The 72,089-nt window shown below is 45.0% G+C and overlaps 3 long non-coding RNA genes and 3 pseudogenes across 4 annotated transcripts; 2 read left to right on the top strand and 4 right to left on the bottom strand.

Annotated features, from left to right (window-relative positions):
• LOC146172270 (cullin-3 pseudogene) overlaps nucleotides 1-732 on the bottom strand; it is a 753-nt pseudogene extending 21 nt beyond the window's left edge.
• Nucleotides 733-777: 45 nt separating this feature from the next.
• On the bottom strand, nucleotides 778-1,359 carry LOC146172269 (cullin-3-B pseudogene; annotated as a pseudogene).
• Nucleotides 1,360-21,769: 20,410 nt separating this feature from the next.
• LOC146172268 (cullin-3 pseudogene) lies at nucleotides 21,770-23,149 on the bottom strand (annotated as a pseudogene).
• Nucleotides 23,150-35,138: 11,989 nt separating this feature from the next.
• Nucleotides 35,139-40,436, bottom strand: LOC146172267 (uncharacterized). The gene is made up of 3 exons (XR_014702563.1): nucleotides 40,330-40,436; nucleotides 38,007-38,135; nucleotides 35,139-37,899 (listed from the first exon to the last, which is right to left on the bottom strand). It is a non-coding gene; the product is annotated as an uncharacterized LOC146172267 (long non-coding RNA).
• A 970-nt stretch (nucleotides 40,437-41,406) lies between these two features.
• Nucleotides 41,407-44,453, top strand: LOC146172266 (uncharacterized). The gene is made up of 2 exons (XR_014702442.1): nucleotides 41,407-42,741; nucleotides 43,157-44,453. It is a non-coding gene; the product is annotated as an uncharacterized LOC146172266 (long non-coding RNA).
• A 7,147-nt stretch (nucleotides 44,454-51,600) lies between these two features.
• On the top strand, nucleotides 51,601-62,767 carry LOC146172265 (uncharacterized). 2 transcript variants are annotated; one of them, XR_014702568.1, is made up of 4 exons: nucleotides 51,601-51,883; nucleotides 53,537-53,771; nucleotides 56,609-56,787; nucleotides 62,595-62,767. It is a non-coding gene; the product is annotated as an uncharacterized LOC146172265 (long non-coding RNA). The 2 variants fall into 2 exon arrangements; XR_014702567.1 differs by having other exon boundaries at nucleotides 51,612-51,883; nucleotides 53,537-53,652.
• The last annotated feature ends 9,322 nt before the right edge of the window (nucleotides 62,768-72,089 follow it).

Below are 72,089 nucleotides of genomic sequence, written 5' to 3'. Positions count from 1 at the left end.
CACAAACTTGCGTTTCAGGATGGCTTCTAACTTCGAGGTAAATGCCGAACTGCACACCAACTTGAGCTTAGAGACCATGGCTAGCTCGGCATAGTCCGACGCGCTCCTGTTGCGTAGCAGTCGTTCCTTCATGTGTTGCTTGTAGAAATCTTCGAACCTGTCTTTTTCGTCCAAGAACCCTACGAACTCGGCGACCTCTTCTAAAAGGCGATCTGTCTCTTCCTTGCCCTTTCCATTAATCGCCGACCTCAGCAAGTCATCCGCATACAAGGCCACATGCTCGGCCGAGCTGCTGTTCACGTTCAGGATGTGTTTGAAATTGGCGCTAATAATGGCTTTTACATAGCGCCTGTCGTTGAAACAACTGATTAGGTGGTGTTGAAAGCGATCTTTAAGATCCATCAGTTTTTTGACCAAGGAAGACGAGTCTTTTTTGTAGCAGTCTTCCTCCATGAGTGAGCAGCCCAGCTCACGAAGATACTTGCTCCCACACAATGCAGCTGATTTGAGGCCGGTCTCGGCGTGGCTCAGCAGCCTAAGCACGCACGCGAGGTCCCGCATCCTGTTGTTCTTCAGCATGGCCACGACGCCCGAATCCTCCTTCTCCACTATGGCCTTCGCATGGTTAACAATTAGCTCCTGGTAGACCACTTGCTGGATTTTGACCTCGGTGCCACATCCCAGGAAATACTTTGCCCGCATCGACTCTTCCTTCATGCACTGCTCCGCCATCAGGACGTAGTCGATCGCGCTCTTTTTTGTCAAGTGCTTTAGGCTTTAGAGAGCGTAGAACGTAGCCGATTCGGCCAAGAATCGCCGCTCGAAGACTTCCTCGTATATTGACCTCGAATCAATGCCCAGTTCAACCAGCATCTGGCAGGCGTTCTCGATTAACAGCCACTCAACCACCTCACCCACGCGAGCTCGGCTCACCTTTTGCAAGACAGTATCTCGCAGCCTGTCTTGTATGTCTATGTTGAGCACTACCTCGTCGCAAAAGAGATGCAACCCGAAGTTGTAAACGCTACCCATGTTGTCGTTCAAATCAGTACGCTCCAAGTACAAAAGGATTTCCTTAATACGAGTCATGCTTATCTGGTAGTCGTTCCAGGCTTGAACTAGTGTTCTCAGGAAACTATCGTTGGTACAGAAAAGGATGGCTGGCCTTACTTTTCTCTCCAAGTGGTGGATCACGACTTTGCATACTTCACTGTAGAGCAGCCTTCCTTGTTTCCGGATCACTAAGTTGTAGCCGCACGTGTACAGTTGTTCGTAGCGCAGACCTTCGCCGCCATCTTCCAGTATGTACTGGATGGCCTTGCGAAGCGGCTCCCACTTCTCGGTAAAGCTTTGGTCCATCGAATCTGGCGGCTCTAAAGCGGCAGCACCTGGGCGTCCTTCGGAAACAACGAGGCTATGGCGTCGGACCCTTCGTTTTCTTCTCAGCAGCCCAAACGTGCTGCTCGAGCGATTCGCATACCTTCGTTCTCTATCACCATGACTGTCTTGCGGTGCGCGTCGGTTTTCGTAACAAAGTGCCAGTTCTTTCTTAAGCCGTGGTTATGGTTTCAAGTCATGGAAGGAATGAATTATATGATCGTAACGCACTACATACAAGTCTATTCTATGTCCTTAACAAGTGGCCAGTAATGGCATCCCATCATTACTGGACAACTTTTATTTAGATGGGATAGGTTAGGGGGGAACAACACTTAGATATGTTCGAGTCCGTGACTCTCATTCGATCTGGCCAATATAGCCTCTATTCGCTCTAGAGAAGGGACTGTTAGTAGGTACACCAATGGCGCTGTTTTTTTGCAGCTTCATAATATGTGATCGTACCGGGTCATCTCGCTGCATTCTTTACAATTTGGATTGTATTATTTTGAGTAAATGTGGGCTAATGTACACGGGCTAAAGAAGACTCGCGTCTGGAAGCGACGCCAGGTTACTTCCTGCCTTTTGTCAAGTTTCTTGTCTGGCGGAGGATATATCCGCCTTTCTAGCTTAAAGTGATTAATATAGTCGTGAAGTGATATGACTGCATCTCTCGCGAATTTGGGCCAATCAATCTTGTTCGCTGCACGGCTGACATAACCTCGAGAGGTTATGTCAGCCAGCTCGTTTTCCCTGTTTCTCGGGTGTACGGCACCCGTATAATTTCCACCTCGTTTTCGTTCCAGTCCTGATATCTTAATATGCGGTCTGTCTCCTTGAATATCATCCCCCTCGCAATATTGTTTAGAGCGGCTTTGGAGTCACTAGTTCTGGTGGCAGGTTTGGCGCTGACCATTACCATGGCATTACCTGTCGTACCTGAGTTGTTTCTTTTTATCAAACCGGACAATAATGTTTTCCCCAAGTCGTCAACGCCCACGAGTGCGAAAGAGTTGTCTCCTTCGTATTCCGCCATGTCGACATAAAGTGCCTATTCAGAAACTTCTAACTTGGCCTCAAGCGCCTTTGCTCTTTGCTCTTCTCCTCTTTCATGACAAGATGGGCGCATGTTTTTTGGTAGCGGTTTATTATTGAGTGCATTCCACACTTCAGTCGGCAGGTTTACTTGAGCTTTTCTTTCCGGGATTCTATCTCGTAGTCCTAGGTAACCCCGGATCTTCCATCCCATGGATGTGGTGGCGAGCCTCCTTAAATCTGTGCTATTATATGTGCCTCCCATAATTCCGTGGTGTTATTGTAGAGACCAAGTTTAGGAGGTCTTTTCGTCGGGTTGCAGTGTGGTAGCCTCAGCGCGGCTTTATATGCCTGCCCAATGAGCCCTTTTATTTTTTTATTTTCTTCCAGCGTTAGCTTAAGGATGGGATAGTAAACACTATTCTGCTTCACGAAAGCCTGAATAATTCGGCAAAAATCTTTCTTAACCCCCGTTTTTTTTATTCGTTGGCTATTCACCTTATTAACCTGGGTGTCATGATAATTATTGACTTAAGTCTCTTTATTATTTCAGGTTTCTCTCTATTGTCATGGATTATTGGCCCCAGGACCCTGATTTTGTCCGCTCTGGTTAATGGTGCGCCATTTAATTCTACCAATTTTTTTTTTTTTTTGTACTCCGGATTATCAGAAATTCGGATTTGCTCGGTGACCATTTTAGCCCTGGCCATTCTACGTATTTTCAACAATGTCGGTTACTTGTTGGAGATTTTTTTCTATTTCTCTATTGTTGCCTTGGTGTGTCGATATTATGATATTCAATATCAATATCATCATCGTATAGCGTATGTTTAACGCCTTTAACAGTCCTCAATAGTCATGCAAGGTTCTTTAACGCCAGGATGAAGGAAATAGGGGGAGAGAACTAAGCCTTGTGGGGTGCCCTTGTTTCCTAGTTTATTAGTTTCTAGTATTGCATCTAGTATTCTCACCCGATGCCAAGAGAACGACCAGGAAAAAAATCTTTTTGAATTCAAGCCTACAAATTTCTGATTGTTAAACAATTATCCTATGCTTTATGGTTACTATTTTGACATACATATTAAGATGTAATTTATTCAAGAAACATGCAGGACTGCAAGTCGTCTGCTCTGTCTCTTCTGTCAGCTCGGTATTGCTGCAAAGCACCAAACGACATTGGGCTTGCTGGACAACAGGTGAGACACGTTTTTCTGCTTGAAAACACCGACATAAAGATCAGCACAGGCTGCTGTAGTGTTTTACATCACAGTGGGTTGTTTCTATGAGGCGCAGAACGGCATTTAAAGCGCGGTGCCCCTGCAGGTTTGATTACAACAGTAAGAGGATGGGATGAGGGGGCATGAGGGGCCAGAGCACGAATATATATAGAGCATGCACTTATTTCGCGGTGCAGCTTGCCGTGCGCATTTATGAAACTTTCACCCTGTTTGTTACTCTGACAATTGAGGGAACGTTGTTTTGCTCGTGGTGCAAGCGCAGAATTGGCGCGTATTTCAAATCCAGGGCTCATATGTATATTTCGGGTATCATTTATCTGCGCCTGTAGTGAGCTCTTATTTAGTGTGAAATCAGTCACATCCTATTACGTGTGTCATTGCGCCAGCGTATTTGTATGGCGCAGCTGTTTTCTACTCCATTCAAAACAATTTTAGCATAGTTATGACTTGTGAATATGGTTTGGCAATTCAAAATAACACGTGCGCGTATTGACATTTTTCAGACCATTCTGTCATGCCGCCCGGCTGTCCCTCCCACGGCAGCTACAGCTCTGTGTTGTGGTGCCAGAAGAACGACAAAACGCACAAGAAGCCAGGGATAAGTTTCTTCCGTATGGAGTGAGACAGCAGGACAGTGAGGATAATAGTTATTTTCTCTTCATGATATTTGGACTGCTGACGATAATTTACAGCTCACAAAAGGCTCAAACGTGTGACAAAGTGGTGCATAAGAAAGGAAACGGGCAGCCGAAATTGGAGCACCTTTTATTACTACATCTCTGTACTAGCTGCAAAGCATTACCTGTACTTTTGAGCGAGTCCATCTTGGTTCACTTTTTTCTGCAAGCACTAGCCATGCACTGACATTTTTGCCTTGTGTTCTCTCTGTTATTATAGCTATTCAGATTTGATTATGTTAAGGAACACAGTTGCATTTCTATCGAGCCTGTCTCCGCCACGCTGGTCTTCGTTGGTGCCCAGATTTTTTGGTCAGTTTTTAGTTGCCCTGAAATTAAAAAAGGTCCTCGACACTCCGTCTCTTTATTAATCATTGCATTCAGAATGACTACTTGCTCCAAAAAGAAGACAATAGCGCCAGACAGAAAGAACCTTTGCTGATATATAAATCCTCGACTGCCTATTATAAGTACACGTTTCAGTACATCTTACATTGAAAATAATTTTGGGAAGACGAAATTCGCGAAAGAGAATTAATGAGACATTCTATCCCCCATAGAAAAACGTGGGCAAGCAATTCGAAATTTGTGCCAGTGAAACCGAAATAAGAAGTGTGTGCCAGTTGCTTTCACACACCTTGGGTGCGCTCAAATTTACTGGGTGGCGCAATTTTAAATTCGCGCCAGTGAAACCGAAACCGGAAGCATCCAAAAGCGTGGGCAAGTTGGTTTCACACACCGCTAGGCGCGCTAGAGTCGATTGGGCGACTCGGGTCTATCGGAGTGTCCTCACTTATTCATTCTTTCTCTATGGAATGGGTCTCTGATGTTTGGTTTGAGTTGAACAATTACATCGTGCTTGGAAAGCTTGCTCCTAATCCTTGTATTGTTCTGGTAAATACCTCTTTTTCCTCCGCATACTCCAGACGCTCGATCAGCTGCTCCATTCACGACGATAGGGTATTTATTGGCCTGAGGTTGCCTACTTCAATTTTCTTTCAATGTTTTAGAATAGAGATCCATTTAGCATGTTTCCACTCTGAAATTATTCTACCTCGTTTCCATACTCCATCCATAAATTGTAGGAATTGTAGTATCGTATTGGAGGTTTCAATTCTGGTTTCGCGGTTCTTGTTGCTTTTTTTTTCTATCCTGTACATGCGTGCAATTTCCGTCGACTAGTTCTGTTGCCCAAGGCCTTTGTGTGATTAAATGAAAGCCATTTAGCAGTAATCGTCACCGACTGATCTCGGTCCGGTTGGCCAACGCTACAAGTTTCGCGGTGATTTTGATACTGCCAGGTTTCTGTCAAGAATATAACCTATCACATTTGATGATGTAAGGAATATTTCATGCCATTTTATTTCATTGAGGTGAAGGAACCGATTACTGAGCAGGCCAGGCATTTTCGGGAATTCAAAACGTCTTTAATGCGTAACAAATTCGTTTTGAGACAGGCTCTCCGACTGAAAATACCTGTGGAGAGGCGAGGAACAGTCTTCATTCATGCACGGAATACAGGAAAAGGGATGTTTTCATGGCCAATACGGTGCAAAACGGGTTGAGGTTCGCTCTTCCAGCGGTAAAACCGAACCAGTTATAAGATCGAAAATCCTGCAACGGTGGTAGTTCGGCCACGTTTCCAGCGATATATGGACCCCTCTGGAACATTATATTTCTTATACGCGATCAGTTAGGCGTTGGCACCGAATATACCGGACACAGACCTAGACACATATTGACACCACTTCCTTTTCCTTTCAAGATTTGATATATCGATAACTCAATTACTTTTCATTTAACTTACGCTAAATTGCCGTAGCAACAACTTGCGCAGCAAAAATAAGAGCGAATTAAAATTTATATGTTCGCCTAAGAACAAGAAACATAAGATCGATAATACTATCGAGACACGGGGTATGTCCTGTGTGCAAACGAAATATGCACAAGTATAGCCTCTTCGTCTTTATTCATGTCCATGTAATATGCGCCGATATCATAAAATGTGCAGGACCGACTGACGCATAACCTTTGACTGCAGCTGCAGAATGATGCTTAGACCTACTGTCTTGAATAATTTGAGTATTTGGCTACGGCGAGAACATAACTATTACCTCACGGAGAAGGATCGATTTCGACCTGGCTCCGACTCGGCTAAGTGTGCCGCAAAAAGGTATAGTTCTTCGTCTCTCACGAAGACAACCACCGTGCCCGGAGCTTTATATGGACGTTCCTAGAACTTAAAAAGGAGCGGTTTGGAACAGGCGTACGTGGTTTAGGGATCTAAAACATTAACCACTTGTGGCAAGTGCAACCATGAAAACGGCAGCAACCATGGCTGATATTTAACCTGCCAAGCCCAGTTGGGTTATGTGAAATCGTGTATCGCATTTAGGTCTGCCTAAGAACGGTTGTAGCGCAAGCATCTTACAGGGCTGTGTTCATTCCCTACATTGTCAGTGTCATAGCCGGTATCATCATCATCACTATCGCCACTATCATCATCAACAAATAAATGCGCCGTTATTGTAATTGCTGCTATCATAATTTAAGATAATCCCGAACTGCATCACCGTAGTCATTACTACTATCATTGTTACGCTAGAGCCTTTGCAAAGACAGAATATCGTAAGGGATACGATCAAACGCATTTTACACGTCACCTTGCATCATTGCAACACATGCCTGCGTAGAATCACACACTTCTAGAACACTGGCCACAGTATCTCTCATCGCAGTTTCATGCCTTTTTGCCAAACCTGTCATGTAAATTTTATAATCAACTTTCGTTTGACCAATCGGACGATAGGATTTTACTTGCCTCAGCATGGTTGGATCATCTGTAAAGATTGTGGAAAACCAGTTGCCTCCCCCTTCGCTGCGACCGATCACCACCACCCCAGCGAGCGTCGCGGCAGCGCAGGCTGGGAGAAGAGAAGGTAAATACCTCCCCTTGGGGGACGGAGATCTAGCGATGGGTGCGCCACCTGGACGTCTACGCGGATTCCCACGAGAAGATAACAGAGAGATTCTGTATCCCGCCGGCAACTCTAGCGGTCGTCTCCCGCCGTTTCTCCCGGCAAATTCCGAGGGATAACGGGCACGGAGTACGCGGAGCACACGGGAGGACCCGTCGTGCACGACCACCCGTCTTCTGGTCCCCAACAGCCAAGCGACCGGTAAATACCGCACGCTCTCGCCGCCTCCCACGGCAGACGCCATAGTATATGGTGTTGTCCGAAGAATGCGGCGCACTCGGGAGATCAAGGCCGCCAAATTCACGGCGCGTGCAAATGTCCACCGCCGAAGTCGCACACCCGGTCCCCAGCCGGTGAGTCAGAAGTCCTTCTTACGTAGTCTTGCCCCTTCCAAGGGAAACCTTGTTGATTTATAGCCGGCATGCTCTGCATTATTTGCAAGTGCAATAAATAGCATGCGAGTAGTAATGATCAGCCGTACCTCATCCTTGTCCCTTTTGTACACCCCGCGGGTCGCTAACGAGAACGTTGCATCCGCGGAGTGGCGGTGGGGCGGAATGCCGTCCCCTCTTAAACCGCCACACGATATTTAATGCTTTAGGTAATAATACTGTATCCGAGCGTAAAAATGACTTTGAAAAGAGTTTCATGTCATACGCTTCATTTAAGGCATTTGTTAAAGAGGGTATGGGTTCTTTTTTTAGGTGTTGTAAAACGCAGCTGGCAATCCTTCAGGGGCTGTTACTTACCAGGGTTAAGGCCGTGTACTGCATTGGAAACTTCGGTAAGAGAAAATGGTTGCTCCAAAATCTTTCTCAATTTGTCACCAACTTTCGTCTGTAAGGGAGACATTCTACCTTCAACTGGACATAATTTACAGGCTGATGGGCAAATAGCCCGCAGTAATACTCGTAAAGAGCATTTTCAATAGCCATAGCATAACTCCTTTCTGACTCATTGTGCTCAAAGAGACATCATATTATACGAAGTTGTTTTGTATGAGAACGCTGCACTCACGTCTCTGTAGTTCTTTTATAATTTGCGCCATATCATGGAGCCGCCGCTCCCTTTTCGTCACTGTGGTGGAAGGTGTGTCATCTAGGCCTCCCTTGGAACCTGGTGGGTCGGCATCACCCATCCATAGAAAGCGCATCTACCACCCGAGCGACTCACGGAGCCAGGACACTGATGTGTACTCGGCGCCAAGTGATGACTGCTCGACCGATGAAGGGTCGGTCGAGGAGTTAGTAAGGTGGTCATCAGTAAGGTGGCAAAGCACCGGCCGGCAAGTAGCGCCATCAGTAAGGGGGCCAAGCGCAGGATGCGCAGACAAGCGGAGTCATCCTTGTCAAGTACATCAACGATCCTCACAGCATGAAGTGTCCCGGTACATCTTAGTTCGTGCCAGAGCAACTGACGGAAAATTTGAAACCCCTGAAAAGGCAAACCGTATCCATATATGGTTTAGCCTAGTACCGGGAGGGATCAACGACATGAGTATAAACCCCTATAAAAACGTCATTGCCACTGATGTCAAGGAGCGAAGCGCACTAGACAGTGTGTCCGGCATCTCTAAACTCCGGAATATTAGCGTAAGCCCTATACTCTTCAAGAGACTGGAACTAAGACTGGGGTAATTTACAACTTTCATATCGCCGTCTGTGACGCATATTTGTTATTGATATAAACAGCGCGAACACGAAAACAAGGGACAAGAAACAAGAAAGCCACAGTACATGCGCTGACTCACAACTAAGCATTAGCCTAAGGCGTTCGGTGGCCTTGTGGTAGAGCATCCGCCTCGCATTAGGGAGGTACCGGGTTCGATCCCTGGTGCCGCCGGTTACCCACCGGTTTTTAAATGGGTACAAGCTTTCCCCCGGCCTGGTGCTCGGCTCTTCTGGGGTGAAATGCTTGGGAAAAGGGGTCATGGCCCAAATAGTTGCGCCGATGTGGCAGTGATTCGTTCCGCCATCGGACAACAATAAGTCCGCCTTGCGCGGCAACAGCCCATTATGTGGCCCTTTTTTTTTTCGTTTTGTTTTTTTAGGACTGCTGCAGCTGAGCGCATTTTCTTTCCGTTATCACGGAATAAAGCCGTTCCTGTCTGAGCTATGCTGCCTCAGTTGTCTTGCCTAAAACACGACATAATGGCGACGAGGATGGGATATCTGCGCCGGTGTTACGCCCACTGAGGACTTTCGGCACAAGACCAAGAACTGTAGCATCTACAGCAACGGGAACACCTTCGCCATGACTACTTTCGGGCAAGTTGAGCATTTTGATGATTCTACGACTGATTGGCTTTCGTATGAAGAGCGGTTAGAAGCATATTTGCGTGCTAACAAAGTTCCGAAAGACTTAAAAGTAGACCTGCTCCTGAGTTTGATCGGACCGGAAACTTACGCACTTCTCAAGTCACTGACTATTCCTGATAAGCCCTCGTCTAAGCCCTATGCAACACTCATAACGCTACTTCGCAATCACTTGTCTCCGAAGCCGTCGGTCATCGGCGAAAGAGCAAAATTTCACCGCCGGTCACGGAAAGAAACTGAAACCATATCGGAGTTCGTGGCCGAGATAAGACACCTTGCTCAGACATGCGATTTCGGTGAGTTCTTGGATCAGTCACTGCGCGACCGATTTGTCTCCGGGTTGCACTGCGTCGGCATCCAACGGCATTTATTTGCCGAAGATAATGCCCTAACTTTCCAAAAAGCTGTCGCGCGTGCCTTGTGTTTTGAAGCGGCAGTGCGAAACGCGACATAAGCGCACGTAGTGCAGCAAAGGAATGCCGATATACAAAAAATGCCTAGCTGAAGGCCAACTCCCGAAGCAAAGGCCGTACCATGTTATCGATGCGGTTCGCCCAAACACGGAGCACCATCTTGTCCACATTCGCAAGCAACTTGTTATAAGTGCCAAAAGAAGGGACACATTCAACGAGTTTGCACAAGTCGTCCGCGACGTGTGAAAACGCTCACAGTAAGCTCATTCAACAGGCAAACAAAACTTGCTTTTAGACACACGTGCAAAGTTAACAGTGTACCGTTACAGATGGAGCTGGACACCGGAGCTGCTGTCTAGATAATTTCACGCAACCACTGCAGGAGGCTTTTTCAGATCTGCACCCGCAACGAACCAGTCTTCGACTACGCACGTGCACGGGTGAAGTAATCAAGCCCATTGGAGTGCTTGAAGTCAACGTCGAAGCGAACGGCCAAAAGCAGCGCCTACCGCTCTACGTGGTTCCACAAGACGGACACTCACTTCTGGGACGAGAGTGGCTACAAAAGATTCGGCTTGACTGGAGCCGTATCTGGGAGCTGAACGCCGTTAGGAGTTTGCCTTGTGCGACCGAAGAGTCGTCGGAGAAACTTCAGGCCTTGCTACGAAAGTACACGCAACTGTTCAGCGAAGACTTGGGCAAGATAAATGGTGATAAAGCTACTCTTTATTTCAAAGACAATTAAGAGCCTAGATTTTTGAAGGCAAGGACTGTGCCATTCGCATTACGTCCGGCAGTAGAACAGGAACTTGTGAAGCTAGAAAAGCTTGGCGTTATCTCACCAGTGGCTAGCAGCAAGTTTGCTACGCCGGTTCTGCCGGTCATTAAAGCTGATGGCTCGATAAGACTGTGCGGTGACTACAAGGTCACCCTGAATCCAATTCTAGACACTGAGCATTATCCGCTTCCAAGAGCAGATGAGCTTTTTGCAATCCTTGCGGGAGGAAAGAAGTTCTCGAAACCTGACCTCAACAGAGCATACCAGCAGGTAGAAATGGACGAACGGTCGAAAGAATACTTGACGCTAAATACACACAAAGGGTTGTACGTCATCAACCGCCTACCTTTTGGCATGGCATCAGCTCCTGCAATCTTTCAAAGGATAATGGATAACATGCTCAAAGGACTCGAAGTGGTTGCATGTTATATTGATGACATCCTCGTAACGGGAAAGACTGGTGAAGAGCACCTGCGTAATCTCGAAGCTGTTCTGAAACGCTTGTCAGAAAGAGGCGTTAAAGTGAAGACGCCTAAATGTCAGTTCTTTAAGGACCAGCTTCAGTACCTCGGTCACATTGTAAGCGCTGATGGCGTGCGTCCAGCCGTTGACAAAGTGGCAGCTATTTCAAAGGCACCGAGGCCAAAGGACAAGCATCAGCTGTGGTCCCTGCTTGGCCTAGTTAACTACTATGGAAAGTTCATTCCGAACATATCCAGTGTAATCGCACCGCTCAACAGGCTTTTACGCAGTGATGTGCCCTGGGTGTGGAGCAGGGAATGCGAGGACGCCTTCGATGAAGTTAAGAAGTTGCTGTCCATGCCACCCGTGCTTATCCACTACGAGCCCGGATTGCCACTACAGCTGTCTTGCGACGCATCAGCATACGGCATCGGAGCCGTGCTCTCTCACGTCCTACCAAATGGTATGTGGAAGCCGATAGCATACGCATCAAGAACATTGACTAAGGCAGAGGCTAGCTACAGCCAAATTGAGAAAGAGGCACTCGCCTTAATTTTCGGTGTGAAAAAGTTTCACTACTACCTCTATGGCTGTTCATTCATCCTCGTAAGCGACAATAAGCCATTGCACACCGTTCTGGGGCCCAAAACAGGCATTCCTACGATAGCTGCAGCGAGATTGCAGCGTTGGGCCGTTTTGTTATCTGCCTACAACTACATGCTCAAGTACAAGTCGTCAGCAGAAAACGCGGACTCGGATTGCCTTTCGCGGCTGCCGTTGCATGGCGATGATGATGAAGCACCGGAAGATAAATTCTACGTTCTGCGTTTTGACTCGCTTCCAGTAAACTGCCCTGAAATAGCACGTGAGACCAGTCGTGACCCTGTACTCAAAGCAATCATGCAGTACGTTTTGAGCGGCTGGCCGAATCGTGCTCCGAATGACTTACTGAAGCTGTTTTTCTACAGACGTTTGGAGTTGTCTTTGCAGCAAGGATGCCTGGTGCTGGGAACTCGTGTCGTCATTCCTGAGCGCTTCCAGTCGTTCATGCTTGAGGAGCTGCACCAGGGGCACCCTGGAATCGTCAGGACGAAGGAGTGTGCGAGAAGTTACGTGTGGTGGCCAACAATTGGCAGAGACATCGAACAGAAAGTGAGTGCATGTCAGTCGTGCCAGTCGCAGCGCAACATGCCGTGCCCTGCTCCGCTTCATCCATGGGCGTGGCCTAGCCGGCTCTGGGAACGGGTTCACGTCGACTTCGCAGACCCATTCAGAGGTGCGATGCTCTTGATAGTCATAGGCGCTCATTCTAAGTGGCCAGAAGTGTTTGAAATGAAAGATACATCCGCAGAGAAAACCATTGACCGTCTTCATGAACTTTTCTGTCGTTTCGGATTTCCAGAGACGCTTGTATCGGATAACGGTCCACAATTCACATCGGACGCGTTCTCAAAATACATGCGCAGCATTGGCACCCGTCATGTTCGCACAGCGCCGTATCATCCAAGCAGCAGCTATCGCTGATTTTCTTTTGGCGTATCCCAACACTCCTCATACAACCACTGGGGAAGTTCCTGCACTCCTCCTGCTTGGCAGACGTCTTCGCACAAGGTTGGAACTTGTAAAACCTTCAATCCAGTCAAAAATATCGGCTAAGCAGTTTGACCAAACCTTAAGGCGTAAGTCATGCTATCACAAAGAGCGACTTTTTAAGGTTGGTGATAGTGCAAAGGTCAGAAACTTCAAGTGCGGAGAAAAATGGTTTTCAGCGACCATTTTGGCGCAAACTGGTCCAGTCTCGTACCGCTTAAGTGTCGTAACTCCTAGAGGTATGTTTCAGTGGGTTCGCCACAAGAACCACATCGTCCGAATGGCTCCAGAAGAAGGCACATCTGCTCCTCTGGCGCCATACCCGGAATCTGATGAGCAAGCGGAGTCCTGCCGGTCTCCCCGTCAACAGGCTGGAGTGCAAGACCGCCATTCGGATACAGAACCTGCAGAACGGCGGTACCCACTTCGGGAGAGGAGACCACCCGACCGCTATGTGCCGTGAACAGGAATTTGTTTTGAACTGCAAATAAGTGCTGAGGGATGTGGTATCGCGAAGTGTTATCAAAGCTGCGGAACTACCTCGCCTCAGCCACGCTCTCTCCGCTCACCCTTGCCACTGTGATAAGGTTTCTTATTAAAGCGCGCTGCGCCAGCCACCGCAGCACATTTTCATTCGTTTCCGTTATCACGGAATAAAGCCGTTCCTGTCTGGGCTATGCTGCCTCAGTTGTCTTCCCTAAAACACGACAGAGGAACAAGATGCTGCGCTGGCATCTTGTAGAGAGTCATCATCGCCAGGGTCCGATAGTGTGACATTCTCCGCAGTATCTAACATTGGCCATGAGGCTTGACGGTATCTTTTGAATAATTACAAAACGTCAATGTGATGGCACAGCTCCTAAACAATGGAAGACCAATCGTCTAGTTTATCTCTCGAAACCGGGGAAATCACAACTCCACTGTGCGGCATACCGTAAAATTGCACTGGCCAGCTGCTTCGGTAAATTCATGGAAAAATTCTTACTATCACGCGTCGAATGGTACCTGGAGTAATGCCAAATTTTTCCCCATTTTATATCGGGGTTCACCATGGCCCCTCCTATATCGACAGTGTGGTTGACCTCGTAATGTCGGTGCACAACCAAACAGGCTTTGAAACGATTGACGTAGCATTGTTTTGGAGATCAAGGGCGCTTACTACATCAGGCCATTTTGGACACCCTGATAGCTGCTGAGATTGGAGGCCGCACGTTCAGCTGGATAAGCAGCTACCTGTCAGACAGGTCCCTTTATGTTCAGACTGAAGGCGTACCAAGGTCTCTACATCGAATTTCGCGCAGAGTTCCAAATGGTTGAATGCTCAGCCCAACAATCTTCAGCTTCGTAGACTTATTACCACAATCTGCTCAAATCTCCATCTATACAGACAATATGTGTCAGATATACAGCTTGTGCGACGAGTTGAACATTGCCTTGGATGTGAGGGTTGATAACATTTATCTGGTTAGACATACTTGCTCGGGAAAAAAGAGGTGTGCGAGTGTGATGTACTTGGGAGTAGAGGAGCAAACTATAGTTGAGTGTGAAAAATGAAGTTCAGGTCCAGTTTTGTATTATAGTTGGTAGCGTGTGCCTGCGTTGTTTCTCATTAAGTGTTTGCCTACGTGCGTGGCAGTTTTGGGTAGATGATATATGTATTTGGACATTCATTGTGACTCGTCCCAAAGTTCGTGCGAGGCTGCAAAAGGCCTCAACGATATTGACCTCGTACCTTAGTCTGCAAGGCCCAGATATTCCGACCGAGAAGTGTTCCCTTGCGCCAAACGCACGTAAAACAATGTCACGTTACCCCATATTTATCAATGGCAAATTCATTACCGACAAGAGAAGCCACCGATTCCTTGGAGTTGACATTGATAGAAATCTTTCGTGGAGTGCTCATCTCAGAGAAATGAGAGGCAAACTTGTAGCGTCTGTCCAAGTTCTCTCCTTCCTCGGAAGACAGTCCTGGGGCACACCAGGGAATTCGATGCTCCAAGTTTACCGGTCACTGTTTCTGTGCAGATTCCCCATATTTAATAAGATTAAAAACGAACCTCAGGACCCTACAAATTCTCCAAGCTCAAGCTCTTCGTGTATGCCGTGGACTCCCTAAATGTGCCTCAACCGCAGCGCTGTTCTTGGATCATCTTTTTACCACATATATTGCTGTTGACACGATCATAACGCATATTCGGTCCCTACCATGGTGCCTAGTCATCATCTAGCAAGCATTCCAGTAATTAGACCATGCACGGCATTCGCCAAAGTTATAGAAGATCATTGCACCTATATTCCTTCCCACTTCGCCCCTGCTATAAGACCATGCTCCCCTATATACAGTCTACACGAACCAGGAATACAAATGTGATTCCTAAAATTACGACGAAGGCCAAAATAACACCACCTGCTCTTAAATAATGATTATCTCCACTTTAAACATCAAAATCACAAACAGGTCTACACAGATGGCTATGTTAATCTGACCAGTTCCGCGGAGTCTGCGGTACTACCAGACAAGTGAATATTGATACAGGTTAAAACGTCATCTTTATATTTAAAATTTCGCAAGATTTAAAGTTCACAACGTAATTTTTCAGTGGCTGCTAGGACACTGCCATCAGTGCAAACCACCAGGCGGATGAGGATGCCATTGTGGCGTTCCAGTCAAAATCTCCATATAGATAGCTGACGCATCATGTGGGCTTCCCTCTTTCGACCTGGAGATCACACTTTCAGCGTGGAACAAGGGAGAGTTTTGCAACCACCGCCTCAAGGCCCTGGATCCTCAACTGCGCCTCAACTGCTTTCCCAGTAAGATAGTGCGTCGTGAAGGAACGTTCCATTGCCGTTTGTGGCTCGATGTTGCGTTCACCAACAAGTATGCTTTCTATATTGGAATGGCCAAAAACTCTGGTAGTGAAAATTGTGGCTGTGGAGAGACAATCGAACATCTCCTATGTGAATATTCTACATTTGTGAGTCAAAAATATGACCTGTGTTGTGCGCTGGACTGTCTCGATCCTCTCCCTTTATTGGCGGATAAGATCCTTCGTCCATGGCCACGGCAGTCAACTCTTTTCAAGCTATACATGGCATTGTTTACTTTTCTAACTGCCACCGGCTTGAGTGACAAACTCTGACTATGCTGCATGTGCGAAGCCCCTTTCTCTTCCTATCTTTACTCTTCTTATCCCTCTTCCCCAGTGTAGGATTTCCAACCGGAGGCCTTTCTGGTTAATGTCTCTTGTCCTCATCACTATCTATCTATCATATTACGCTGTGCATTTCTCATTTAAAGGCCTAAAGCAATTGAAGACATAAAGGAATTTTAGTCGTGTTACCTTAGTCAAATAAGGCTCAGGTTATTTATGTGAACATTGTAAATTTCAATGCGATTAAAAGTGGAGTTGTGATTTATGAGCTCGGCTGGGGATCGGGGGAGCAGTGGTTCGGTGTCCGATAAAGACAATTTTTTTCTTATAGCGACTGTTTCTCATCTGGCTCCTTGTAGGTCAATTGCTTGCCCGCGCTGAGCTTGGCCCGAGGTGGCGCAACAGGCCCGTGTTCACGTACGCGAGCTCCGATGTTAAGGCTTCGCCCAAAATAATAATTTTCTTCACTATAGAAAAGTGGGGTTGAGAAGGAGTTTCATGATCGATTAACCCTTTTACTAAAACGCCTCGCTGACGACTTACAAAGTGCCATCCGCTTTGCTTCTATGCCAAAGCAATGTAAGCCTAGCGACGATTAGGGAGAAGCAGATGGCCAGGCGCCGTACGTCGTCAGCCGCGCTCGCGGGCTGCACCATTGCTGCAACCTTGCGGCATTTTGTGTTGTAAGCCTCATGAGCTTGTCGTCTGCTTTCATGATGCGGCTGCGGCCAGACTTGGACCTGACAACGTGTAGTATAAACGATGCGACGCACGGGAAAGGGTATTGGGCACCTCGATGTAGCGTGCCGCACTTATTACACTGATGCGCTGTCGGGTGCTACTCGAAGATTGTACAAAAACGCCTTTGGACGGCCCTCTATGCACACTGCATGTGTTGCTTTAGAGACGTGTTTCAGTGTACGGTGTGTACTTTGTTCGAACGGGACAGCTCATGGGGCTTTCGTACTCGGGCGCTGCCGTGCTCCTGAATCCCGCCCAGAGGCGTCGCTATTGCCTACGTTAAAAGCGCTAAGAGGGGTCGAAAATCAGCTTGCGGTAACCGCGGTTAGTGACATGATTGTATTTTGATCCGCCACATAGCCATTGTGTAACTATTGTTTGCCGCTGCTAGCGCACAGAACATGCCGCAGACAACGCGGCGTCGTTTTATGTCGTCACCGGCTACGCCGGTGGCCAGATCAGCCAGATGTTCACGAAGAAATGAAAATACTAGTTTTAAAAATGTTTGCAGCTCCGGTGGAGCTGAAAAATTGAGGTTCAGTTGCTTGGCATATCGGGAATAAGATGCAATAAACAGTTTATATTCCAAAACCGTTGCCATGACCCTTTTAAATCGCAGCCGTTTAATATGACCCTTTTAAAACGATTCAAGACGTATTCCGATCACCTATCAGCAGTGCTGAAAGCAGCCAAACGTAGGTACTGCCAAGGTTAGGTCATGAAAATGGCAATACCAATCAGAATAACTGGGACTCAACAAAGAGTTCGTAAATCAGTCTAATTCACAGCCCCCCATTATTAATACTAGTGATGGAGTTAACGTTTTTTCGAACCACGTTGACATCGCTAATGCTTTCAGTGATCTCAGAATTGCTCTGCAGTCATCTCACTGTCCTCCTGTCACTCGTCCTCATTCCTTCTATCTACGCCCAACATCACCTGAAGAAGTGCGCCTTGTTCTAACGTCAATTAAACATTGAAGTCCTGAGTTAGACAACATTCATCCGTAGAAGACTAAACTCGTTGCTTCTATCATTGTTCATGTCCTTGCTCATATCATTAATTCTATGTTTAGAAGTGGCATTTTTCCTGATCAACTTAAGCGAGGTAAAATGGTACCCAAAAGGAGAGCGAAATAACGTAGCAAATTATCGCCCAATAACAATATGCACTACCTCTCTTTAGCAAAGTTTTTGAGAAACTTGTGGTAACTCGCCTAACCAACTACTTCATGAAATTCAATCTTTGTACACCTCATCCGTTTGGTTTGAGGCAAAATTATTCTACTGAGCTTTCACTAATTGAATTGACGGATTTCATTAAGCCATCATTAGATATTGGTAGGTTCGCTGGAGTAGTATTTGTTGAGTTTACAAAAGCATTTTAGACTATTACCCATAACATTCCTTTTCAAAAACTGGAAACTTTGCGAATTTGTGATACCTCTTTAACTTTAATACGCAGCTACCTTGTTGACAGACTTCAAGTTGTTCAATATTCTAATGCTATTTCTAATCCAGCCGTTATTAGCTGTGGTGTTTCCCTGGGGTCAATATTACAATCACTCCTTTTTATCATCATCATTTTGTCCCTTAAGGGCCCTGGGGCGGGCATTACATTAGGGGGGGGGGGGGGGGGGGGAAGGGTAACGAATAAAACTCTGTTGAGGGTTGCAAGTAGCAAAAGCAAATGTTAAGCAAAATACACAGCGGTAATTGCTAGTTCACTGTTAGACGCACACCCCACCAGAATGAATCCAGCTTAGCTTGAGCGTCGTCTTCTTCACCCCAGCACGTCGTCGTTCTCTCGATACTGCGCTCCGTAACAATATGTTGATGCCTTGCAAACAGTCAGCTTCAAAAAGGTGTCGTCACGGCGTCGCTCTTCGCAATGCACATTCTTGGACTCGAATTGCAGAAATACGCATAAGTAAATTTTGGTTTCCGTAAAAAGTGCTATAATGAAGGCTAGCTGGCATATTATAGTGCATTGAACAATTTTCCTTTATGGCAGTGTTTTCACAGCGATGCATATATTTTGCATTCTTTGCCCTGAACCTTACCCTTTTTCCCCCTGAAAAACGGCACAACTCACGTTTGTCGTCCACAACAGCGCTATTTCAGGTAAAAGGCTCCCTACATGCAGGGTGGAACATCTAAAATACCTTATGGATGAAGTATTCATTTGGTCATCCAGCTCGGGCAAACTTTCACGGAAGATTCGTGTTTTATTTGCGAGTTATTGAATATGCGCCAGCATTTTTCATGTAATAGAGAAAAAAGAAACATTTCCTGATTGCATATGTGAGATCGAGTAATGGTGAATGACCAGGCTGGCGTGACCAGGATTGATGCTAAATTTAAATTCTCAAATTTTAACTGCGCATGTAAATATAGGGCTGCTGCCTAGAATAAACCAAACTTTCGACTATCTTGTATGGGGCGATGCCAAATATTAATCGGTGCCGGTATTAAAACGCGAAAAAGAAAGGGAAAACAAGACCGAACTTGCGTAGCTCTCACGTCCGCTGATCACGAACTATGATCGGGAATGAGTTTGGTCAATCTCCTCGACATGCGCAAAATGACGCATTGATGTCGCTCTTGTTAGCAACGTCATGGGCACAAGCGCCCTTTTGGCGAACACAATGTCGTGCGTATACAATCATTCTATCTTTGAGCGTTGCGAGACAATTAACTCGCGGAAATACAAATCTGCTTACCGCGCTGCGCTTCCTTTATACCCGAGCAAGCGTGTGTGCCCCTCGAAGATAGATTAAAAGGAAACTTAATCGCTGAAACCAATTGCGGTTTTTGTTATTTTGTCTCTCTTTCAAGAAAATGACTACACAAAGTTTTGTGAAACCGCGCTGGATGAAATGGTGGCGAATGCTTTATCTATGATCTGCTGGCATCGACCTCAGATGAGAAAATGTACAGTTGACCTAGCATATGTTTTATGTATTAATGCATTTTCTATGTCAAGTATAGATTTAATGTTAGATTCTAAATACTTAGGTGAGTACTTAACTTGCCGATTTCCTAGTTGGCATTGCATTATTCTCGTCACTGCTCCAAGCCATTCTCCTCTTTCGCCCCCTGTTACTCCGCCTCCTTGCTTTTGCAGCCCCTTTTCCTCCCTTTTTTTTTCTATTGCTTCCTTTGGTTAGAAATGTAACCATAAAAACACCTCAATAAATCCGCGGCAAATCTTATGGAAACACTGCAGTCCAAATCATCCCGAGCATTCAATACCAACCTCTCATATAACTGCATCATGACCTCTTCAGACATTCAGACACCACGCTAACGTCAGCAAATTGGCGGCAAAGTTTCTGAACAGCCTCCACAATGCCTTTAATACAATACTCCACAAAAAGTAAGATTTGATTGATGCTATTGAGAAACCAAATTTCTGCAGTCTTCATGGCTGTTTTTGTAATGCAAGTCACCGCAGTGCTGTAAACATTTATCAAACCATAAATGAAAGCTGCTTGGCAATTGGCTCCCTCAAAGACCTAAATTTATAGGCTACAATCACGTGAACAGAATAAAGCAAATAACCCAGTAAATGCACGAGATAAGTACGAAAGCGATACATTAGTTTGAACAGAAAATGAACAGCAGGATGCAACAGAAGTGACCTGTCAGCAAGATGTCGACGTTGATTTCCTCCGCAGTCTCAGGCTTTGACCTCTGTGGCATGGCTTCAAGGTAATGAGGGCTGTTCAGGGTCAAGAAGGTGTCGATTCTCGTCGTTTAACGGAGGATAAGATCGTCAATTCGCGACCAGAGATTTGCCCCCGAAGTCTTCAAGGCACTGTTTTCTTTTATCAGTGACAAATTGAGACTCTCTTCCCCTCTTAAGTCCCCTCATTTCTCTTCTCCAGTGCAGGGTAGCCCGACGGAGCACTCTTCTGGTTTAAGTTCCTGCCTTCCCTCCTCCTCTTTCCGTCTCTCCTTCCCACCATAGCCGCTGTTTCATAGAAACAAACCGAAAAACGACCGCTAATGCGAGTGCACAGAAGTACAATAGCACCAAGTGTACACAACTGGATACGTCCACTATGGCGGCATTTAAGAAAAATACGTCGTTCTATGCAGAATTACAAATTATTTTGTCACTATGGGTTGGCTGTCACTAATATGTAAAGAAAGTCGAATAAATAAAGAGATGTACCAGTTTGTCTCCGAGACAGAGACGTAAACATCCGAAGCAATGACCACAGGCAATGATACCAGTTGATAGAACGGCCGGGAAGGCTAGCGAGGCGTCCTAACTGATTGGTGAGGAACATACCTTCTGCTTCAGAGAGCTGTCTTTGAAAGCAGACAGACCGTTTGTTCGCGTGGTTACACTCCGCAAACTATCGGGGAACTTTTCGGGGTGGAATTCTGTAATTTAAATAAAATTGCGCGATGCAGATGAGACAAAAAGGCGCATGTAACGATAGAAAGTGCCGTGTCCGTGACTTTACATGCGCCTTTCGTCTCGTCTACAATTTTACAGGTTTACACTGATCCGCAATGAAACACCTTGCCAATCACGTGTGTCCACACTTCTCCGGAGGAATCTGCTCGGGTCGAGCGAACTTGAAAATTACGAAGCTTCTGCAGTAGTTACAAAGCGTAACAAGGGCACTGCCACAAGCGATGAAGCATAGCATATTCAAAAGCAAAAAGAAATCTCGCAGCTGCGTGCAATCTATCTGATCAGGTAAAAGAGAGAAGCATGTATGCTTCACCTTCGGCTTCCCTCCGCCAAGCGTACGAGCTGCGTTTTATCAGCTCGTACGCTCTAAGCCAAGAAAAAGAAACGGCTGTAGTAATGTAACTAGGCGCATACGCATTAGTATCTCTCGACATCAGAAGTCCAAAATCAGGCGGCATGGCAGTGCTGTTTCATTTTTTATTTGCCTCCTTGGGGGGGGGGGGGGGGGGGGGGGGTTGCACCAACATATCTTTTGCCCGGTTTCACATACAATTTTCACAACGTCAAGGCGTCCTTGAACTACTTGAATACACCAGCACACACAAATTTGCGTTTCAGGATGGCTTCTAACTTCGAGGTAAATGCCGAACTGCACACCAACTTGAGCTTAGAGACCATGGCTAGCTCGGCATAGTCCGACGCGCTCCTGTTGCGTAGCAGTCGTTCCTTCATGTGTTGCTTGTAGAAATCTTCGAACCTGTCTTTTTCGTCCAAGAACCCTACGAACTCGGCGACCTCTTCTAAAAGGCGATCTGTCTCTTCCTTGCCCTTTCCATTAATCGCCGACCTCAGCAAGTCATCCGCATACAAGGCCACATGCTCGGCCGAGCTGCTGTTCACGTTCAGGATGTGTTTGAAATTGGCGCTAATAATGGCTTTTACATAGCGCCTGTCGTTGAAACAACTGATTAGGTGGTGTTGAAAGCGATCTTTAAGATCCATCAGTTTTTTGACCAAGGAAGACGAGTCTTTTTTGTAGCAGTCTTCCTCCATGAGTGAGCAGCCCAGCTCACGAAGATACTTGCTCCCACACAATGCAGCTGATTTGAGGCCGGTCTCGGCGTGGCTCAGCAGCCTAAGCACGCACGCGAGGTCCCGCATCCTGTTGTTCTTCAGCATGGCCACGACGCCCGAATCCTCCTTCTCCACTATGGCCTTCGCATGGTTAACAATTAGCTCCTGGTAGACCACTTGCTGGATTTTGACCTCGGTGCCACATCCCAGGAAATACTTTGCCCGCATCGACTCTTCCTTCATGCACTGCTCCGCCATCAGGACGTAGTCGATCGCGCTCTTTTTTGTCAAGTGCTTTATGCTTTCGAGAGCGTAGAACGTAGCCGATTCGGCCAAGAATCGCCGCTCGAAGACTTCCTCGTATATTGACCTCGAATCAATGCCCAGTTCAACCAGCATCTGGCAGGCGTTCTCGATTAACAGCCACTCAACCACCTCACCCACGCGAGCTCGGCTCACCTTTTGCAAGACAGTATCTCGCAGCCTGTCTTGTATGTCTATGTTGAGCACTACCTCGTCGCAAAAGAGATGCAACCCGAAGTTGTAAACGCTACCCATGTTGTCGTTCAAATCAGTACGCTCCAAGTACAAAAGGATTTCCTTAATACGAGTCATGCTTATCTGGTAGTCGTTCCAGGCTTGAACTAGTGTTCTCAGGAAACTATCGTTGGTACAGAAAAGGATGGCTGGCCTTACTTTTCTCTCCAAGTGGTGGATCACGACTTTGCATACTTCACTGTAGAGCAGCCTTCCTTGTTTCCGGATCACTAAGTTGTAGCCGCACGTGTACAGTTGTTCGTAGCGCAGACCTTCGCCGCCATCTTCCAGTATGTACTGGATGGCCTTGCGAAGCGGCTCCCACTTCTCGGTAAAGCTTTGGTCCATCGAATCTGGCGGCTCTAAAGCGGCAGCACCTGGGCGTCCTTCGGAAACAACGAGGCTATGGCGTCTGACCCTTCGTTTTCTTCTCAGCAGCCAAAACGTGCTGCTCGAGCGATTCGCATACCTTCGTTCTCTATCACCATGACTGTCTTGCGGTGCGCGTCGGTTTTCGTAACAAAGTGCCAGTTCTTTCTTAAGCCGTGGTTATGGTTTCAAGTCATGGAAGGAATGAATTATATGATCGTAACGCACTACATACAAGTCTATTCTATGTCCTTAACAAGTGGCCAGTAATAGCATCCCATCATTACTGGACAACTTTTATTTAGATGGGATAGGTTAGGGGGGAACAACACTTAGATATGTTCGAATCCGTGACTCTCATTCGATCTGGCCATTATAGCCTCTATTCGCTCTAGAGAAGGGACTGTTAGTAGGTACACCAATGGCGCTGTTTTTTTGCAGCTTCATAATATGTGATCGTACCGGGTCATCTCGCTGCATTCTTTACAATTTGGATTGTATTATTTTGAGTACATGTGTGCTAATGTACACGGGCTAAAGAAGACTCGCGTCTGGAAGCGACGTCAGGTTACTTCCTGCCTTTTGTCAAGTTTCTTGTCTGGCGGAGGATATATCCGCCTTTCTAGCTTAAAGTGATTAATATAGTCGTGAAGTGATATGACTGCATCTCTCGCGAATTTGGGCCAATCAATCTTGTTCGCTGCACGGCTGACATAACCTCGACAGGTTATGTCAGCCAGGTCGTTTCCCCTGTTTCTCGGGTGTACGGCCCCCGTATAATTTCCACCTCGTTTTTGTTCCAGTCCTGATATCTTAATATTCGGTCTGTCTCCTTGGATATCATCCCCCTCGCAATATTGTTTAGAGCGGCTTTGGAGTCACTAGTTCTGGTGGCAGGTTTGGCGCTGACCATTACCATGGCATTACCTGTCGTACCTGAGTTGTTTCTTTTTATCAAACCGGACAATAATGTTTTCCCCAAGTCGTCAACGCCCACGAGTGCGAAAGAGTTGTCTCCTTCGTATTCCGCCATGTCTACATAAAGTGCCTATTCAGAAACTTCTAACTTGGCCTCAAGCGCCTTTGCTCTTTGCTCTTCTCCTCTTTCATGACAAGATGGGCGCATGTTTTTTGGTAGCGGCTTATTATTGAGTGCATTCCACACTTCAGTCGGCAGGTTTACTTGAGCTTTTCTTTCCGGGATTCTATCTCGCAGTCCTAGGTAACCCCGGATCTTCCATCCCATGGATGTGGTGGCGAGCCTCCTTAAATCTGTGCTATTATATGTGCCTCCCATAATTCCGTGGTGTTATTGTAGAGACCAAGTTTAGGAGGTCTTTTCGTCGGGTTGCAGTGTGGTAGCCTCAGCGCGGCTTTATATGCCTGCCCAATGAGCCCTTTTATTTTTTTATTTTCTTCCAGCGTTAGCTTAAGGATGGGATAGTAAACACTATTCTGCTTCACGAAAGCCTGAATAATTCGGCAAAAATCTTTCTTAACCCCCGTTTTTTTTATTCGTTGGCTATTCACCTTATTAACCTGGGTGTCATGATAATTATTGACTTAAGTCTATTTATTATTTCAGGTTTCTCTCTATTGTCATGGATTATTGGCCCCAGGACCCTGATTTTGTCCGCTCTGGTTAATAGTGCGCCATTTAATTCTACCAATTTTTTTTTTTTTGTACTCCGGATTATCAGAAATTCGGATTTGCTCGGTGACCATTTTAGCCCTGGCCATTCTACGTATTTTTCAACAATGTCGGTTACTTGTTGGAGATTTTTTTCTATTTCTCTATTGTTGCCTTGGTGTGTCGATATTATGATATTCAATATCAATATCATCATCATATAGCGTATGTTTAACGCCTTTAACAGTCCTCAATAGTCATGCAAGGTTCTTTAACGCCAGGATGAAGGAAATAGGGGGAGAGAACTAAGCCTTGTGGGGTGCCCTTGTTTCCTAGTTTATTAGTTTCTAGTATTGCATCTAGTATTCTCACCCGATGCCAAGAGAACGACCAGGAAAAAAATCTTTTTGAATTCAAGCCTACAAATTTCTGGTTGTTAAACAATTATCCTATGCTTTATGGTTACTATTTTGACATACATATTAAGATGTAATTTATTCAAGAAACATGCAGGACTGCAAGTCGTCTGCTCTGTCTCTTCTGTCAGCTCGGTATTGCTGCAAAGCACCAAACGACATTGGGCTTGCTGGACAACAGGTGAGACACGTTTTTCTGCTTGAAAACACCGACATAAAGATCAGCACAGGCTGCTGTAGTGTTTTACATCACAGTGGGTTGTTTCTATGAGGCGCAGAACGGCATTTAAAGCGCGGTGCCCCTGCAGGTTTGATTACAACAGTAAGAGGATGGGATGAGGGGGCATGAGGGGCCAGAGCACGAATATATATAGAGCATGCACTTATTTCGCGGTGCAGCTTGCCGTGCGCATTTATGAAACTTTCACCCTGTTTGTTACTCTGACAATTGAGGGAACGTTGTTTTGCTCGTGGTGCAAGCGCAGAATTGGCGCGTATTTCAAATCCAGGGCTCATATGTATATTTCGGGTATCATTTATCTGCGCCTGTAGTGAGCTCTTATTTAGTGTGAAATCAGTCACATCCTATTACGTGTGTCATTGCGCCAGCGTATTTGTATGGCGCAGCTGTTTTCTACTCCATTCAAAACAATTTTAGCATAGTTATGACTTGTGAATATGGTTTGGCAATTCAAAATAACACGTGCGCGTATTGACATTTTTCAGACCATTCTGCCATGCCGCCCGGCTGTCCCTCCCACGGCAGCTACAGCTCTGTGTTGTGGTGCCAGAAGAACGACAAAACGCACAAGAAGCCAGGGATAAGTTTCTTCCGTATGGAGTGAGACAGCAGGACAGTGAGGATAATAGTTATTTTCTCTTCATGATATTTGGACTGCTGACGATAATTTACAGCTCACAAAAGGCTCAAACGTGTGACAAAGTGGTGCATAAAAAAGGAAACGGGCAGCCGAAATTGGAGCACCTTTTATTACTACATCTCTGTACTAGCTGCAAAGCATTACCTGTACTTTTGAGCGAGTCCATCTTGGTTCACTTTTTTCTGCAAGCACTAGCCATGCACTGACATTTTTGCCTTGTGTTCTCTCTGTTATTATAGCTATTCAGATTTGATTATGTTAAGGAACACAGTTGCATTTCTATCGAGCCTGTCTCCGCCACGCTGGTCTTGGTTGGTGCCCAGATTTTTTGGTCAGTTTTTAGTTGCCCTGAAATTAAAAAAGGTCCTCGACACTCCGTCTCTTTATTAATCATTGCATTCAGAATGACTACTTGCTCCAAAAAGAAGACAATAGCGCCAGACAGAAAGAACCTTTGCTGATATATAAATCCTCGACTGCCTATTATAAGTACACGTTTCAGTACATCTTATATTGAAAATAATTTTGGGAAGACGAAATTCGCGAAAGAGAATTAATGAGACATTCTATCCCCCATAGAAAAACGTGGGCAAGCAATTCGAAATTTGTGCCAGTGAAACCGAAATAAGAAGTGTGTGCCAGTTGCTTTCACACACCTTGGGTGCGCTCAAATTTACTGGGTGGCGCAATTTTAAATTCGCGCCAGTGAAACCGAAACCGGAAGCATCCAAAAGCGTGGGCAAGTTGGTTTCACACACCGCTAGGCGCGCTAGAGTCGATTGGGCGACTCGGGTCTATCGGAGTGTCCTCACTTATTCATTCTTTCTCTATGGAATGGGTCTCTGATGTTTGGTTTGAGTTGAACAATTACATCGTGCTTGGAAAGCTTGCTCCTAATCCTTGTATTGTTCTGGTAAATACCTCTTTTTCCTCCGCATACTCCAGACGCTCGATCAGCTGCTCCATTCACGACGATAGGGTATTTATTGGCCTGAGGTTGCCTACTTCAATTTTCTTTCAATGTTTTAGAATAGAGATCCATTTAGCATGTTTCCACTCTGAAATTATTCTACCTCGTTTCCATACTCCATCTATAAATTGTAGGAATTGTAGTATTGTATTGGAGGTTTCAATTATGGTTTCGCGGTTCTTGTTGCTTTTTTTAACTATCCTGTACATGCGTGCAATTTCCGTCGACTAGTTCTGTTGCCCAAGGCCTTTGCGTGATTAAATGAAAGCCATTTAGCAGTAATCGTCATCGACTGATCTCGGTCCGGTTGGCCAACGCTACAAGTTTCGCGGTGATTTTGATACTGCCAGGTTTCTGTCAAGAATATAACCTATCACATTTGATGATGTAAGGAATATTTCATGCCATTTTATTTCATCGAGGTGAAGGAACCGATTACTGAGCAGGCCAGGCATTTTCGGGAATTCAAAACGTCTTTAATGCGTAACAAATTCGTTTTGAGACAGGCTCTCCGACTGAAAATACCTGTGGAGAGGAGAGGAACAGTCTTCATTCATGCACGGAATACAGGAAAAGGGATGTTTTCATGGCCAATACGGTGCAAAACGGGTTGAGGTTCGCTCTTCTAGCGGTAAAACCGAACCAGTTATAAGATCGAAAATCCTGCAACGGTGGTAGTTCGGCCACGTTTCCAGCGATATATGGACCCCTCTGGAACATTATATTTCTTATACGCGATCAGTTAGGCGTTGGCACCGAATATACCGGACACAGACCTAGGCACATATTGACACCACTTCCTTTTCCTTTCAAGATTTGATTTATCGATAACTCAATTACTTTCCATTTAACTTACGCTAAATTGCCGTAGCAACAACTTGCGCAGCAAAAATAAGAGCGAATTAAAATGTATATGTTCGCCTAAGAACAAGAAACATAAGATCGATAATACTGTCGAGACACGGGGTATGTCCTGTGTGCAAACGAAATATGCACAAGTATAGCCTCTTCGTCTTTATTCATGTCCAGGTAATATGCGCCGATATCATAAAATGTGCAGGACCGACTGACGCATAACCTTTGACTGCAGCTGCAGAATGATGCTTAGACCTACTGTCTTGAATAATTTGTGTATTTGGCTACGGCGAGAACATAACTATTACCTCACGGAGAAGGATCGATTTCGACCTGGTTCCGACTCGGCTAAGTGTGCCGCAAAAAGGTATAGCTCTTCGTCTCTCACGAAGACAACCACCGAGCGCGGAGCTTTATATGGACGTTCCTAGAACCTAAAAAGGAGCGGTTTGAAACAGGCGTACGTGGCTTAGGGATCTAAAACATTAACCACTTGTGGCAAGTGCAACCATGGAAACGGCAGCAACCATGGCTGATATTTAACCTGCCAAGCCCAGTTGGGTTATGTGAAATCGTGTATCGCATTTAGGTCTGCCTAAGAACGGTTGTAGCGCAAGCATCTTACAGGGCTGTGTTCATTCCCTACATTGTCAGTGTCATAGCCGGTATCATCATCATCACTATCGCCACTATCATCATCAACAAATAAATGCGCCGTTATTGTAATTGCTGCTATCATAATTTAAGATAATCCCGAACTGCATCATCGTAGTCATTATTACTGTCATTGTTACGCTAGAGGCTTTGCAAAGACAGAATATTGTAAGGGATACGATCAAACGCATTTTACACGTCACCTTGCATCATTGCAACACATGCCTGTGTAGAATCACACACTTCTAGAACACTGGCCACAGTATCTCTCATCGCAGTTTGATGCCTTTTTGCCAAACCTGTCATGTAAATTTTATAATTAACTTTCGTTTGACCAATCGGACGATAGGATTTTACTTGCCTCAGCATGGTTGGATCATCTGTAAAGATTGTGGAAAACCAGTTGCCTCCCCCTTCGCTGCGACCGATCACCACCACCCCAGCGAGCGTCGCGGCAGCGCAGGCTGGGAGAAGAGAAGGTAAATACCTCCCCTTGGGGGACGGAGATCTAGCGATGGGTGCGCCACCTGGACGTCTACGCGGATTCCCACGAGAAGATAACAGAGAGATTCTGTATCCCGCCGGCAACTCTAGCGGTCGTCTCCCGCCGTTTCTCCCGGCAAATTCCGAGGGATAACGGGCGCGGAGTACGCGGAGCACACGGGAGGACCCGTCGTGCACGACCACCCGTCTTCTGGTCCCCAACGGCCAAGCGACCGGTAAATACCGCACGCTCTCGCCGCCTCCCACGGCAGACGCCATAGTATATGGTGTTGTCCGAAGAATGCGGCGCGCTCGGGAGATCAAGGCCGCCAAATTCACGGCGCGTGCAAATGTCCACCGCCGAAGTCGCACACCCGGTCCCCAGCCGGTGAGTCAGAAGTCCTTCTTACGTAGTCTTGCCCCTTCCAAGGGAAACCTTGTTGATTTATAGCCGGCATGCTCTGTATTATTTGCAAGTGCAATAAATAGCATTCGAGCAGTAATGATGAGCCGTACCTCATCCTTGTCCCTCTTGTTCACCCCGCGGGTCGCTAACGAGAACGTTGCATCCGCGGAGTGGCGGTGGGGCGGAATACCGTCCCCTCTTAAACCGCCACACGATATTTAATGCTTTAGGTAATAATACTGTATCCGAGCGTAAAAATGATATTGAAAAGAGTTTCATGTCATACGCTTCATTTAAGGCATTTGTTAAAGAGGGTATGGGTTCTTTTTTTAGGTGTTGTAAAACGCAGCTGGCAATCCTTCAGGGGCTGTTATTTACCAGGGTTAAGGCCGTTTACTGCATTGGAAACTTCGGTAAGAGAAAATGGTTGCTCCAAAATCTTTCTCAATTTATCACCAACTTTCGTCTGTAAGGGAGACATTCTACCTTAAACTGGACATAATTTACAGGCTGATGGGCAAATAGCCCGCAGTAATACTCGTAAAGAGCATTTTCAATAGGCATTGCATAACTCCTTTCTGACTCATTGTGCTCAAAGAGACATCATATTATACGAAGTTGTTTTGTATGAGAACGCTGCACTCACGTCTCTGTAGTTCTTTTATAATTTGCGCCATATCATGGAGCCGCCGCTCCCTTTTCGTCACTGTGGTGGAAGGTGTGTCATCTAGGCCTCCCTTGGAACCTGGTGGGTCGGCATCACCCATCCATAGAAAGCGCATCTACCACCCGAGCGACTCACGGAGCCAGGACACTGATGTGTACTCGGCGCCAAGTGATGACTGCTCGACCGATGAAGGGTCGGTCGAGGAGTTAGTAAGGTGGTCATCAGTAAGGTGGCAAAGCACCGGCCGGCAAGTAGCGCCATCAGTAAGGGGGCCAAGCGCAGGATGCGCAGACAAGCGGAGTCATCCTTGTCAAGTACATCAACGATCCTGACAGCATGGAGTGTCCCGGTACATCTTAGTTCGTGCCAGAGCAACTGACGGAAAATTTGAAACCCCTGAAAAGGCAAACCATATCCATATATGGTTTAGCCTAGTACCGGGAGGGATCAACGACATGAGTATAAACCCCTATAAAAACGTCATTGCCACTGATGTCAAGGAGCGAAGCGCACTAGACAGTGTGTCCGGCATCTCTAAACTCCGGAATATTAGCGTACGCCCTATACTCTTCAAGAGACTGGAACTAAGACTGGGGTAATTTACAACTTTCATATCGCCGTCTGTGACGCATATTTGTCTATGTTAATCGAGCTGGTAACCAATAACATCTCAATAACCCTTGTTCAGCGCCTAGGACGATCTACATGCATCAAGCCGACTTTCAACAGTGACTGCATACCATCGTACATGAAGGTTGGGCGCTTTCGCCACCCAGTTCGACCGTTCGTGCCTAACCATTTAAAGTGCAGGAAGTGTATGAGGATTAGCCACGTGAGCGCTGTGTGTAGCAACTCCATCATGTGCCCGATATGCTCAGAGCCACACAGCGGTGACATCTGCTGTGCCACGACCTTAAAGTGCGCCAACTGCCGCCGCCCTCGCGATTCTTCATCTACAGATTGCCCCGTATGAAGAAATTCTGCTGGATCATTCTACGCACAAAGCTGCTGCTAAGGAACGGCGATGTCGTTCGCGCCGACGAATGTCGTCAAAGAAACTCATAACCCGAAAATACGCATTAAGACAAACTCCCAAGCGCTACTGCAACTGCTCCGACTCCACCAGCAATCATACTAAACCAAGGGAACCCGGTGTCTGATACCGAGGAACCTGCTGCGCCAGAAAATACTTGGCCACCACTACCATAACTTCTACGACCACCGGGGCTGGATCATTGTCGCACTCCAAGCGTCCAATGCCTAGGACTGATCCAGCCAAAACGCATTCTCCGAACCGTAACCAAGACCTACAAGTAACCGCAATGCCCACGTCACTGATGAATGCATGCATGCACTTCTTTCCGACCTGCGCACGTCAGCAGCACAATACGCACTGCAAGTAATAGACACACTGCGTCCGGTTCTTGCAGCTTTACAGTGGAAGGCATTGGCTTCGCCGAATATATCTTTTCAAAATAAAGTAAAGCAGGCCTTTATTTTTCAATGGAATGCCCGTGGACTCCAGTCCATAATTTCAGATATTCAGCAATATGTTTACAAATATTACTTCCAATTTTGTGTTTTTTGTGAAATGAATTAAACAACAATTTTACGAATATCTGGTTATGAGGCATTTGCATCGCCAACACGCAGAAGAACCAGCAAGGGCATCGTGTACATTCGGCCCGAGCTTGCATATGCGCACTATATGGTTCCCTCTAACTACCAGAATCAGAATGTTTGTGTCACTGAAGATTCGGAACCTCACTTCTATGCTTGCGACTGTGTTCTCGGTATCATCAAGCCGCTTTGACACCGAAAGTTTGAGTGCTTTGATGGCAGTCACATCAAGCCTGTGGATAATTATAGGTGATTTCAGTGCTCACCATTCATTGTGGGGAAGTGTTAGGATGAACCTTAGAGGGAGAAAGCTTGAGTCTTTCGCCTCTGACCATGGCGTGCAGTGCCTAAACGATGGAGCTCTACTTATATACGTGGAGTGACTTATGGCAGCTGCTTGGAATTGACATTTGCTGCGGAATGCGTTATCAGCAGTATCCTGGGCTTTGAAATGTAGAAACTCATGGCAGCGACCATATCCGAACTTACCTGATTATTGCCGGCCGTGCCACATCCCCCTTAGTCAAACATATGCAGCGCATTGACTGGACGCTTTTTGAAGCACGAATGGAGGATGCCTACACAGAAGGATTATCCACAGGTATTGAAGAAAAAATTAAGGAGTCCGTACAACACGCTACTTATTCATTTGACCCAATTCCAAACTGCCCCAATTTTGACATTGAGCTACAACGACTTCGACAACTTCGGAGGGCAGAGCGTAAATACAGACTAACAATGTCTCACCTCGACTACAGAGATGCAAGGCGCACGTATAAGAAGGTTCAGCGCAGAATTCAAGCCCTACAGACACAACGCTGGAAGTCTTTTTGTGAAAACATAGATCCACGCAAGGCTTCATCACGCGTTTGGAGTGTCATTCGTGGCTTTCGCACATCGCCTCCTCAGCGTCTCCCGTTCACATCTCTCGCGCTCCACCAAAGACGCAGTGAGGTAGAATTAGTCTTTCGGCGCAAGAATAACAGTCGCGTAGAGCGCATCCACAACGCTGCATTGCTGTGACGTACCACCTTCGCGGGATTCACGGATGGATCGTTCTTTCTCCATGGAGGTGTGGAATCGCGAAGTGTTATCAAAGCTGCGGAACTACCTCGCCTCAGCCACGCTCTCTCCGCTCACCCTTGCCACTGTGATAAGGTGGCTTGTTAAAGCGCGCTGCGCCAGCCACTGCAGCGCATTTTCTTTCGTTTCCGTTATCACGGAATAAAGCCGTTCCTGTCTGAGCTATGCTGCCTCAGTTGTCTTGCCTAAAACACGACATAATGGCGACGAGGATGGGATATCTGCGCCGGTGTTACGCCCACTGAGGACTTTCGGCACAAGACCAAGAACTGTAGCATCTACAGCAACGGGAACACCTTCGCCATGACTACTTTCGGGCAAGTTGAGCATTTTGATGATTCTACGACTGATTGGCTTTCGTATGAAGAGCGGTTAGAAGCATATTTGCGTGCTAACAAAGTTCCGAAAGACTTAAAAGTAGACGTGCTCCTGAGTTTGATCGGACCGGAAACTTACGCACTTCTCAAGTCACTGACTATTCCTGATAAGCCCTCGTCTAAGCCCTATGCAACACTCATAACGCTACTTCGCAATCACTTGTCTCCGAAGCCGTCGGTCATCGGCGACAGAGCAAAATTTCACCGCCGGTCACGGAAAGAAACTGAAACCATATCGGAGTTCGTGGCCGAGATAAGACACCTTGCTCAGACATGCGATTTCGGTGAGTTCTTGGATCAGTCACTGCGCGACCGATTTGTCTCCGGGTTGCACTGCGTCGACATCCAACGGCATTTATTTGCCGAAGATAATGCCTTAACTTTCCAAAAAGCTGTCGCGCGTGCCTTCTGTTTTGAAGCGGCAGTGCGAAACGCGACATAAGCGCACGTAGTGCACGTAGTGCAGGAAAGGAATGCCGATATACATAAAATGCCTAGCTCAAGGCCAACTCCCGAAGCAAAGGCCGTACCATGTTATCGATGCGGTTCGCCCAAACACGGAGCACCATCTTGTCCACATTCGCAAGCAACTTGTTATAAGTACCAAAAGAAGCGACACATTCAACGAGTTTGCACAAGTCGTCCGCGACGTGTGAAAACGCTCACAGTAAGCTCATTCAACAGGCAAACAAAACTTGCTTTTAGACACACGTGCAGTGCCTTTTATGGTGACAGTCAAAGTTAAGTGTACCGTTACAGATGGAGCTGGACACCGGAGCTGCTGTCTAGATAATTTCACGCAACCACTGCAGGAGGCTTTTTCCAGATCTGCACCCGCAACGAACCAGTCTTCGACTACGCACGTGCACGGGTGAAGTAATCAAGCCCATTGGAGTGCTTGAAGTCAACGTCGAAACGAACGGCCAAAAGCAGCGCCTACCGCTCTACGTGGTTCCACAAGACGGACACTCACTTCTGGGACGAGAGTGGCTACAAAAGATTCGGCTTGACTGGAGCCGTATCTGGGAGCTGAACCCCAGTAAACACCAACCCATCTATGAGACGGCTATAAACTGTCTTGCCAAGACAAGCAAGATGCCCGATAGATGTCTCAGTAGACCTCTGAGATGGCTACTAAACGTATATAATATGTCTCGACAAGATATGCAAGACATTGCCAGATGTCTTGATATTTCTTGTAGTGATCTTGTAGCTCAGCTAATGCACCCACTTTTTTAGGCTACAAGACGTCTTGCAAGATATCTCCTAGACATCTGGAAGACAAATAACTTACTAAACGTAAGTCAGTCTAGCAGATAGCTATAAGGCATCTTGCCCAAGATAAACAAGTCACCTTATAGACATCTGAAGTGGCACCCAAGACAGCTGATAGACATTTAAAAGATGCTTTGACAAGATATGAAAGATGTTTTTATATGTCTTGGTACTTCTTGTAGCTGCCTTCTAGCTCAGCTAATGCACCCACTTTTTTAAGCTGCAAGACGTCTTGCAAGTCATCATCTAGAGATCATTAAAATAGATTCTGAATGTCTAAAATGAGCTCTAGAATCTCCTGCAATGCTCTAAATCATTTATTCCCTGCTATTTCTCGCAAAACTGTCTGAAATGCTTATGTATTTGCAGAGGTTTTCAACACCACTGCCAGACAAAAAATATAGTCTCATCAGATGCTACTACAACTAAAGCTGCATTGCCGTCACACACCCACAGTGCTCTTTCACACATTCAGTTATGATGCAAGCTAAACTGATGTACAATTGTAAATCATTAATACTCACGCACTACAACTGTTGTCTAGTAATGAGAACTGTATGTTTTTATTACAAAGCGTGCCACATTTCACCGTTAATGGCCATCAGGTGCTCTTTAGAAAGTTTGGTAGTAACTGCACCCAATGCTAGAAAATGAGATGAGTAAACTACAGAACTCTTTAATTTCCACAACATTATACATTGCAAATAGGCAACTTAATCTCATGCATGTTAAAAGCAAGGAAAGCCACAAGCAACAGTATGCAAATGAAAAAATGTGGTTCTCTGAAACCTAATATTGTACCAAGGAAGAAAACACCAGAAAGAGCCAACTCATGAACACATGACATGTAAAGAATGATGCACATTGTCATTCATTCTCACAGACATTAAAACTGCAAACAGTAAGTGAGAACTGCACACATTCTTTGTTACAAAACATGCCACACTGTACGGTGGACAGCCATGGTTGGGTGCTCTTTGGGAGATTCGGCAATAACTACAAAAGGTGCTAGGAAACAAAATGTGTAAATCATATATTTGATTTTTTTCAACAATGCGCTACGAAGTTACAAGCACAGAAACTAGACACTACAAGTGGTATGAAAATGACAAAATAATAATGCAGTTCTCTCCAAGCTTAAAATGATCTGTTTACAAAAGAATGACAACATCCATACTCCAAACAAGAACAGGAAATGACTAGAAATAAACAGGGATAGGTATGCAAAAGTGTACAAAACTGGTTGAGTGGTCGAACGAACTATCTGCATAACGTTTGTACAAAATAAAACAAAGCAACAAATTCGAATGAAAAAGCTTCAGTATACAGAAAAAGGCGCTTTCACAAAGGACCATCATCACGTGTTGCATTTCATACTATATGTATATGCATGTCACCAACTGAATGCTGGTCATACATACATCTTGTAGAAACTGCACAAACACTTGAGCAATAGGCACGACATCAAATCCATTAAAAAATCTACACTGCAAAAAAAAAGAAGCCAAGACTGCTTCACTGCTGCTGTTCCTGTTAGCATGACTAGAATGCACTGAAAAAAAAAAATGCAATGGCTGCATGCCTGTCATAGTTACGTTCTACTATCATAACTAAAAAGTACTAAGGAAAAGGTAGCAGGTAAGGGTCATACATCACTCTACAAGAAACACTAGAAGGCACCATAAGGAAAAAAAAAAGGAAGGAACAAAAGGTTCGCATCCCTGTCATTGTACATACCAACCACTATATTCCATATCAAAAGCTGTTTGCAGCACTACAAAAGATAAGGGCAGCATGAACCAGCCATGATGGCACCAACTGCCCTTACCTTTTGTAGTGCAGCTAACAGCTTGCGAGGAGTACAGAAGGCACAGCAAAAAAAAAAAAGAGAGAATAAAATTCAGTGTTGCACACGGTGCTGCTCTTCACATTCTGCTGGTATAAAAAGAAGGAAGTTAACTGCTGAGATAGTTGGTTTTCAGAAATAAAAAAGGTATTTAGCATAACACAGACACACACAAGAAAGAAGACACCATGTGTACTTACTACAACTGTTTATTTAGGGGAAAGCAGTCGATGCATAGCTTTCACTGCTGATGTGCACATGTACAAGGCAACAGGAAAACAGCACCAATCTTATCAAAGCAGGTATGAGAAATATCTGTTCAGCCTCAAAGAAAAGCTGAAGTGTCACTGACACAGCTCAAACCTGTTTAATGTATAGATGGTATCCTCTGCTCCCTGAAAGCTTGCTCAGCTAAGCCATCACATAAGCTACGAAAGCAAACAGGTCGGCTGTCAGAAGAGACATGGCCAGCATTTCGTAAAGTGCACCACCGTCTATAAAATTCTACTGTCATGTAGAAAAATCTTATTTTGCACAAGCAGGATTCTGCGTCAATGGCCAACTTAGGGAACATGCAAAAGACATTAACAATGAAGGTGAGCGACTTCTCTTGCACCGTAGGGTTTGCACCAATTGTGAAAACTGTGGGTAACGGCTCATGAAACACTAGAAGCCCTTCATATAAAAAAGCAGGTTACAGCTGTGTCAGCAGCAAATTGGTTTTTCTTATGAGACTGAAGAAAAATTTCCCATGCATAGTTTGACAAAATGGTGCTGTTTCCATGTTGCCTTGTACCCGTGCGCATCACCTGAGTAGGCTATGTATATCGGCTGCTTTCCGCTGAACAGTTGTAAGTGCTGATGGTGTCCTCTGTCTTGTGTGCGACTGTGTTACGCTAAATAGCCTGTTATTATGCATGGAGAAAAGGCATTGAAAAAAAAAAACAAGGTCTGAATACCACTGCCAACATTCTGGCATGAAAGCATCGTAAAATGAGGGAGCTGGCATGGGTTGTGCATCTGTTATTCTGTACAACCCTAGAGGGCAGAGAAAATTAAAAAAAAAAAAGAAAAGAAAACTTCCGGGGCTATCAAATCCACTGCAGTCAGTTACAAATTAAGAATGAAGGGGCGAATATCCCTCAAAGGAGGCTTTTCTGCCAATCAGATCGTTCTCAACACTGGTACCACTTCAGCCCTTGTCCACAGCTAACTAGGCTGGGCAGCTTTTTCTTTATCGGTACTGAACACCAGCTGCACTGCCTCTTTTTGTCACCTACTGCCATGAAAGGGGGAATTCCTTTGTGGCTCAATTGATTGGGAGGCTCCTCTCTGTCAATTGTTGGAGGCCTACCTTTGCAAAATTACAAAGCTTCAAACTTGAGTTGTAAATGAGCACAGAAGGTGCCTTGATCCCAGCTGCTTGCTATTGTGGCACTGTTCATGGTGGCTGTGCAGCGCCTTTAGATGTGGACTTGGTCTTTGTCACAAGGCAAACACCAACCACTCTTTTGTGACGTCGGCAAAACTAAGTTTCATTGGTGTTGAAGGCTTTCCATGTCACACCTGCCAGGATTAAAATCAAAAGCACGATTTAGATATATGAGCTCCCAAACAGAAGGAAAAAGTCCCACTGTTGGCAACTCTAAGTTTTTGGCACAGTCAAACCATACCTGTGTATTCAGTCAGTAGCCCGTGACTGCCCAGTGAGATGTCAGTCCTGTGGCCCTCATTGCTAAGTTGTGTTTGCAGCACAGACAGGAAAAGGATAGTTGCTAGGCAGCCGTGGAGGTGGTGGCAACCTGCAAGGTGTTCCAATGCTTTAAAGATTTCTTGTGAAGTTTAATAAAGCAAATCACTGACTACAAAACATTGGATAAGAATTTAACCTCAAAATATGTCACATAAGGTTGAGAGTACTGAGTACACAATAGAAATATGTTTAACCAAGACACGCACTAGCAGCACAAAATAGTGCTGAGTATAATATATGTATATTAATAACTCCTTGATGACCTTGAAGGCTAAAACATTTTCTTGTCTTCACCAACAGACACACCTGAAGAGAACCACCATTTTCCTGATTTATACATTTCTTTTTTTATTGAGAGTCACTTTCTATGCTGGGTAAGGTTCCTGCCTCTGAGTTTACTAAGTGTTTCATTCGACATATGTAGAGAAGAAATAAATCTATATATCATGTATCTATGTATGGATGCATTACCTATGTATGTATCTATGCATGTATATATGTAGGTACCTATGTATGTATGCATCACCAGGTTTGCCTAGAACAAATGAAAGCAATATTTTAAACAGTGAGTATGCACCCAGAGCAAAAAAAAAAAAAAAAGAATGCATAGCTCACTTGCTTGAGCTGTTGGGTAAGTGTTTTGTTTACATGAAAATTCGCGCAGACACAAAATAACAAGAGCACAAACACAGACACAACAGCACAATGTGAAAAAGAGCATTAAATTCTAAATTCTAAAGTTAATTCTAAGTTAATTAATTCTAAAGTTAAAGCTCAGCTACTTTGGTCATCTGATGAGAAGAGAGGAGTCGCTGGAGGAAGATTTGATGCTGGAAAAGGTTGAGGGTCGCCGGAGAAGGGGTAGGCAGCGAACGCGATAGTTAGATGGCATCCTCGAGGCACTGCAGAGGAAGTTATGTGATGTTAGGAAGATAGTGAGAGACCGGAAAGCGTGGCGTGACATGGTCCATAGGGTCACGAAGAGTCGGACACGACTGAACTGAACTGAACTGAAATTAAATGAAGGTATTTCACCTTTGATGCCAAACACCTTCACTTCGGGAGGAGTCCATATGCTATCAAAAGGTTTGCGTGGAGTCACAGCTTTGTTGTTGAGGACAGCCAGAAGGCATACACTGAACCCATTTATAACATGGCTACATTCTATACGCCTTAAAAGTAAGTTATGATTCAGTACTCTCTTTTCTTTTCCCAGTTCTGGATAGGAAGAGTCTATTGGTCCTGAAGCAAGAAAACAAATGAAATTGATATGTTTTTGTGTATTATAATAGGCTTTTCGTTATATGAGGTCCGTCCGAAAGATTTGCTTTCGATTTCTTTCTGTACCAATTCAACTGAAGCTTAATTTCTTAAAACATTTCCGCCAATAATAATAAAAAAAAACACAAAAAAAACCTGAGGACCAAAGCAAATAGAGCACCAGCACATCACACAGCATGCAGTTCAGGAACTTAAAAAGAACTAAATTGTGCTTTCTGACTATATGAAAATGTAAAATCACTTAATCACGGCAATGTAATGGCTGACTGTAAACATTTTATGAACTATTAAAATTAAATCACTGCAGAATGTTTGTACGCCGTTCCTATCTCGCTATGTGTTTCAACTTGTGCCTGTGAATAGGCCGAGAGTATTTTGCTAGCAGTTGGGAGAGTCGCTGTGGCCAGAATGCACTTTACCCTCCCCTCTAAGGCGGCTTATTGAGATCGTTCTCTTTCTTTTTCGCAACCGCGGCATAACTTAGCGCGTATAGAGCTCTGCAGGCTGAGAAACAATGCACGGCTTCCACTCGACGGTGCGTATTTTCTGTATCTTGCTGCAGAGTGAAGGCCACACTAAGCATGCAGACTTTCGTGCTCAGTTGTGTTTCCTGGGAAAGTGTTAGAACCAGCGGCAATCAACGAAAGACGTCGGATCGCCAAGCTCATTTTGAAGAATTACATCGCGAGGTTCCGCCGCCAATGGCAGTTCACGAAACGCGGCGAGTGGAATTACAAGCGAAAAACCTTCCTGCATGCACAAAACTGTAGATGCGCCATAAAACACCGCCTTTCGTACTGACTAAACGGTCCGCGCGCGCTATCTTGCTCGCCCATACATACAGCCTGCGCCGGCGGATGCAAACAACGGCCCTTGCAGCATTTTTATTGGAAAAAGAAAACACTCAGTCACTTTACTGCTCCATTAAGTGACTCATTTAGAAGAAACAATTTCTTACTCACCCAGCGAAGCTTGCCTTGCAGCCAGAAGTAGCAGCCGCTGTGCGGGATACATTTTCAACGCAGTCACAAACCAACGACCTAACGTGCAGACACGACTAGACACGACGAAAATTTGAAATGGCCAGCCGCCGAGCAGCGCATTGATACAATAACTTTAAAAACAATATAAATCTGAAATATATTTCATAAAACAAGCTATACAAGTAAAATGTAACTCTTGCTTATGACGTATTTGTTTCAAAACGGTAAATACAACCTGCGTCTTGCGTAATTATTTTGGCGCACTATTTTCTATCTCGCTGTAAAGAGGAGGGGTGCGAAAAGGCCACGGCGCGCAAAGTTTGGGAATGGCGGATCGTGCATAGCTGGCGTTCCGTATTAACATCGGCGCAGCAAATCTTTCCTCTGTGCGAACTACTGGCTTTTATCACACACGGATACATCGCTAGCTTACTTTGTCGTTGTGAACACTCGGAGTTTGGAGTCTTCCGGCGGACTGGACTGCGCCCAGTTAGGTCGAACACAGTACGCGTGTGGCTATCGGCTGCAGAAATGAAGGTGTCAGCGGCTTTTGTACATTATGTTCAGATACCCATCGCCTAAACAGCATTTCTTGGTGCCATATTGGTCCTGCATGCTGGAAACAGCCCAAATTGCATGCTTAATTCAAAAGCGCAGGCACTTTGGATACAGTATTTTGCAAGCTGAAAAATTGCTAGAACAAACCTTCGACAATTTATACTTAGAGTATGCAGAACAGTGTCGTCCAGTTAAATTGTGTACATATTGCACTATAGGCGCATATGTGACCCTGAAACGTCTTGTTAGGAAGTATGGTAGACTTCTGAAGCAGAACTCTAGAAGACATCTGGCGTTAGCCGGCTAATAACTGTCTTGCGTAGCTGAAGACATAAAAATTCTTCACTAGACAGATTCCAGACATCTTGCCGATGATGTCTTCTAGACTAGCACCAAGCGACGTCTTGTAGATGTCTTTGATAGCTCAAGATATATGTGACCAATATAGACATATCAAGACAGCTACAAGATATTCTGTGCTCAGTGGGACGCCGTTAGGAGTTTGCCTTGTGCGACCGAAGAGTCGTCGGAGAAACTTCAGGCCTTGCTACGAAAGTACACGCAACTGTTCAGCGAAGACTTGGGCAAGATAAATGGTGATAAAGCAACTCTTTATTTCAAAGACAATTAAGAGCCTAGATTTTTGAAGGCAAGGACTGTGCCATTCGCATTACGTCCGGCAGTAGAACAGGAACTTGTGAAGCTAGAAAAGCTTGGTGTTATCTCACCAGTGGCTAGCAGCAAGTTTGCTACGCCGGTTGTGCCGGTCATTAAAGCTGATGGCTCGATAAGACTGTGCGGTGACTACAAGGTCACCCTGAATCCAATTCTAGACACTGAGCATTATCCGCTTCCAAGAGCAGATGAGCTTTTTGCAATCCTTGCGGGAGGAAAGAAGTTCTCGAAACTTGACCTCAACAGAGCATACCAGCAGGTAGAAATGGACGAACGGTCGAAAGAATACTTGACGCTAAATACACACAAAGGGTTGTACGTCATCAACCGCCTACCCTTTGGCATGGCTTCAGCCCCTGCAATCTTTCAAAGGATAATGGATAACATGCTCAAAGGACTCGAAGTGGTTGCATGTTATATTGATGACATCCTCGTAACGGGAAAGACTGATGAAGAGCACCTGCGTAATCTCGAAGCTGTTCTGAAACGCTTGTCAGAAAGAGGCGTTAAAGTGAAGACGCCTAAATGTCAGTTCTTTAAGGACCAGCTTCAGTACCTCGGTCACATTGTAAGCGCTGATGGCGTGCGTCCAGCCGTTGACAAAGTGGCAGCTATTTCAAAGGCACCGAGGCCAAAGGACAAGCATCAGCTGTGGTCCCTGCTTGGCCTACCCTACTGAAAAACCAAAAGTTCTAAGGGGCAGTAACCTCATAAAATCTCATTTAATCGCATAGAGTCTCATACGGTGCACAACATTATCATAAAATATCGTACATAATTTATGATAATGTACAAGAAACTATGAGAACTTATGCAATTATATGCGACTTGTACGTGATTTCTTATGTGAATTGAGTGAGATTGTGTGAGAAACTGTGAGGTTATTGCCCCTTACAGTTTTTTTCAGTAGGGTAGTTAACTACTATGGAAAGTTCATTCCGAACATATCCAGTGTAATCGCACCCCTCAACAGGCTTTTACGCAGTGATGTGCCCTGGGTGTGGAGCAGGGAATGCGAGGACGCCTTCGATGAAGTTAAGAAGTTGCTGTCCATGCCACCCGTGCTTACCCACTACGAGCCCGGATTGCCACTACAGCTGTCTTGCGACGCATCAGCATACGGCATCGGAGCCGTGCTCTCTCACGTCCTACCAAATGGTATGTGGAAGCCGATAGCATACGCATCAAGAACATTGACTAAGGCAGAGGCTAGCTACAGCCAAATTGAGAAAGAGGCACTCGCCTTAATTTTCGGTGTGAAAAAGTTTCACTACTACCTCTATGGCTGTTCATTCACCGTTTTGTTATCTGCCTACAACTACACGCTCAAGTACAAGTCGTCAGCAGAAAACGCGGACTCGGATTGCCTTTCGCGGCTGCCGTTGCATGGCAATGATGATGAAGCACCGGAAGATAAATTCTACGTTCTGCGTTTTGACTCGCTTCCAGTAAACTGCCCTCAAATAGCACGTGAGACCAGTCGTGACCCTGTACTCAAAGCAATCATGCAGTACGTTTTGAGCGGCTGGCCGAATCGCGCTCCGAATGACTTACTGAAGCTGTTTTTCTACAGACGTTTGGAGTTGTCTTTGCAGCAAGGATGCCTGGTGCTGGGAACTCGTGTCGTCATTCCTGAGCGCTTCCAGTCGTTCATGCTTGAGGAGCTGCACCAGGGGCACCCTGGAATCGTCAGGACGAAGGAGTGTGCGAGAAGTTACGTGTGGTGGCCAACAATTGGCAGAGACATCGAACAGAAAGTGAGTGCATGTCAGTCGTGCCAGTCGCAGCGCAACATGCCGTGCCCTGCTCCGCTTCATCCATGGGCGTGGCCTAGCCGGCTCTGGGAACGGGTTCACGTCGACTTCGCAGACCCATTCAGAGGTGCGATGCTCTTGATAGTCATAGGCGCTCATTCTAAGTGGCCAGAAGTGTTTGAAATGAAAGATACATCCGCAGAGAAAACCATTGACCGTCTTCATGAACTTTTCTGTCGTTTCGGATTTCCAGAGACGCTTGTATCGGATAACGGTCCACAATTCACATCGGACGCGTTCTCAAAATACATGCGCAGCATTGGCACCCGTCATGTTCGCACAGCGCCGTATCATCCAAGCAGCAGCTATCGCTGATTTTCTTTTGGCGTATCCCAACACTCCTCATACAACCACTGGGGAAGTTCCTGCACTCCTCCTGCTTGGCAGACGTCTTCGCACAAGGTTGGAACTTGTAAAACCTTCAATCCAATCAAAAGTATCGGCTAAGCAGTTTGACCAAACCTTAAGGCGTAAGTCATGCTATCACAAAGAGCGACTTTTTAAGTTTGGTGATAGTGCAAAGGTCAGAAACTTCAAGTGCGGAGAAAAATGGTTTTCAGCGACTATTTTGGCGCAAACTGGTCCAGTCTCGTACCGCTTAAGTGTCGTAACTCCTAGAGGTATGTTTCAGTGGGTTCGCCACAAGAACCACATCGTCCGAATGGCTCCAGAAGAAGGCACATCTGCTCCTCTGGCGCCATACCCGGAATCTGATGAGCAAGCGGAGTCCTGCCGGTCTCCCCGTCAACAGGCTGGACTGCAAGACCGCCATTCGGATACAGAACCTGCAGAACGGCGGTACCCACTTCGGGAGAGGAGACCACCCGACCGCTATGTGCCGTGAACAGGAATTTGTTTTGAACTGTAAATAAGTGCTGAGGGATGTTATATCGAGAAGTGTTATCAAAGCTGCGGAACTACCTCGCCTCAGCCACGCTCTCTCCGCTCACCCTTGCCACTGTGATAAGGTGGCTTATTAAAGCGCGCTGCGCCAGCCACCGCAGCACATTTTCATTCGTTTCCGTTATCACGGAATAAAGCCGTTCCTGTCTGGGCTATGCTGCCTCAGTTGTCTTTCCTAAAACACGACAGAGGAACAAGATGCTGCGCTGGCATCTTGTAGAGAGTCATCATCGCCAGGGTCCGATAGTGTGACATTCTGCGCAGTATCTAACATTGGCCATGAGGCTTGACGGTATCTTTTGAATAATTACAAAACGTCAATGTGATGGCACAGCTCCTAAACAATGGAAGACCAATCGTCTAGTTTATCTCTCGAAACCGGGGAAATCACAACTCCACCGTGCGGCATACCGTAAAATTGCACTGGCCAGCTGCTTCGGTAAATTCATGGAAAAATTGTTACTCTATCGAAAATCCCACCGTAGATTACCATAAAACCACCATCGTTTTGTGGTGGGTTTATGGTATTTAGAGTGGAAAAACGGTGGCCATGGTGTTTTTTTCGTGTCCATGATGGGCATGCTTTATGGTGGTCAATCTCGACCACCATACTGCCCACATCATGACCACCGAAAAATAACCATGGCCACCATTTTCCACCCTAACCACCAAAAACCCGACTGAATTCGTGGCGCCATGCTGGCGATGGTAGCAAAAGGTGTGCATGGTGTGTGATCTTGCTTCTGTGGTGGATACGGTGGTTATGGTTCCCTACGGTGGGGCCATCGTGGGGCAGCCTTGGTGTCAAGGTGGTCAAGGTGGGCGGTAATGAAGAATGGCGGCCAACTTGGCTGGCTCATCTCATGCATAGCGCACCATATGGCGGTGTGGTAGAACGAAGTATATAGGTATGTCCGACGTATCGAGTCGATTCTTGAACATTAAAGTGCACGTAGTAGATTGTCCTAAAGCCACGTACATTCGACAAATATACCAGTTATGCTGCTCGCCTTATTCCCCGCAAGCGAGCGTGCAGGCTATATTCGAATGTAGTACATCGGATGCTACATCGGAAGCCGCGATCGCGACGAGGAGCTCACTGGTTTTTCACGCCTCATCTGCCTTCCCACAAACTAAGCAGGTTGATGTCTGCATTGGCCGGTTGTGCGTGGCGGGTGTGCAGCCACGCAAACGACAGCGGCAGTGCCTACGATTCGCACATCGCCGTGTACAGCGTGCTTGTATAATCGCGTGCCGGCCGCATTCAACGACCGTTCATCCGCGAGGACTGGCCTCGGAAGACGTTTTTATCTTCAAAGAGAACAAATAACTTCACTTATAAAAGATTATACGTCATAGCTAAGTCAACGTATGCCGCCGCCGCCGCCGCGATGATATATGCACGCTGTGAGCGAAGCTACACGGCCGTGGAAAGTCAGAAACATGAAATATCCGTTTCAGGTAAGCTTCGCTTGTAAGCTGGGGAAAACATGTCGAAGCCCCAGCACACAGCACACAGCTTTGTTTTCTCGCAAAATCTCTTATATAGAGTTTAATACAGCTCGGGTGAAAGTAAGCCGAAGAGCCTTCGCTCACGCAGCCGTTGCCGCAGGTTTCATGTGTACGCATTGCACAAATTCCACGCAATTTCGCATCTCGCAAGCTACGCTGCAGCACCGCGATGTGGTGGTGCTTATGCGCATTTGGCACAAATCAAGGGGTCTGCGCGTCTGCGCTCGATTGTGCTAGGAAATGATAGCAGCGCCGCGACGAGAAAACTGGGGCATCGCGATCGAAAGAAAAATGAAAGCCCAGCTACTCAGCTTGCGCCTTGCTCATGTATACAGACGTGACATTCGCTTCCAGGGAGAACAGTAGTCAGCCTCTGCTATGAAAATGAATGCAATGCAAATTTTGTCAGAGGTACCTATTACGGCTGGAAAAGCAATTTTCTAGCACATGTGCAGTAGCAGTAGTATGTAATTAGTTTATTATATATCCGAAAGGAAGGAAAAGGTGTTTGTCAGCCCCGGTATCTGCTATCTGATATCTGAAGCACCTGAATTGGGACGGCAGAAATAAATGGGTAGTGAGGAAGCAGAAGACGAAATCAAAGAGGTGAGCGATAGGGAGAAAAGAGGAAAAATAAAGATATATACACTATGGCACAATGTGCAGAATCGCGGGCCTTAGCAATAGCTCCAAGTGCAGAGGATCAAATGTATGTGCTGTAGTGGCGTTTCCACATCGTGAAACAAGCTCCATATGCTTGAGCTAGCTGCATATAAGTGGAAGTGGCACATAATATGGAATTAGGGAAAACAACACTGCATGTACTGTCGTTCTCTTTCTCCTTGTGAATGTTATGCTGACCCTCATCAGAAGTCTCAAAAACAGTACAATTCATACAGAGGCTCTCTGAGAGTGCACTTAATTTGAGCACTACATTCCAGCGAAACCCTGTAACACTTTCCATAGGGACATTTTAAATGATGCAACAGCCACATAAAATCTTTTGTAGCCATAGGATACATTTTGGGATTAGCTGCAACGAGATTGCTGATGCATGTGCCATATGAGCTGATAAAAGAAAAAGTAAGGAAATAAGCCTGTCCCAAGAAACTTCGTAACGCCCAGTGTAATATCCCAAAGATAAATAATGGTTGGCATATGGAATATGAAAGCAAAAAAATCCACCAAGCCATATGCTGAGTATGTAAACAGTAACAGCATTGTTCAAAGCAGCTTTATGCTGTCTTCAAACAAGGCAATGACACTGTAGCATGTAGTTCTACTTACCCGCTTTAAAAGAGGTATGTATACGAGTATAGTTAAAAAGAAAAATATGTTTCGGGTTTTCAGAATAGGAATAATTATCATCATCATCATTATCAGCCTGACTATACCCACTGCAGGGCGAAGGTCTCTTCCATATTTCTCTAATGTTATAACCCGGTTCTGTGCTAGCTGTATCCACTTGACCCCTGCGAACTTCTTAACCTCCCCCGCCCACCTAACTTTCTGCTGCCCCTGCTACACTTTCCTTCCCTTGGAATCTAGTTTGTTACCCTGAGTGACCATCGGTTATCCTCTCTTCGCACTACATGTCCTGCCCATGCCCATTTCTTCTTAGTTTCTACTAGAATGTCAGTAACTTGAGTTATTTTTCTGACCCACTCTGCACGCTTCCTATTTCTTAATGTTACCCCTACCATTTTTCGTTCCATAGCCCTCTGAGTTGTCCTCAACTTAAGTAGAACCCTCTTGGTTAGCCTCCACGTTTCAGCCCCATAGGTGAGTACAGGTACGATGCAATACTACTGGACAGGCCGCCATTGGAAACTGACCCTGGCAACGTTTAACGCTAGAACCCTAGCTAGTGATGCTAGTTTAGCAGTGCTGTTAGAGGAACTAGAGGGTATGAAATGGGATGTCATAGGGCTTAGTGAGGATGGTTGTTGTCAGAAACAAGTATTTCTCAAAGAATGCTAGGCCGCTGAAAATATGTAAGCCAGAATCACTTTTGAAAGGTTGTTTTCTTGCAGAGTTGGCAATGAGCATTAGAGGTCGAAATATGGTTTATTCAGTAAGCATTATGGCAGGCAGCATAAAATGCTGAACGCTATTTTCATGTTCACAAGGTATATATGAAGACATTGAGGAAAACAAATGCGTTTTCAATCTTATACTATTCAGACTACAATAAATGCTGATGCTCATGGTGAGAAGCTTACCACAGCAATTTATCCTTGGGGCACACTGTATAGTTTTTGCCAGTTCATAATTATACAAGTTGTTCAATAATTTTGAAAAGTGAGAGATGCACACATCTAATTTTGCTTTGTCTGCAATTTAACACTTCACAGATACAAAACAAATAGAAAGTACTGTTTGTAAGCTAACTCAAAACTGTCTGATTAAGTATGACTGGTGAAAAGTGGATGCATCATGGCCACTACACTAATAAAAATCATGCCAAAGAAATTCTTGGAGGTACTGAAGAACTCATCCCATACAAAATTTTATTGCTGGAACATCTTTGCTTACCCATATATAAGTGTCCTAAGCAATGTTATCAGAACAAGTATGATAAGCGACCATGTCACAGTTTCCTGAACATCAAAAATAAACGCAGCTATAAGGAGGAGGTGGAAAAACAAAAGGAGTTGCTTCAGCCTATGAGTGGGGTCTTCATTCCAGAGCTCCACTGACATTACCTAATGAAATGATGTCAATTTAAGGAAATAGCAGAACTCATTTCTGTTCCTTCAGTGATGTTTTACGACTACTGTCAGCTCTCTAAGAGTTACTGAAAGAATAAAATGTCTACAAGAAAAAGACTAACCATGAAGGCAAAATGCAACTTGGAAAGGAGGAACCTGAAATACTTTCGCACTTGTAAAGCTTTCATATACATCGATGTCATATGTGCTATGCATTATACTAACAATCAGCCAGATGTGTTCTGGCTGTTTGGATCAAAGGTTTCATCATGGCTGCAGCTGAACATTAAAATATTGATTCAACAAATCTGTAATGCATTACCTAAGCCCTCTAAACTGCATAGAACCCAAGTGCTTTTTGCAAAAAATGACAATTAGCAGATCAACATCAGGTCAATAAATATATTAAAAAATGCGATAATTCTAAGTATAATGAAATAACTATGCACCATCATAAGAAGCAGAGCTAAAAAACAGGACACAGAAAAGAACACAAAGACAAAGTGAGCACAGCCAAGCTCAAAAATTGTGCTATGGCCTGTTTTTTTTTTTTTGCTTCACAAGATGACGACCAACTATCGAGAAAATACCGTCTCAAGAATTCCATCAGAAATAACTAATAGTGCTTTATAACTTGTGGTGAATTCCATTTCCTGCATTTCACCGTACCAAGATAAGGCACAGGACAAAAGGCAGATGCATGCGGTTGTACTCGACGTTTGTTGAAAGCATTACAGCACCCATATAGCCCTCTGCCACCGACTCGTTCCCATTTATAATCTAAACAGAATAAGAGTGAGAATGCAGCCATATGCTGAATTAAAATATGTGCCTAAAAGCTAATCAAACAATCTCGCTGGATAACTTGAATTGCAATCAATAGTGCCTCTGTCGAAAAGACAACAAACAATGCAGTCAAGTTGTTTTCTGAATACAGAGAGAGCTAAGCGTAGCAAAGAGGAACTCTCATTTCTGTTCGAAACCCTGCAATCATGCCTTGTATCTGGGAATTGTACTAACTTTCACTTTATACTGCACACATCACTGACCATAGTAATCATATAGAGCAAAGGAGGTTAAAAAACAAAGGTGAGCTTGGCAACCTGTGTTCATTATATTTTTGTTGTCCTGTCCTTTACTTTGTTAGCATAATTTCAGCCCCACAGTTCACTTCTATGAAGTAGACTTTCTGCTCTTGCCTCGGTAGTGCGAACAGCACGACTATGCAAATAATATAGCGTCCTAATAATATAGTAATAATAATAATTATATAGTGACTGTGAAGCAAAGAAAAGGGTCAACCGGCATGTGAAATGATTGAGTTTGATCAGGCCATATTTCAAGTTAGGGGCACAGATTTGTGATTTCAACACCCTAGAGGCATCATCTACCTGTATAGCAGAATTACGAGGTAATTTAAAAGCAGACATTAATGTGTTATTATGAAGGTCAAGCCAACCTAATGACATACTTGCGGTAACAAGCTGACAATTTTTTTCTAAACTGAACTTCAAGGAATAGGAGAAACAGTGCAAGTGGGAATTGTTTAAGAAAGCATAAGATCAATGAATGAACTGATGGCACACTACAGTTTCGAAATTTCTTCTTGCATTCATAACCAAGTGCTTGCTTATTCATCCTGCATCGCAAGTTAATGGATAGCTCCACTTTTGCAAACATCGTGAAATCGGTAAGCTTGGGTAACTACAAGTGGTTAATACTATTAGCAGCTGTCAGTTGTTTGGCATAACTTAGTTTTCCAATGATACTCTCACGATGCACTGTTTTTTTTTTTTCCCCCAAAGTTGCCAGCAGGCAGGTAGTGGATTGCCAGACTTGTCAAGTATGATCGCAACCATGCAAAACAGCTTTCACAATGTTTCAGATTTTAGTAAGCGCTTAAGGCTCAATTTCCAACTTGGATCCACACAAGTGTGGCCTAAACGGTCAGCAGTTTTGATCTTCATTGCCCACCATGCACACTTGCTGCTGTTGCCCTGGGCACAGAGTTGAATACACGAACATTACAAACCAGTGAAGCTACAAAGGAATCGTTTTGATGCTGAACTCTTTTTTTTTTTTTCCGCCTTCAAGTAACCACTTCCGTGAAGAAATTCTACTTCAATAAGATATGCAGCTATAAATAATTACGTACACTGCCTCCCGGCAGCGAATACAAAATTTCAAACGTACCAATGGGTTTTTTTTTTTATTTTTTTCTAAACAGTAGGTGCGATCTTCGCCGCTCCAAGCCCAAATTCCGAACACAGCTTCATGCACTTTCTTCCAGACGAGACAGCCACTCGAGGAAAGTTTCGAAATGGCTGTTTCCGCTTCACTGTGCCCTCCCCACATACAATTGCTGCGTGCCAATCTACAAACACAGGCGTTTCTCGCTTCGTTTTATGGATGAGTGACGCACTTGGCCCATCGTACACGACACGCACACAGGCACGTAGAAACACGGCTTATTTATTTACAAACACGGGGGTTCCTCGCATCGGCTTATTAATGAATGGCACGCTTGTGGCCGATCGTACGAAACGTGCGCTCGCGCGCTGAAACACGGATTATCTACAAACACAGATGCTTCTCGCGTGGCTAGCGTGGCATGCTTGAGGCTGATCGTACACGACTATAGCCTCATTTGACACGACATGCACACGCGCACGTACACAGCTTGTCACACGCCATGAAGCTTCTTGGTGTTCCGACGGCAAGGCAGGTTGCTTCAGTTGTCACTTGCGACGTTGCACTCAGAGTATCACAAACGTTTACACATTTTATACGGGTGCGATCAAAAATCAGCTGACCGGGGATTGCCAAACCCACCGTAACAAGATTATCCCTCTCAAAGCGTGCCGTCTGTAGCTTGCAGTTTAGTTCATAATTTTACCGCTGTCGGTTAGCGCTGCATACCATACACTAAAATAAAAGAAACAGTGAGAAATAGTAATTGTTTCTAATTTTGAACCCATTAGCTTTTAAATAATGTTAAAATATTGAGTGGTGTCGAAAAGGCGTAATATCATAAATAGTAAGTCATTGGAGAAGTTAATAAATAAAAAAAGATGAGTGAGTAAGAGACACTTAACGGCCACTTGGCGAACCGGTCACGAAAAATGTGGTCGAAAAATGGGCTTGCGACGTAGGTGGGCGCAACGGCCGCGGCAGCCGCGGTACTCTCTGTGTACGCAGCTTTGCTGTTTGCAAATACACTGCTCGTAAGCTTTTATGCTTGTAAGATGTATGTACGGTTGAATCTGAAGATGGCCACTTTTCCCGGGCGCACGTCCAGCGTCTTCGGAGCAAAGTAACGACGTAAGGACGAGCGCGGTGCTGTCATCACTTGCAAAGCCGGTGAGTATTTTGCCCGTTGGTTTGATTTTCCGCTCGCATTCCATTCTTGCTGGGCTCTAGGGTACTGGACGCAAAAATGAAAAAGCGAATCTGACACAGCGCATTGTACAAATGTGGAAATTACAGACTTTGGATCGCGCGTCGCGGAGTGAAATGCACGTGCAATTTCTCGAGCGACCGTTGTGGGCTACATTGAATTAGCAGGGATTGATTTTGACAGCGTATGAAGAATAAAAACGGAGAGGGCCACAGCTAGTTTACAGCGCGTATCTATTTATGCAGGAACATGAGTTGTTGCGTCGCGCTTCTTGAGAGACCCCCAGTGAGCGATTCTGAACACCGCGTTGACGATAGCCACATATAAAGCCTCAAACGCGTACTACAACTCGGCGGCTTGTGAGGGCTCGTACTGAGAAGCAGCGTGCTAAATTCGACTCGATATAAGCTGAGGACGAAATATTTTGTCAGGACGTGAACTCATTTTCTTTATTTTGAAGGAATGGTGAGTCGGCTACCTCCGCAATGATTTTATGGAAGCGGTAGGTTTTCAATACAACTGCAGCTGGCACTTGGTAACCGCGGTTACCAGAACTTTGTGTTTTATTTACTGCTAACATATTTCAGAATTCGTATGTTTATAATTGGAAAAATTATCCTAATAATCGTAGTAATTTCATTCATAGTATGCACCTTAGCATTGGCACGTGGCTGTGTACTATAAACTGACGGGTGCACTCTCGTGGTAATGATTTGTTGCTACACTACGTATATATTTATTTGCAAACACTGAAACATGGAATTCTGGGCTATGGGCAGGTTTACACGAGGCATTATACGTAGAAAATAACGGTAGGTGAGAAAAAGGATTATGACAAAGGCCTGAACCAAATAGCACAAAATTTAATTATGCATTCACCTTTGGAGATTAATTTATTTTAAGACTGTGCCAAACTAACATTAGTGTAGTGTGCTGGTTCCGGTTAACAAACTATTAGATTTTGCTAATCTCAAGAAAGTGGCGTTTAGAGCGTAGAAAACTACTTAAGGAACTGCGGTAAGGTCTCGACAAATGCCTGGCACATACAGGGTGGCTGCACAGTTTAAAAGATCACTGAACAGGGGTAGAAGGGGAGCCTCAGATCCTAACCCAAGCCAATGTTTCGACAGGTGGATTTGTCTTCGTCTAGCTGCCCAAATGAAGACAAGTCCTCTTTATAGAACTGTGGCTCGACTTGCAAACTGAGGCATCCTCTCAACCTTCGTTCGGTGCTCTGGCACATACAGGGATACAAAAGAAAAAATTCACAGTTCGGAGTTTAATGCGGGGAAACAAGTTTAAGGCCATGCGGCACATTAGTAGTACGCCACGCAGCAGCCTGAAAATGTCTTGTAATAACCTCTGTGTGAATGTGAAATTTGAATTTCCTTGTAGGGAGCCAGTACTAATGCGTTTAACTATCTTGCTTGAGGTTAATTTTCTTTATCGACCCAGCACGTTGTCTCTCTGCCATACTGATATTGCTGCAGGACTAGAAAAACTTTATTGCCATATGAAATATACCTTTAGGTGCAGCTATATTGCCTTGTTTAGTTTTATTTCATCTGACATAAAGGCAAAAAAATGCACCAATTTTACCATACATCTTCATGCAGGTGTTAAAACTTGGCATCTGATGGAGTCCGTCTCCCAAGCTTCATAGCTGGATCTTTGTGTAACAAAGACTGCAGGCATGGTTCATGCTGGAAGCTGCACTTTCCAGCCATTCAAGGTCTGCACTGCATGGATGCTACTTTCATTTCTGGGCACATCGCTACTCCAGTCTGTAACATGGTACAGTGCCAGCTGACCTGACAGTGCTGTTTTGCTGGGTCATCGTTATTTGTACAGGTGTGTTATTGTGAGCCTCAATTGCATCATGTTACTTTTGTTAGGGCCATCAGCATGCTTAACCCGAATGCTCAGCAGCGTGCCCTAAACTGACGCAGGCATTGCAAAGTGTTGGCCACTGGAGCTGAGACAAGGCCTCAGCATATTTGTGGTGGCTGACGACAGCTGGAGTGCAGTTTGATACAAGTTGTTTTCGACTTTCTGAGGGAGTGTACTCTTGACAAGGCTGTAACGCTGCAACTGCATTTTGCTCGTGTCTGCAGCCGAACATGTTACAGTTTGCTTATCTAGTCAACCTTACATGCTGTGTGTGACTGCTCGTGCTCCCTTTTTTTTTTCCCTGCTTGAAACAAAGTTTAGGAAAGGAGGAGCGAATGTGGATTCATGGTGTTTATAAAGTTGAATGACAAATACATATGCTGGCTACAGTTCAGCTTTTTGAGGCCAAACTTCTTTATTCTCAGGTTCATGACTTCATGAGCTTTGATTCTAAACCTGAAATGTGCATGAGCAGTCACACATCATGTCAAATTTAAGCAAACTTCGTGTTTTCTGTGTGCGCATGTAATTTTCTTAGTGTGTAATTTTCATCTGAATACTCAGTACACTACAGAATGCTTGCACGTTTGGTGTTTTTCATGTAAGTTATTTATTGAAACTGAGGGGAAATAGTCTCTTCCCGAATAGTACATATCAAAGGTGAAACTATAGCCTAACAGAAAAACACACTCACATGGAAGGCAACAAGACACAAGGTTGACCAACAACTCATCCTTATTCCAGGGTGCAGACGAATATAAACGTGAAAGGGAGAGGGAATGTGGGGCATTATTAACACAAAAAAATAACGTGCGTGAGATTAAAAGCTAAAACCAATGTGAGGAAACGCGGCTGAAACACCAGCGCCGCGATAACAAAAGGGGGGGCGGTGGGTGGAACGGTGATGGCTGGAGACACCAATGAGAGCCAACTTAGTCAAGCACTAGGGTGCTAAAAACTTGTACAACTGTCCGAGGTATTTCTTCTTTTCGACGAGTGCCACAAGACAGTGCTGATGAAGATCCCCGTAGTCATTAATTGCCACCGCTTCCAGCGCTGCCTGCATTCACTGCACATTCTTGTTGTGGGCTCCCAATGCTTGCAGTGTTGAGACAAATGCCCCCCTCCCGAGAAGCATTGTTGGAATACCTTGCGTGCTTCTTTGCTCGTTCATTATAGCACCTACCAATCTGTTTTACGTACACTTTACCACACTAGATGGGAAACCTGAAGCCAACACCACTTCACAACCACGCATATCGCACCTGGGCACCTTTTCAATATTATTAACCTTTGAGCACATTAAAACGCTTAGGGGGGCATACATCTCAGCACTGCAAGCATTGCAAGCCCACAGGATCTGCCCACTGGTGCACGAGCTGACCTGCTTGGCTAGGAAGAGCACCCAGGTAACTCAAAACGTGCTGGAAGCAGTGGCAATTAATGACTATTAGCATGGCCTCTGTGGAACCTACTGAAAAAGAGCAGAAATGTCTTGGACAGTCCTACAAGTTTTTAGTGCCCTAGTGTTTGACTAAGTTGGTTTTCTTGTTTGTGCTTCTAGCCGCCCCAACCTCTTCCCCCCCCCCCCCCCCCCCCCCCTTTTTTTGTTGTCGTCGCTTGTGTTTAGCCACATTTCTTCACGCATTGGTTTTAGATTTAATCTCTTCCAGGTTGGCCATTTACAGCACCCATGTTCATACATTTTCTTCTTTATATTCTGCTCTTATCCTGCGGCATTGCCTTCATTTATTTCATTTGTGACAACTGAGTGCATTTTTCGTGTTAACGCCCTTCACTTCTTTACCCTCTTCCTTTTGCTTTCATATTCTTCTGCATCCTTGAACAAAGATTAGTTGTTAGTCAGCCTCATGTACTTTCGTATTCCTTGTGTCTTTTTCTGTTAGGCTATAGCTTCAACTTTGACATGAAACAACTAGCTCAGATCTAGATCATCCTGGAGTAGTAAATGTTCTGGCTAAAGATTTCATAATACTTAGATATTTCGAGCTGAGTTTTTAAAAGCTTAAAGATGACACCTTGAACTGAAAAAAAAAAAAAAAAAAACCTTAATCGATAATGAATGATTTTGCAGTGACAAGTTCTTCATGCATAATATAGAAGTACAGCTCATGTACATTTTTTTTTTTTTTTTTTTCAGAAATTTTAAAGGTTTTTATTATTTTTATGGACACTTAACTCCCTGACAACTTTCTTGTGTTTGACAGCGAAGGCTACACAAGAAAGGGAATGAGTCCAGCCTTTGTCTCCATGCCACTGACAGTGGGTTGTTCAGGGGAGAGGTGATGAGGGGAGGTTGAGAGGATGGTGCGGGTTTTTTGCTGTCCCGACAGTATGGGGGCAAAAGCCTATTTCTTTCCCTTTCTTGTGTAGCCTTCGCTGCATAGCCACTGAGTTTTCCATGAATACAGTCGTACAGTAGTCAGAAAAATTCAAAAGGCTATCACATGATAGGATCTTTAACCCCTAGATAGGGAAATGGCTTTTGACTGTAGTAAATGCTGCAAATTATAAAAAAAAAACATTGAGAGGGTCAAGCATCCAGATGTATTCAACATGGAAGGGCCATAAAGAAAGGATGTATTATTATTGTGGTTACTGCACTGTTCTGTCAGAATAATCTCGGGTTCTTCCTGTATGCATTGTAAGTGCACATTATTAGCTATGCCTATAGAAAAGCTGCTACATTATGAACCCACTGTGCATGGCATTTTCAAGCTATTAAGTTTTCTGTATCATTCTTGCAATGTGCCTGAGAGCCACCTTTATAACTGCAGGTGTGGTTATGGCTGGGCTGCTTGTGCCACTCAACACCGATTTGGTCCTGGAAATTGCTGGAACACCTTGGATGCGTGAAAGAGCTGCTGTCCAGAGCCTAACTGCGGAAGCCTGTTGCTACATTGCAGGCTCAACTACCATGGAGCACACCATGCCATTTTAGTCGGCATATTCAAAAGTAAGTGAACTTTCCCAGTAGAAATTCTATTATACTGAATATATTTTCAGTATTTTAGGATATGTACTTAGTACTTAGATCATCTTAGCATGAGCCACTTTGGTGCTTTAAACCCCATGAACCAAGCAAGGCTGAATTTGAGAAAGATGACTCAGAGTATGAAAGAGCACTGAAGAAGGGTAGAGGAGAAGCCTCAGTTCGCAAGCTGAGCCAGTGTTGTGACAAGGGGACTTGTCCTTGTCTGGATAGCACCATCATAACTAGCAGGGTTTAAATGCACTTTTGCCTCAGAAGAACGAAAGCTAGGGAGGGAGAAGAAAGAAGCAAGGCAAGGAGTGAAAGAATGTTTCCTCGGGGTATGAATTTATGAGCCTGGAACCGGTGAACCCTGTGACCTGAAAACGAAAATAAAAAGTGGCAGTAGCAGAAAAAGGTATAATTCAAGGTAGATAATGACTCAGCATTTAAAGCAGGTTTAAGGGGTACTCAACTTCTGACTTTTTTTTGGGGGGGGAGGTTGTTTTCGTAGTCCGGTTTGAGCGAAGGACCTGCAGATGCTCCCTTCGTCTGATGCGTGCATATGAGTGCATTGAGACAATTCAGTAAAAGCTTGGTAGGGTAGTAAAGGAAACAAAAAGATAGTCTGGCTAGATATTGTTAATTTTCGAAAGGAGCAAGAGAAAGTCACTGCTTGCAATGGAAGTCGGCATCGCAGTGTAGTAGCGCAGTCCCGAGTCCCATCGTTCCGTGCGGTGTGCGCCACCAGCAACGACAGGCATTGGCATTGCCATTGCATGACACATCTCCAGGGATTGTTGCCTCATGCTGTCGCGCCTGTATGCGCAAAAGCATCGCTGCCGCTCGGCGATGCCTCCGCTCGCCACTTCGCTGTAAGCGGGTCAAGCTCTTCGTGCACTTCGAGTAATGCGGCTTAAAATGAATGCGTTTGGGTCGGGACCGAAAGATATTTCGAATAAAACGATATCGTTATAACGAGGGATTACTGTAGTGCAAATATCTCGAAAGGAAAATTAGAATTCCTTACATACATTCCCTCTGCACTATAGTTAGCAGGGACAACACTCCCATAAAGCATTAATTGTGCAGTTTATTCTCAGCATGTGTAAAATCCACTACCTTCCCCCCCCCCCCCCCCCCCCTTCCCCTTCTTCTTCTTCAGGCAACAGCAAAGCTGCAAGTGTTTTTCTAAACACGTTTCCTTGTCACCACTGCTTTGGCTCCACTTGAATCCTTTTCTTCAGATAATGTCTCGCTAGGCAGGTGTAGTCTACTCTGATTTGCTTTTTTTTTTCTATTACCCTCTTCTGGAAAGCTCAGTATTCCCCTGTGGCCATATATCTTGTTAGATCGCTTTACGATGCCTGTCTGTACCCTTTCAAGAAACAGGTGTCATAATCCAACCTGCTTCAGGTGGTTATCTTGTAGCTTATCCTGCTGCTGCCACTCTTTATTTTTGTTTTAGGTCACCTTGTCACAGGTTGCAGGCTCATAGAAATTGATACCCAAGGAAATATTCTTTCACTTCTAGCCCTGTTTCAAGCTTGCATCTGTACAAGACATGGCAGAACAGAATTTGTCAAGGTACATGGGTGCCTTCAAACGTTATTAGCACTGACTTGGTCTTTCTCATCATGCAAGTGGAAAGGATCGTCGCATGCCGCGGTTGAAGAGTTTATAAATGTTCGGTTTCCGAAAGACCTTTCCCAGTTTCGTGAATTACGTCCCGGTATGAATTCACGGGGGCCATCATGCAAGATTGGATGATATGAGTTTTGGCTTGAATGAATAACGAGGTAACTGCTGCTACCTTTTGCGCAGTGAATTCGTTGGTGGTCTTCAGAAGGATGACATTCTGGTGGTACTTGATTTTCAGAGTTCTTTCTAGCCCTCCCTCTTCCCTACCTGGCTTTCGTACAGAAGCAAAGGTGCATTTAAACCCTGCAGTAATGATTGAACTGCCCAGATGAGAAGTTCTCTTGTCAAAATATTGGCTCAGCTTGCAAACTCCAACTTGCCCTAGACCCTTCTTCACAGCTCTTTTATAAACCAACCAGCCTACTTACTTTAGCTTGCGTAGCCATATACTATAAAAAAAGATGTTCACTCTGTCAAGCAACAATAAATTGTGGATTGAGGTGAAGATGTTTCTGACATAGAGTGCTGCACCACTGTCAGGCTAAGTTAATGTACACCTTCTTTTGACCCTATGCAGCATTTTTGAACATCAGCTTCTGCCTAGTGCATGATATGGAATTTTGTAGGCTGTGCACCAGCCTTAACTTTGCATAATTTTGAGTGTCTGCTGCAATAGTCTAATGTGACTAGTGGTGGTGATCCACTTGGTCTGAAGCAGCCTGAGTTGTAATGACACACCTTGCATTGACCAAGGGGCGGCACCTAATGTCTGCTGGCTGTCTTGCCCGTGTGTGCAAACTGTTCAGCTATGGTATACAAAAGCACATAGAAAGTTCTGTTAAATTAGAACAAACATGGAATGCATGTTTGAAATGAACAATACCAAATAAAGAGGCAGAAGTGAACTGTTTTGTGACTATATTTCAGCAACCCTTTGGCCTTCAGTTATGACCAATACAATAGTTAAGCAATTAAACATACTTATGCAAAAAATATGGTTCACTGCATTTCTGCATTTTCTACCTGTTATATCGCGAGATATAAGTTTGGTTTGGCTCTTTAGGTTTAATGTCCCAAAGTGGCTAAGGCTATGAGAGACACCATAGTGGCGGGTTCAGGAAATTTCGACCACCTGGGGCTCTTTAAAGGGACACTAAAGACAGCCAAAGGTGGTATGAAAATCTAATAAACTACATTTGGTGACACTGTCGCCGCATATCCGGCAGCAAAAAATCTAATAATTGCTGAGATATTGCGATAAGAAGTTGAGGTTTTTTCTTGTTCCCGCCGGTCGAATTCAAACTGTGGCCTCCAACTACGTAGTTGGAGTTGAGTGACGCACACTATGACGTAAGCGGAGACTCCGTAATAGCTAGCAAGCCGGCGCGGCCCGCGGCGTCGCATCTCTCAAGGGCCAACTTGGCAACAGCGTACTCGCAATGACGGCCTCAGCCGAAATAAAACGATGAAGAGAGTAATTTACCGAGCGATGGGCCCATAAAGGAAGAAAAAAAAAACATAGAGCGCTTGTAATGCACAATACTTTACATGTTTCTCAAGCTTTTGCGCTCCTTCTTGCACTGTGTATAAACAAACCGAGCCCTCGGTCATCGCAACGCTTCCTGACATGTTTACATACAAATAAAATTTAGTTACCAGCAAAATAGTGTCCTCGCTGCTGCGCTTGTCAGTTTTGAAGCTTCGGCGCACTTTTTTCCTTCAAGGTTTGTGCTACAGCTCCGTGTTCAGCGAAAATTACGTCCACGGTAGTAGAACATGACCGAAGTACCGGCGCCACTACATTTGCCAGCGCTGTGAAATTCCACATGTTAAAATGGATCCAGTGCACAATATAGTGCGCATAGGCATCCAGAACATTAGTTGCAAGACGTGAGAGCAGGCAGCATGCGCCGATGATCAAGAAGTTGTAATGTTTTAGACCGGCAGCAGAAACACTTTATTGTAAATGGGGCCATGACATAAAAAGAAGAAATATTTCCAAGGTTCTTGTGGCGCTGCGTAGCCGAGCGGTTAGCGCCGGACGTTACGGAGCAAGCAGTAGCGAGTTCGAGTCTCACCGCGGTTTTTTTTTTTAACATATCTTTTTTTTTAACCTTTTGTAATGTATTTCTGGTGCTTCATTATTTTTAGTTTTTAATTTTTGCCCGAGGCCCTTTTTTTTCGCCGGGCGACGAGCGCAATATATCGACGCTCTCCTTGGAGCGGCAAGTATGCTCCTTTTGTTTACGGCGCCTGCAAATAGCACGTTGAAGGTCTTGTTGACGCAGTATATGTTGGTCAGATGAGCCATGATTTAGTGAACAATTGAATGATAATGCGTTTTTCCTTCGGTACTTAGCATATGTATGCTTTTCGTGGCGCACGTAGCTGCAGTCAAGCGGTCAGGTCGCAGTCGAAGCGGCAACGGCGGCGATATGTTGGCGCAGAAGTGTGAACGAAGGAGAGTGTCGGCGGTAGCGGATTTCGCTCGCTCGTGCCTCCGAATGCTCAAATGGGAACCATCAAGGCGCATCTGCTGCTCCAAGCTCGTAATCCAGGCGCTGCAGGTTCAAACAAACTATCCGAGTGCGCACGAAATGCCTGAGCCGAAACATAACCAAAACTGGCGCCTCCAAGTATATTTTTGTATTTGCCTTGCAACGTTTACGTTGCCTTTTCGCCGTCGTTTACGTATGATAAAAGCGTGTTATCATGTTTGAGAAAAAACGTACTACCGCATTCAAGCATGCAACGTAATTCGCATTTGTCAGCCTCCGGGATCCCTAGCGCGTCACATGATTTGTAGTTGCGAGCCTCGGCCATTTGGCTGTGGTGGCGATACCTGTATTTCTGTTATTCTTCTTTACTACCTTATAACAGCTCTGTTTTCAGTAAGAGTGGTTTTTTTGTAATCAGGAACTGGCATTCTATCGATGCAAACCCACTTCCTTTCTCTCTTTAGTGTCCCTTTAATGGGCACTGATATCGGACAGCACAGGGGCACCTTGCTTTTTTCATCCATCAAGAAGCGGCTGCTATGGCCCAGATATAAATATAAAGTGCTAACCGCATGAGTGACACTTCACGGCGGTGGGCTGAAGGCGCGCGTCTTTGGGGAAAGGCCGCGGCGCTGTTCTAGATCAGCCGTCGTCAAACTGTTCTCTCTTATTCCTCCCGCGCGTGGCTCGAAAAACGTCGCGCATCAAATTGCCGATGGTGATGCGATAGTCTTTGGGGAAGGACCAGTGAAATTGGAGTTCGATGTACGACGCAGCTTCCCTATACTTTTGCATGGAGTCTTCAAGGGGATATTCCACGAGTTTGATGGAACCATAATTCGAATTATCCTGGTTCAGCTCTAGTCATTATCTGCGAGTACTTGCCAAATCTACCCTATCCCATCATATTTTTCGTTATTCTCCTTTCGTTGTCTAGATCTGTTCTTACTGCCTGTCCTAAGTATATATATTCTTGCTACTTTTAGTACTTCGCTACCTATTGGTAAACTGCTATTCCTTCCCGAGGCTGTTAAACATTACTGCAGTGGGTTTTTTTTGCAGTGGGTTAAAATGTTAAGCATGGAGGTTGAAAGCAAAATGCAGTTTCTCAAAGCGAAATAAACTCAGGACTACAGAAATTGAGAGCTTGTTCGAGAGGTAGAAAGCGAGAGAGTGTTTACAGTTTACCAGGTTCGTTGACGCCGGCATCTTTGAAACTCGAAACTTGGGCTGCACTGCTGGCTGGGCATCTATGCAAAGCATCTACCAAGCGAGCTGCGCAGTGCTGCGAGGAGCCAAATTCTTTCAGCAGCATGCACACCGGTGCCAGCATGTTGCCTCTCCCCCATCTCCTCTGCAGGCCATGGTGTGGCTTATCAAGTGCATGCCTTTTAGAGGCTAAGTTATAGCCTTGACTCAAATTTGTGTGACCTGCTATCGAAACGTCTCCCCCCCATCTCAAGGGGTCCAATGGCTGAAAACCACTGTTCTAACATGCACAGTGCTACAGGGCTGTGTCAAAATGGAACTGCCATGTTTCATTTTGCTATTTTTGTGTACTACCACTTGCATAGCCATATGCAAGATCTATTTGTGTATGGCATGGGCTGATGAAGGAGAATTGAAAAGATACATGTGTTTTCTTTTTTTCAGATTGTCTGATGCAGTACATAGCAAAACATCCGAAAACAGATGTGCCTGATGAAGTACAAATTCAGTCATGCCGTCAACATCTGCGGCGCTTCTTCATTGAGGCCAGCCGGCAAGGACATCGCAGGAAAATCTCAGTTGCCGATGATTCCAATAAAGCTGGAATCTGAGCTCGACTTTCTATATGCTGCTTATTCAGTGCGTGCTTCAGTAGGTGAGCCATTTCTGCTGCTACCTGGATGCACAGAAGCTGTAAGCTTGCATGCTCAGTATATCACTTAGCAGGTTAGCAAATACAGCATCGGCTCCTTAGCCATCAGGGAAAATAGGGGCACTACCAGCATTCTGTATTTTCTTCACCAATGAACTGTAACTATATGTGGTACACAAGATGACACACCATTCAGTGTGCTGTACCAAGGCCGGTCTCGAGGGAGAGCGCGCTTCTCTTCTCTTACGGCCTCACCTAGTGGGGTCTGTTTTGACCTCCCGCCGCACCTCGGTGGGGTCGCCACCGCCCCACTGCTGTGCCTCTGCTACCGCCGTTCATGCGCAAAGGAAACGCACTCGCTCTTTGTCGAGCCCGCGTCAGATGCAACCGGCAGGTCCTGACATTTCACTCCTTTGGTTTATACAAAGATGCCATAATCAGCGTCTAAAATTTATCATGTACGAGGAATAAAATATAGTCAACACCCCTTGTCCTTCAACGAAGGATAAGCGGTGTTGACTATAATTCTTGTCCTCGTAGAAGGGTGTACATGAGGCTGCTTCTTTAGCTAGTTTCAAGATAGTGCAAGCGTCACACCCGAAGTCACTGATTAACTTATCAATGTATTCATCGACGTAAGCTAAACCTGAATATGTGACAGTGGGTAATGGGATGACAGGAGATGCCACCACAATTCCTTCATTTCTTCGGTTACTGATTGCGGCCAAGCAGAAATGATTTCTTCGGCATTGACGAAAGCTGCCTTGATTTTGCTCCAAGATGAAACTTCCGTCTTGACAACGTGGTCAAGTGCCGCTGTTATGGCCCTTGCGTCTAGCATCTCGTTCTTTCCGCACATTAGCCTTACTTTCCCTAAGAGAGCCTGAATGGGGTCGCTATTGAGTTTCCTGGTGAGGGCGGAGCCGACACCATTCCCCAGGAGGTATTCTAAAACTTGTACAGTAGACTCGTGATGAACAGAATTCCTTGAAACATTTCCTCAGTGAAAGTTCCCTTCTTTAATGCTTTAGAAGTTTCTTGGGTGCTTTATAAGCAAGTGAACTCGTTTGTCAGCCACTGCAATTGAGTATCACCAGCTGCGTCATTTATTAGCCTCTTTTTACCGCTTACAGCACAAGTGGTGTCATGAATATCAAACCATTCCTTTGTTTTTATAAGCATAATATGTAAAATTTCTTTAAAACAGCATTTTAAAATAATGTTTAAATACAACACATTTCCTAATATATAAATTATAATAACATTAAAAACTCAACCTTAGAGTCTACTTTGACTGTTATGCTAATACTTTATATCATGCAAGCATTATGCAACTCACATTATATCTTTATGAAATTATTTCCATCTTCGGTGCTATATACGGATGGTTTTGCATCTAGCACTGAAAGACTGTTTTGCTGTTGCAGAGGAGTTGCTGTAATGTTAGCCTTGAAGAAGCTTCAATGTGATAACTGCAGATTTTTTTTTTTTTTTTTTTTTTGCATTTTTGTGCAGGCTTGAAAAAAATTCGGGTTGAAATTGGCAAAAGTAGCTAACATGCTGCAATGTATGTCATATATGCTTCCGAGCGTCCGCTGAGCGACAGTGCTTTTTATATAATGATTGTTCACGTGTATAGTACACTGACGATAGTACACTGACGACATGCTGCTGCAGCATCTATTCCGTGTTCTTTCATTTTGGGGCTGCACTCACCATGAAACCCGCGAGCGACGACATGAAACCAGGCAGAAGCCACCCGGCGCCGCTGAAGCAGGTACGGAGCGAACAGTGAGCAGGTCGCGTGCCTTGCAGCGGTGGAGAGCGTAACTCGAGGAAAAACGTTCCCATTGCTCCCGCGGCTATTGAGGATGCCAGAAGAAAGAGCGCACTCTCTCCCTCGAGACCGGCCATGGCTGTACATACCTACCTTGCTATCCACCATGCACACCATAACGACCATGTAGTACACCATAACGACTATGCGCACCATAATGACCATGCACACCATAACAACCATGCCCACCATAACGACCATGCACACCATAACGACCATATGCCCACTACCATAATCCACCATGATCATGGTTCCATCATAACCACCATGAGAAAAATTTACCTGGAGTAATACCAAATTTATCCAAATTTTATATCGGGGTTCACCATGGCCCCTCCTATATCGACAGTGTGGTTGACCTCGTAATGTCGGTGCACAACCAAACAGGCTTTGAAACGATTGACGTAGCATTGTTTTGGAGATCAAGGGCGCTTACTACATCAGGCCATTTTGGACACCCTGATAGCTGCTGAGATTGGAGGCCGCACGTTCAGCTGGATAAGCAGCTACCTGTCAGACAGGTCCCTTTATGTTCAGACTGAAGGCGTACCAAGGTCTCTACATCGAATTTTGCGCAGAGTTCCAAATGGTTGAATGCTCAGCCCAACAATCTTCAGCTTCGTAGACTTATTACCACAATCTGCTCAAATCTCCATCTATGCAGACAATATGTGTCAGATATACAGCTTGTGCGACGAGTTGAACATTGCCTTGGATGTGAGGGTTGATAACATTTATTGCTGGTTAGACATACTTGCTCGGGAAAGAAGAGGTGTGCGAGTGTGATGTACTTGGGAGTAGAGGAGCAAACTATAGTTGAGTGTGAAAAATGAAGTTCAGGTTCAATTTTGTATTATAGTTGGTAGCGTGTGCCTGCGTTGTGTTTCTAAGTGTTTGCCTACGTGCGTGGCAGTTTTGGGTAGATGATATATGTATTTGGACATTCATTGTGACTCGTCCCAAAGTTCGTGCGAGGCTGCAAAAGGCCTCAACGATATTGACCTCGTACCTTAGTCTGCAAGGCCCAGATATTCCGACTGAGAAGTGTTCCCTTGCGCCAAACGCACATAAAACAATGTCACGTTACCCCATATTTATCAATGGCAAATTCATTACCGACAAGAGAAGCCACCGATTCCTTGGAGTTGACATTGATAGAAATCTTTCGTGGAGTGCTCATCTCAGAGAAATGAGAGGCAAACTTGTAGCGTCTGTCCAAGTTCTCTCCTTCCTCGGAAGACAGTCCTGGGGCACACCAGGGAATTCGATGCTCCAAGTTTACCGGTCACTGTTTCTGTGCAGATTCCCCATATTTAATAAGACTAAAAACGAACCTCAGGACCCTTCAAATTCTCCAAGCTCAAGCTCTTCGTGTATGCCGTGGACTCCCTAAATGTGCCTCAACCGCAGCGCTGTTCTTGGATCATCTTTTTACCACATATATTGCTGTTGACACTATCATAACGCATATTCGGTCCCTACCAAGGTGCCTAGTCATCATCTAGCAAGCATTCCAGTAATTAGACCATGCACGGCATTCGCCAAAGTTATAGAAGGTCATTGCACCTATATTCCTTCCCACTTCGCCCCTGCTATAAGACCATGCTCCCCTATATAGAGTCTACACGAACCAGGAATACAAATGTGATTCCTAAAATTACGAAGAAGGCCAAAATAACACCACCTGCTATTAAATAATGATTATCTCCACTTCAAACATCAAAATCACAAACAGGTCTACACAGATGGCTATGTTAATCTAGCCAGTTCCGCGGAGTCTGTGGTACTACCAGACAAGTGAATATTGATACAGGTTAAAACGTCATCTTTATATTTAAAATTTCGCAAGATTTAAAGTTCACAACGTAATTTTTCAGTGGCTGCTAGGACACTGCCATCAGTGCAAACCACCAGGCGGATGAGGATGCCATAGTGGCGTTCCAGTTAAAATCTCCATATAGATAGCTGACGCATCATGTGGGCTTCCCTCTTTCGACCTGGAGATCACACTTTCAGCGTGGAACAAGGGAGAGTTTTGTCCCCACCGCCTCAAGGCCCTGGATCCTCAACTGCGCCTCAACTGCTTTCCCAGTAAGATAGTGCGTCGTGAAGCAACGTTCCGTTGCCGTTTGTGGCTCGATGTTGCGTTCACCAACAAGTATGCTTTCAATATTGGAATGGCCAAAAACTCTGGTAGTGAAAATTGTGGCTGTGGAGAGACAATCGAACATCTCCTATGTGAATATTCTACATTTGTGAGTCAAAAATATGACCTATGTTGTGCGCTGGACTGTTTCGATCCTCTCCCTTTATTGGCGGATAAGATCCTTCGTCCATGGCCACGGCAGTCGACTCTTTTCAAGCTATACATGGCATTGTTTACTTTTCTAACTGCCACCGGCTTGAGTGACAAACTCTGACTATGCTGCATGTGCGAAGCCCCTTTCTCTTCCTATCTTTACTCTTCTTATCCCTCTTCCCCAGTGTAGGATTTCCAACCGGAGGCCTTTCTGGTTAATGTCTCATGTCCTCATCACTATCTATCTATCATATTACGCTGTGCATTTCTCATTTAAAGGCCTAAAGCAATTGAAGACATAAAGGAATTTTAGTCGTGTTACCTTAGTCAAATAAGGCTCAGGTTAATTATGTGAACATTGTAAATTTCAATGCGATTAAAAGTGGAGTTGTGATTTATGAGCTCGGCTGGGGATCGGGGGAGCAGTGGTTCGGTGTCCGATAAAGACAATTTTTTTCTTATAGCGACTGTTTCTCATCTGGCTCCTTGTAGGTCAATTGCTTGCCCGCGCAGAGCTTGGCCCGAGGTGGCGCAACAGGCCCGTGTACACGTACGCGAGCTCCGATGTTAAGGCTTCGCCCAAAATAATAATTTTCTTCACTATAGAAAAGTGGGGTTGAGAAGGAGTTTCATGATCGATTAACCCTTTTACTAAAACGCCTCGCTGACGACTTACAAAGTGCCATCCGCTTTGCTTCTATGCCAAAGCAATGTAAGCCTAGCGACGATTAGGGAGAAGCAGATGGCCAGGCGCCGTACGTCGTCAGCCGCGCTCGCGGGCTGCACCATTGCTGCAACCTTGCGGCATTTTGTGTTGTAAGCCTCATGAGCTTGTCGTCTGCTTTCATGATGCGGCTGCGGCCAGACTTGGACCTGACAACGTGTAGTGTAAACGATGCGACGCACGGGAAAGGGTATTGGGCACCTCGATGTAGCGTGCCGCACTTATACATTACACTGATGCGCTGTCGGGTGCTACTCGAAGATTGTACAAAAACGCCTTTGGACGGCCCTTATGCACACTGCATGTGTTGCTTTAGAGACGTGTTTTAGTGTACAGTGTGTACTTTGTTCGAACGGGACAGCTCATGGGGCTTTCGTTCTCGGGCGCTGCCGTGCTCCTGAATCCCGCCCAGAGGCGTCGCTATTGCCTACGTTAAAAGCGCTAAGAGGGGTCGAAAATCAGCTTGCGGTAACCGCGGTTAGTGACATGATTGTATTTTGATCCGCCACATAGCCATTGTGTAACTATTGTTTGACGCTGCTAGCGCACAGAACATGCCGCAGACAACGCGGCGTTGTTTTATGTCGTCACCGGCTACGCCGGTGGCCAGATCAGCCAGATGTTCATGAAGAAATGAAAATACTAGTTTTAAAAATGTTTGCAGCTCCGGTGGAGCTGAAAAATTGAGGTTCAGTTGCTTGGCATATCGGGAATAAGATGCAATAAACAGTTTATATTCCAAAATCGTTGCCATGACCCTTTTAAATCGCAGCCGTTTAATATGACCCTTTTAAAACGATTCAAGACGTATTCCGATCACCTATCAGCAGTGCTGAAAGCAGCCAAACGTAGGTACTACCAAGATTAGTTCATGAAAATGGCAATACCAATCAGAATAACTGGAACTCAACAAAGAATTCGTAAATCAGTCTAATTCACAGCCCCCCATTATTAATACTAGTGATGGAGTTAACGTTTTTTCGAACCACGTTGACATCGCTAATGCTTTCAGTAATCTCAGAATTGCTCTGCAGTCATCTCACTGTCCTCCTGTCACTCGTCCTCATTCCTTCTATCTACGCCCAACATCACCTGAAGAAGTGCGCCTTGTTCTAACGTCAATTAAACATTGAAGTCCTGAGTTAGACAACATTCATCCGTAGAAGACTAAACTCGTTGCTTCTATCATTGTTCATGTCCTTGCTCATATCATTAATTCTATGTTTAGAAGTGGCATTTTTCCTGATCAACTTAAGCGAGGTAAAATGGTACCCAAAAGGAGAGCGAAATAACGTAGCAAATTATCGCCCAATAACAATATGCACTACCTCTCTTTAGCAAAGTTTTTGAGAAACTTGTGGTAACTCGCCTAACCAACTACTTCATGAAATTCAATCTTCGTACACCTCAGAGTTTACAAAAGCATTTTAGACTATTAGCCATAACATTCCTTTTCAAAAACTGGAAACTTTGCGAATTTGTGATACCTCTTTAACTTTAATACGCAGCTACCTTGTTGACAGACTTCAAGTTGTTCAATATTCTAATGCTATTTCTAATCCGGCTGTTATTAGCTGTGGTGTTTCCCTGGGGTCAATATTACAATCACTCCTTTTTATCATCATCATTTTGTCCCTTAAGGGCCCTGGGGCGGGCATTACATTAGGGGGGGGGGGTAACGAATAAAACTCAGTTGAGGGTTGCAAGTAGCAAAAGCAAATGTTAAGGAAAGTACACAGCGGTAATTGCTAGTTCACTGTTAGACGCACACCCCACCAGAATGAATCCAGCTTAGCTTGAGCGTCGTCTTCTTCACCCCAGCACGTCGTCGTTCTCTCGATACTGCGCTCCGTAACAATATGTTGATGCCTTGCAAACAGTCAGCTTCAAAAAGGTGTCGTCACGGCGTCGTTCTTCGCAATGCACATTCTTGGACTCGAATTGCAGAAATGCGCATAAGTAAATTTTGGTTTCCGTAAAAAGTGCTATAATGAAGGCTAGCTGGCATATTATAGTGCATTGAACAATTTTCCTGTATGGCAGTGTTTTCACAGCGATGCATATATTTTGCATTCTTTGCCCTGAACCTTACCCTTTTTTCCCCTGAAAAACGGCACAACTCACGTTTGTCGTCCACAACAGCGCTATTTCAGGTAAAAGGCTCCCTACATGCAGGGTGGAACATCTAAAATACCTTATGGATGAAGTATTCATTTGGTCATCCAGCTCGGGCAAACTTTCACGGAAGATTCGTGTTTTATTTGTGAGTTATTGAATATGCGCCAGCATTTTTCATGTAATAGAGAAAAAAGAAACATTTCCTGATTGCATATGTGAGATCGAGTAGTGGTGAATGACCAGGCTGGCGTGACCAGGATTGATGCTAAATTTAAATTCTCAAATTTTAACTGTGCATGTAAATATAGGGCTGCTGCCTAGAATAAACCAAACTTTCGACTATCTTGTATGGGGCGATGCCAAATATTAATCGGTGCCGGTATTAAAACGCGAAAAAGAAAGGGAAAACAAGACCGAACTTGCGTAGCTCTCACGTCCGCTGATCACGAACTATGATCGGGAATCAGTTTGGTCAATCTCCTCGACATGCGCAAAATGACGCATTGATGTCGCTCTTGTTAGCAACGTCATGGGCACAAGCGCCCTTTTGGCGAACACAATGTCGTGCGTATACAATCATTCTATCTTTGAGCGTTGCGAGACAATTAACTCGCGGAAATACAAATCTGCTTACCGCGCTGCGCTTCCTTTATACCCGAGCAAGCGTGTGTGCCCCTCGAAGATAGATTAAAAGGAAACTTAATCGCTGAAACCAATTGTGGTTTTTGTTATTTTGTCTCTCTTTCAAAAAAATGACTACACAAAGTTTTGTGAAACCGCGCTGGATGAAATGGTGGCGAATGCTTTATCTATGATCTGCTGGCAGCGACCTCAGATGAGAAAATGTACAGTTGACCTAGCATTAGTTTTATGTATTACTGCATTTTCTATGTCAAGTATAGATTAAATGTTAGATTTTAAAAACTTAGGTGAGTACTTAACCTGCCGATTTTCTAGTTGGCTTTGCATTATTCTCGTCACTGCTCCAGGCCCTTCTCCTCTTTCTCCCCCTGTTACTCCTCCTCCTTGCTTTTGCAGCCCCTCTTCCTCCCTCTTTTTTCTATTGCTTCCTTTGGTTAGAAATGTAACCATAAAAAACACCTCAATAAATCCGCGGCAAATCTTATGGAAACACTGCAGTCCAAATCATCCCGAGCATTCAATACCAACCTCTCAAATAACTGCATCATGACCTCTTCAGACATTCAGACACCACGCTAACGTCAGCAAATTGGCGGCAAAGTTTCTGAACAGCCTCCACAATGCCTTTAATACAATACTCCACAAAAAGTAAGATTTGATTGATGCTATTGAGAAACCAAATTTCTGCAGTCTTCATGGCTGTTTTTGTAATGCAAGTCACCGCAGTGCTCTAAACATTTATCAAACCATAAATGAAAGCTGCTCTTGAGCTTGGCAATAGGCTCCCTCAAAGACCTAAATTTATAGGCTACAATCACGTGAACAGAATAAAGCAAATAACCCAGTAAATGCACGAGATAAGTACGAAAGCGATACATTAGTATGAACAGAAAATGAAAAGGAGGATGCAACAGAAGTGACCTGTCAGCAAGATGTCGACGTTGATTTCCTCCGCAGTCTCAGGCTTTGACCTCTGTGGCATGGCTTCAAGGTAATGAGGGCTGTTCCCTAAGCGAGGGTCAAGAAGGTGTCGATTCTCGCCGTTTAACGGAGGATAAGATCGTCAATTCGCGACCAGAGATTTGCCCCCGAAGTCTTCAAGGCACTGTTTTCTTTCATCAGTGACAAATTGAGACTCTTCCCCTTTTAAGTCCCCTCATTTCTCTTCTCCAGTGCAGGGTAGCCCGACGGAGCACTCTTCTGGTTTAAGTTCCTGCCTTCCCTCCTCCTCTTTCCGTCTCTCCTTCCCACCATAGCCGCTGTTTCATGGAAACAAACCGAAAAACGACCGCTAATGCGAGTGCACAGAAGTACAATAGCACCAAGTGTACACAACTGGATACGTCCACTATGGCGGCATTTAAGAAAAATACGTCGTTCTATGCAGAATTACAAATTATTTTGTCACTATGGGTTGGCTGTCACTAATATGAAAAGAAAGTCGAATAAATAAAGAGATGTACCAGTTTGTCTCCGAGACAGAGACGTAAACATCCGAAGCAATGACCACAGGCAATGATACCAGTTGATAGAACGGCCGGGAAGGCTAGCGAGGCGTCCTAACTGATTGGTGAGGAACATACCTTCTGCTTCAGAGAGCTGTCTTTGAAAGCAGACAGACCGTTTCTTCGCGTGGTTACACTCCGCAAACTATCGGGGAACTTTTC

The sequence above is a fragment of the Amblyomma maculatum genome, unplaced genomic scaffold (assembly GCF_055883805.1).
Source record: "Amblyomma maculatum isolate TAMU_Amacu unplaced genomic scaffold, ASM5588380v1 scaffold_13, whole genome shotgun sequence".
NCBI lineage: Eukaryota > Metazoa > Arthropoda > Arachnida > Ixodida > Ixodidae > Amblyomma > Amblyomma maculatum.
This window is presented reverse-complemented; position numbering and strand designations above follow the sequence as displayed.